Source organism: Coregonus clupeaformis, chromosome 6 (assembly GCF_020615455.1).
Source record: "Coregonus clupeaformis isolate EN_2021a chromosome 6, ASM2061545v1, whole genome shotgun sequence".
NCBI lineage: Eukaryota > Metazoa > Chordata > Actinopteri > Salmoniformes > Salmonidae > Coregonus > Coregonus clupeaformis.
Window position 1 is genome coordinate 9,046,916 of NC_059197.1, and position 68,669 is coordinate 9,115,584.

The 68,669-nt window shown below is 42.5% G+C and overlaps 5 protein-coding genes and 1 long non-coding RNA gene across 6 annotated transcripts in view; 3 read left to right on the plus strand and 3 right to left on the minus strand.

Moving 5' to 3' along the window:
- Window positions 1-1,671: 1,671 nt before the first annotated feature.
- On the plus strand, window positions 1,672-29,763 carry camkk1b (calcium/calmodulin-dependent protein kinase kinase 1, alpha b). The gene is made up of 13 exons (XM_045220925.1): window positions 1,672-1,687; window positions 1,791-1,924; window positions 2,016-2,052; window positions 2,220-2,241; window positions 2,641-2,729; window positions 3,124-3,323; window positions 3,497-3,550; window positions 3,811-3,884; window positions 4,121-4,208; window positions 4,373-4,501; window positions 4,903-5,006; window positions 19,011-19,055; window positions 29,526-29,763. The coding sequence occupies exons 1-13, from the start codon at window positions 1,672-1,674 to the stop codon at window positions 29,608-29,610; spliced, it is 1,077 nt and encodes a 358-aa protein (XP_045076860.1). The 3' UTR covers window positions 29,611-29,763.
- Window positions 29,764-35,702: 5,939 nt separating this feature from the next.
- On the plus strand, window positions 35,703-36,882 carry LOC121557520 (heat shock protein beta-1-like; the record flags this gene model as incomplete). Its single annotated transcript, XM_041871124.2, has 3 exons — window positions 35,703-36,051; window positions 36,437-36,500; window positions 36,732-36,882. Coding segments are annotated over 3 exons (564 nt in total), but the record flags the coding sequence as incomplete, so codon positions are not given.
- A 9,871-nt stretch (window positions 36,883-46,753) lies between these two features.
- Window positions 46,754-54,065, minus strand: ywhag2 (3-monooxygenase/tryptophan 5-monooxygenase activation protein, gamma polypeptide 2). Its single transcript, XM_041876229.2, has 2 exons — window positions 53,808-54,065; window positions 46,754-47,943 (listed from the first exon to the last, which is right to left on the minus strand). Exons 1-2 carry the CDS (start codon window positions 53,892-53,894, stop codon window positions 47,284-47,286), a joined length of 747 nt encoding a protein of 248 aa, XP_041732163.1. The 5' UTR covers window positions 53,895-54,065; the 3' UTR covers window positions 46,754-47,283.
- Window positions 54,066-56,911: 2,846 nt separating this feature from the next.
- si:ch211-105f12.2 (RIMS-binding protein 2-like) lies at window positions 56,912-59,431 on the plus strand. Its single transcript, XM_041877072.1, has 5 exons — window positions 56,912-57,315; window positions 57,809-57,971; window positions 58,242-58,345; window positions 58,502-58,573; window positions 58,681-59,431. The coding sequence occupies exons 1-5, from the start codon at window positions 57,079-57,081 to the stop codon at window positions 58,744-58,746; spliced, it is 642 nt and encodes a 213-aa protein (XP_041733006.1). The 5' UTR covers window positions 56,912-57,078; the 3' UTR covers window positions 58,747-59,431.
- A 206-nt stretch (window positions 59,432-59,637) lies between these two features.
- LOC121567132 lies at window positions 59,638-60,362 on the minus strand. Its single transcript, XR_006001053.2, has 2 exons — window positions 60,286-60,362; window positions 59,638-60,049 (listed from the first exon to the last, which is right to left on the minus strand). It is a non-coding gene; the product is annotated as an uncharacterized LOC121567132 (long non-coding RNA).
- A 7,018-nt stretch (window positions 60,363-67,380) lies between these two features.
- Window positions 67,381-68,669, minus strand: part of ca4b (carbonic anhydrase IV b) — a 13,309-nt gene continuing 12,020 nt past the window's right edge. Inside the window, exons 7-8 of the mRNA XM_041871111.1 lie at window positions 67,776-67,939; window positions 67,381-67,560 (exon numbers count right to left, since the gene is read on the minus strand). Of these exons, the coding sequence (XP_041727045.1) occupies window positions 67,381-67,560; window positions 67,776-67,939 (344 nt within the window). The remainder of the gene's footprint in view (window positions 67,561-67,775; window positions 67,940-68,669) is intronic.

The following is a 68,669-nucleotide window of genomic DNA, read 5'->3' on the forward strand; positions in this document are numbered from 1 at the left end:
AGGGACAGCCATGAGTGAAGACACTGATGGATTGGCAGAGCTGGACTCTGAGCACAATGCAGAGCTGGCTGACATGGTGGCCGCCATGAACGTGGCATCCAACCGGATGACCCCTCCCAACGGCCACCGAAGGCCCCCTGCACCAGCGCGCCGGAAACTGTCATTGTCAGACAGGAAGCTATCATTGCAGGAGCGATCGACCCAGCCGCGAGAGGCCCGACAGCCCACCATCGAGTCCAAGCGGGTGTCCATCTCAGATTCCCAGGTCAGAGGTCAAGGCTGTGTCCCAAATGGAGGCCAGGGCTGTGTCCCAAATGGCACCCTCTTCCTTATATAGTGTACTACTTTTGACAAGGGCCCATGGGGAATAGGGTGCCATTCAGGACGCAGAATATGGGGGAAGAAATAGGCATGAGCCTAAATAATGTGTAGTCAATGTGCAATATCCCACCACCAAATACCCTTCACTTTGTTTCTCCCTAGGATTGTATCCAGCTCAACCAATACAAGTTGAAGGATGAGATTGGAAAGGTAAGAAAATAAAAGTTTGAATACTCAGTCTGGTACAAAACCGTATATCAAAACTAGATGCTGAATTTGTCTGACAAGAGAAAACATTATTTCGTAAAGCATTCTTGTGTAATAAGTAAAAAACGATTCTGTCAGACTTTCTTCTTTTTCTCTTCTAGGGCTCATATGGGGTGGTGAGATTAGCTTACAATGAAGATGATGAACAATACTATGTAAGCATCTCTTAAGCTCTGCACATTCCATTCTTTATCATCTCCTTTGTGGGAGCAGAGAAATGTACAGTTCCTCAACTCTTTGTTTTGGCCTTATTGACTCTTATACCATAGGAGCAAACTGATCATGTCTTTCCTTTCATAGGCAATGAAAGTTTTTTCAAAAAAGAAGCTGATGAAGATGTGTGGATTTCCTCGTAGGTTACATTTTTCCTTTTAAGTCTTTAGTATGAGTTCTTGTACCGGTATAAACATGAACTGGTGATGATCACAACTGTACAGTATATAATGTATTGCCTAAACCAGTTCAGTTAAGAATAAGAAAACTAATAATAATACATGTAAATAGCTATATCTTAAATTATTGCTAAATGTGACTGGGCTTGTTGGAAATGAACTTGTCATGTCTATTCTAGTTTGATATGTTGCTGTCACAACAAGTTATTAAATCTGATTATCGCAAACCTCACCGCTCAGGCAGTCAGGGAATGGGTGACAGGAGAATGCATCCACATCGAGAATGCATCCACATCGGTCTCTGGATTAATGACATAGCACTGTGAGACAAATGCAATGGAAGGGTCTTTCGCAGCCTGATCTCATAGACTAGACGTAACATAGTAAATGAAAATCCGGGACACTCAGATTAGTATGATATGTTATGTTTGGCATGGTGCATAAGACAAAAGGTTACTTAAGGCAAAAACAAAAGTATGGTGATTGGTAGGGGTGGATAGGTAGGCGTATAATGCGATCGTCTAGCAACACAAAGGTTGCGTGTTTGAATCTCATCACGGACTTTAGCATTTGAGCTAATTAGACATTTTGCAACTACTTACTACTTTTTAGCTACTTTGTAACTACTTAGCATGTTAGCCAACCCTTCCCATAGGCAATGAAATGTTTTTCAAAAAAGAAGCTGATGAAGATGTGTGGATTTCCTCGTAGGTGAAATGTTTCCTTTGATGTTTTTAGTATGTGTTCTTGTACCGGTATGAACATGAACTGGTGATGATCACCACTATATATAATGGCGGCTGGTTATAGGGCGTCCCCCTCCTCGAGGAGCAAGCACAGAACAGGGACTGCCACCCAAACCCCTGGGGCCACTGGAGAGAGTCTACCAAGAGATTGCCATCCTGAAGAAACTAGATCACCTTAACATTGTCCATCTGGTGGAGGTGAACACACTGACATACATAAGTGGAAGATTTAAAAGGTCTATTACATGTAGTTTTATTAATTTAATAGATTTACACTTTCCAATTGTAGGTTCTTGATGATCCTGCTGAAGACAATCTCCACATGGGTAAGTATGCATTCATCATGTGGTGTTACGTGGTAAATGGATGTTTTCTGTTGTATCTCCTTGTACTAGTTCCATAGTTAGTAGAGTATAATACAGTCTATCCAGTTAATTTATTACATAGAAACTAATGTGAGCTCTGACTCATTCTCTGTTTGTTTATTTTCTAGCCTTTGAGTTAATGCCAAAAGGGTAAGTTTGACCCCTTTCTGAAATATACTGTATTACATTACATTATAACGCTGGTCCTTTGTAGCTCAGTTGGTAGAGCATGGCGCTTGTAACGCCAGGGTAGTGGGTTTGATTTCCGGGACCACCCATATGTAAAATGTATGCACGCATGACTGCAATTCACTTTGGATAAAAGCGTCTGCTAAATGGCTTATATTTTTATTATATATAACACTGAAAGGATGAATTTTGTTATTTATATATAACTCATCCAGTTACTGAATTTGGTGAATATAAGGTATCCATTTTTAAGGGATATAAGATACCAATGACAAGGTTCAGGAAAACCACTGTTTGGAAGATTATGGTGGTGATGCTTGCTTACCTTTGTCTGTCTCTGTTGCTTTTCCTGGGCCCTAGCCCAGTGATGGAGGTGCCCTCAGACACTCCCTTCACAGATGAACAAGCCCGCTTCTACTTCAGAGACATCATCCTGGGGATTGAATACTGTGAGTCCTCCACCTGGATTTTGTCCCAAATGGCACTCTATTCCAAATATAGTGCACTACTTTAGACCTGAGCCCTAAGGGCCATGGTCAAAAGTAGTGCACTAAATAGGGAATAGAGTGTCATTTGGGACGTAGGACTTACTAGCCTTCTGTTCAGAGACCTGCAGCATACTGCTATCCCTGCTCACGCTTTAGTAAAACATTGGTTTAAAAGTCACTAGTCTGATATGTTCTGAAAAGACAGGATCAATTGGTGCATTGACAGCTGAATATCAAGACCTAAATCACTCGGTCAATGCTGTTTATAGACGTATAAAAGTTGATCTAAAAAAAGAGCTAAATCAGTGTCTCCTGTCCTTTTTCCCTGGTCACCCTCTCTCTTCCTCTGTCCCAGTGCACTACCAGAAGATCATCCACAGAGACATCAAGCCTTCCAACTTGTTGCTGGGAGACAATGGGCATGTGAAGATTGCAGACTTTGGTGTCAGTAACCAGTTTGAGGGGAGTGATGCTCTCCTGTCCAGCTCAGCAGGGACTCCAGCCTTCATGGCCCCAGAGATGATAACTGACCATGTACAGAGCTTTACTGGCAAGGTTAGACACTAATCGCTAATTTATCTAATCAGATCATCGTTGATTATATCCTAGAAATAATATTTACCCCATGAAAATGTATTGTATTGACTGGTATCAAAAATACTTACTGTACTGTAAAATATACAGCAAGCTCTCTTTGGAAAGTAATGGTCAATGTTCATGTTTGTTAGGCCTTGGATGTGTGGGCCATGGGAGTCACCCTGTACTGCTTTGTCTATGGGAAGGTAGGTTCTGTTATTATCATAATGTACGGTATTCTGCCATGGATTGTTTTGGCCCACTGGTTTCTCATCTGATTTAGTGTGTCCATTATGCTGATGACCACAAATATTGTTTGATCAAAGGTTGCATCTCGCATATTAATGCTTTCAAAATAAACCAATGTAATGATTTATGTGGGAAACAGACAGCATGTATATGCATGTAGCCTATCTCTTTATAGCAGCATTTTAATGTTTTTTTCTTCACTATCTTCCTATCTTAGTGTCCTTTCATCGATGAATACATCATCGGCCTGCACAATAAGATCAGGAACAGGCCTGTGGAGTTCCCAGACACGTGAGTTCCACTAAGGGACAGTAAAAGCAATGTCTGAATATTTAGTCAGGACTATATGCACCACTCTAAAATATGGGTAGAACTTCACAATATAGCATGTTATAGCACATGATAATAACATAGTAATAGTATTGTATTATTGTTCTTAGCCATTCACTGCTACCGTAGTTACTGTACTGTAGATGGTTATTTTCTATTTGGTGGGTATTCATCTCAGTCCCTCTTTGGTCCCACAGGCCTGAAGTATGCAAGGAGTTGAAGGAGCTTATTGTAAGGATGCTGGATAAAAATCCTTATACAAGGATCACCATTCCTGAAATCAAGGTGAAAGGGGGCAGAGCTAGACCTTCGATGGTGCTTAAAAAAAACCAATCCTTCATGAAACCATTTTGACACTTCAAATGAAATGTTACAGTAGTAGTGTTGTCCCAGTAGAGCTGTCTCGTGTGTTGTGTGACTGTTGTCCTCCCTGTCCTGTGTGTTGCCAGGAGCACCCGTGGGTGACGGAGGATGGCACTGACCTTCTACCCCTGGAGGAGGAACACTGCACCGTGGTGGAGGTCACTGCGGAGGAGGTCCAGAACTCCATCAAGCTCATCCCCAGTCTGTCTGCTGTGGTGAGTCAGTTCACTAGCGTCCTGTCCAGGGGATATACAGGAGATAGGCTCCTGCCCTATGAGCCGTTCTGGCTTGGACAAGACTTACTTACTTACTTACTCATCTATCACAAATAGGGCCAGGAGTTTTTCCTGAACATCTGTGTCTTAATATGGGAAAAAGTCTGGGACCTACACCAGGAAAAACTTGAGGACCCAGAGTTTTCCAGGTCAAGACACATGGTCAGGGAAAAGTTAAGTCATAAGGCAGATTGATTATTGCTCTGTATTGCTCTGTCCTAAATGGCACTCTATTCCCAATATAGTGCACAACTTTTGACCAGGGCCAAAAGTAGTGCACTATATAGACAATATGGTGCCATTTGGGACACACCCTGTGACACTCTCTCTCCCCACGTTAGATCCTGGTGAAGTCCATGCTAAGGAAGAGGTCCTTCAGTAACCCCTTTGTGTATCAGAACAGGAGGGCAGAGAGGTCCATGTCTGCTCCAGGAGGTCTCCTTGCGTAAGTCCCCTAGAAATCCTCCTTATCTGGTTTCTCTATCTGCCGACTTTGGGATTAGGAAACAAACAAAATAAAAGTGACAGAAATACACAGAGTTGGTTAGCTATATAGGCTACTGTAAATGGGATTAACATAGGATGACAATTCCCCCATCCACAGGGCACGAGTGGTCACTGGATGGTTTGATAAACATGAAAATGATGTAAACCCGGGATCATCAACTAGATTCAGCCGTGGGCCGATTATTTCTTGATTGGATGGTTGGGGAGCAGGAACATAATTACAAATAATTTGTAGACTGCAAATTAACCGCAAGAAGCCCAAACAGATCTAATATTTGACTAAAACATAATAATTTCAAACCTTGCATACATTTGTATACGATCATGTGTCTCTCTATTGTGCATGGGAATAAATGGGAACAGATTTCCAAAATTAAAATAACATGAATGTTTTTACAGTCTTTTATATCCAACAATGAAAATTTAAAAAAGGGTTTTGCTCAGAAAACTTAGTGGGCCAAATAAAACCACCCGTGGGCCGCCAGTTGGGGAACTCTGATGTAAACCATATGCCATGGCCGTCTCAGTCACCAGATCTGAACCCAATTGAACACTTCTGGGAGATTCTGGAGCGGCGCCTGAGAGTGTTTTCCACCACCATCAACAAAACACAAAATTATGGAATTTCTCGTAGAAGAATGGTGTCGCAATCTTCCAATAGAGTTCCAGACACTTGTAGAATCTATGCCAAGGCGCATTGAAGCTGTTCTGGCGGCTCGTAGTGGCCCAATGCCCTAATAAGACTTTATGTTGGTGTTTCCTTTATTTGGTGTGTTGGTGTTTCCTTTATTTTGGCAGTTACCTGTTTCTGTAGCAGAAGCATTTGGCCCCTCCTAAAAAGCTAAGAGGAAAGCCCAGAGGAAAGCAGAGCTAATGGTGTGCTGCCAGCTGTGTTTGTTTTCCATAAAGTCAGGCTGGGTGTACAGTAAGTGCACTGGGACCTGCGTGGAGCTGTGGGGTGCCTCTGCAACAACTAATTATACCTCCTTGTGAAGTGATGTAGCTCTGAGCTAATTAGCTAGTTCTGGTCCAGTGTGTTACGTACTGCTTGGCTGTAGGAAGGCGCAGAGTCAACAAGTTGCATGTAACGCTCTGGAAGTGATGTAGCGCTGTGGTATAGTTAGCTCTCTTCTTCCAAACCATAGAGATCCTATATTTACTAATTCACTTCATTTGTGAGTTATATGATCTCTATATTCCACACCACACAGGGGCGTCATGCACCCCAAACATTTTAGGGGGCACAATTTTTTATTTTTTTATTTTTATTTTTTATTTTTTGGGGATTATGCTGTCCAAGATTATGCTGTCCAAGATGGCGAAGTAGTGCAGTCCTGTTTCTGTCGTGTGTCTGTAAATAGCCTGTAAATACCCTGTTTTTTGTATTTTTCGTACATATTTCCCTATCAGACTTTTCATCCTTCTACAAAATATACTTTCCTGCAACCCGCCTCACTCAATGTGGAACGGATTCTATTATTGACTTACCTTTTATCTAGAATCTAGAATCTCCAGTTGAAACTAGCTAGCCAGCTAACTAGCTACTTGCTATTAGCCACAGCTAGCGGTGTTTCACCCAGAACATTGGATTTTTTCCGCGGGATTAATTTTAATCACTGGACATTGATCACCAGATATTCGGCCAGTCTGCACAGCGCGTTATCGACCCAGAACATATCAGTTTTTCCGCCGGAATCACTGAATCACTGGACCTTTAACTCCGGATTCATCGCTACCAGCTGGCTACAACAAACGGACGCTGTGGTCTGGCTAATCATCCTGAGCTAGGCCCATCTCCCGGCTATCTACCTCTCTGTCAACCGGACGGGACCACCTAGTGTTGACACGAAGCCCCGCCGATCCTACACGACTGGTCTGCCGACGAAATCGTCTGATGTGGTTACGACGTTAACCACGAAGATTCCATCCATCTGCTAGCCCTGGCCCGTTAGCACACGCTAGCCGTGGCCTCTTACTCACTAGCGCTTCACCACCGGACCTTATGATAACTCAGCTATACAGCTGATATCTGCTGGACTGTTCCTTTTTACGGTACTATATCCTGTTTATGTTTAGCCTCAGCCCAAACATGGTTAGTTTATTGTTGTTTCGGTTATTTCTAATTGTACTATATCACTGTAGACCCCCAGCCTAGCTAAACCTGCCTTAGATAGCTCCTTTGTCCCTCCCCCATACACTCAGAGACCGACTCAATTGATGCCTCTAGAGATACTATCTCTTTCATTGTTACCCAACGCTTAGGTTTACCTCCACTTTACTCATATCCTTCCATATCCTTGTCTGTACATAATGCCCTGAATCTTTTCTATAACACCCGGAAATCTGCCCCCTTTATTCTATGTACCCAACGCACTAGAAGACCAGTTCTTAAAGCCTTTAGCCGTATCCTTATTCTAGTCCTCCTCTGTTCCTCTGTTGATGTAGAGGCTAACCCAGGCCCTGTAGCCCCCAGTATCACTCCTACTCCCCAGGAGCTATCATTTGTTGACTTCTGTAATCGCAAAAGTCTTGGTTTCTTGCACATAAATATCAGAAGTCTACTTCCTAAGTTTGAGTTATTCACTGCGTTAGCACACTCTGCCAACCCTGATGTTCTAGCAGTGTCTGAATCCTGGCTCAGGAAGGCCACCAAAAATTCTGAAATTTCCATCCCCAACTATAACATTTTCCGTCTAGATAGAACTGCCAAAGGGGGTGGAGTTGCAATCTACTGTAGAGATAGCCTGCAGAGCTCTATCATACTATCCAGGTCTGTGCCCAAACAGTTTGAGCTTCTACTTCTAAAATCCACCTTTCCAGAAATAAGTCTCTCACTGTTGCCGCTTGCTACAGACCCCCCTCAGCCCCCAGCTGTGCCCTGGACACCATATGTGAATTGATTGCCCCCATTTATCCTCAGAGTTTGTACTGCTTGGTGACCTAAATTGGGACATGCTTAATACCCCAGCCATCCTACAATCCAAGCTAGATGCCCTCAACCTCACGCAAATTATCAACGAACCTACCAGGTACAACCCTAAATCCGTAAACATGGGTACCCTCATAGATATCATCCTGACTAACATACCCTCTAAATACACCTCAGCTGTCTTCAACCAGGATCTCAGCGATCACTGCCTTATTGCCTGCGTCCGTAACGGGTCCGCGGTCAAACGACCACCCCTCATCACTGTCAAACGCTCCCTAAAACACTTTAGCGAGAGGCCTTCCTAATTGACCTGGCCCAGGTATCCTGGATGGATATAGATCTCATTCCGTCAGTAGAGGATGCCTGGTTGTTCCTTAAAAGTAATTTCCTCTCAATCTTAAATAAACATGCCCCATTCAAAAATACAGAACTAAGAACCGATATAGCCCCTGGTTCTCCTCAGACTTGACTGCCCTTGACCAGCACAAAAACATCCTGTGGCGTACAGCATTAGCATCAAATAGCCCCGCGATATGCAACTTTTCAGGGAAGTTAGGAACCAATATACACAAGCAGTCAGGAAAGCAAAGGCTAACTTTTTCAAACAGAAATTTGCATCCTGTAGCACTAACTCCAAAAAGTTTTGGGACACTGTAAAGTCCATGGAGAATAAGAGCACTTCCTCCCAGCTGCCCACTGCACTGAGGCTAGGAAACACTATCACCACCGATAAATCTACAATAATCGAGAATTTCAACAAGCATTTTGCTACGGCTGGCCATGCTTTCCATCTGGCTACCACTAACCCGGCCACCAACTCTGCACCCTCTGCTGCAACTTGCCCATGCCCCCCGCTTCTCCTTCACACAAATTCAGACAGCTGATGTTTTGAAAGCGCTGCAAAATCTGGACCCCTACAAATCAGCTGGGCTAGACAATCTGGACCCTTTCTTTCTAAAACTAGCCGCGAAATTGTCGCAACCCCTATTACTAGTCTGTTCAACCTCTCTTTCATAACGTCTGAGATCCCCAGAGATTGGAAAGCTGCCGCGGTCATCCCCCTCTTCAAAGGGGGTGACACTCTAGATCCAAACTGCTACAGACCTATATCCATCCTGCCCTGCCTTTCGAAAGTATTCGAAAGCCAAGTTAACAAACAGATCATCGACCATTTCGAATACCACCGTACCTTCTCCGCTATGCAATCCGGTTTCCGAGCTGGTCACGGGTGCACTTCAGCCACGCTCAAGGTCCTAAACGATATTATAACCGCGATTGATAATAGACAGTACTGTGCAGCCGTCTTCATCGACCTGGCCAAGGCTTTCGACTCTGTCAACCACCGCATTCTTATTGGCAGACTAAATAGCCTTGGTTTCTGACTGACTGACTGCCTCGCCTGGTTCACCAACTACTTCTCAGATAGAGTTCAGTGTGTCAAATCGGAGGGCCTGTTGTCTGGACCTATGGCAGTCTCTATGGGGGTGCCACAGGGTTCAATTCTTGGGCCGACACTTTTCTCCGTGTATATCAATGATGTCGCTCTTGCTGCTGGTGACTCTCAGATCCACCTCTACGCAGACGACACCATTTTGTATACATCTGGCCCTTCATTGGACACTGTGTTAACAAACCTCCAAACGAGCTTCAATGCCATACAACAATCCTTCAGTAGCCTTCAACTGCTCTTAAACACTAGTAAAACTAAATGCATGCTTTTCAATCGAACGCTGCTAACACCCGCCCACCCGACTAGAATCACCACTCTCGACGGGTCTGACCTAGAGTATGTGGACAACTACAAATATCTAGGTGTCTGGTTAGACTGTAAACTCAACTTCCAGACTCACATAAAGAATCTCCAATCCAAAGTTAAATCTAGAATCGGCTTCCTATTTCGCAACAAAGCCTCCTTCACTCATGCTGCCAAACATGCCCTCGTAAAACTGACTATCCTACCGATCCTTGACTTCGGCGATGTCATTTACAAAATAGCCTCCAACACTCTACTCAGCAAATTGGATGTAGTCTATCACAGTGCCATCCGTTTTGTCTCCAAAGCCCCATACACTACCCACCACTGTGACCTGTACGCTCTTGTTGGCTGGTCCTCACTATATGTTCGTCGTCAAACCCACTGGCTCCAGGCCATCTATAAATCACTGCTAGGCAAATCCCCGCCTTATCTTAGCTCATTGGTCACCATAGCAGCACCCACCCGTAGTCTGCGCTCCAGCAGGTATATCTCACTGGTCATTCCCAAAGCCAACACCTCCTTTGGCCGCCATTCCTTCCAGTTCTCTGCTGCCAATGACTGGAACGAATTGCAAAAATCTCTGAAGCTGGAGACTCTTATCTCCCTCAATAACTTTAAGCATCAGTTGTCAGAGCACCTTACCGATCACTGCACCTGTACACAGCCCATCTGAAATTAGCCCACCCAACTACCTCATCCCTATATTGTTATTTATTTTGCTCTTTCGCACCCCAGTATCTCTATTTGCACATAATCTCTTGCACATCTAGCATTCCGGTGTTAATACTATTGTAATTATTCTGCACTATAGCCTATTTATTGCCTTACCTCCATAACTTGCTACATTTGCACACACTGTATATATATTTTCTGTTGTATTTCTGACTTTATGTTTTTTTACCCCATATGTAACTCTGTGTTGTTTTTATTGCACTACTTTGCTTTATCTTGGCCAGGTCGCAGTTGTAAATGAGAACCTGTTCTCAACTGGCTTACCTGGTTAAATAAAGGTGAAATAAAAAAATAAAATACACCTTAGCCAAATACATTTAAACTACGTTTTTTATCATTCCTGACATTTAATCCTAGTAAAAATTCCCTGTCTTAGGTCAGTTAGGATCACCACTTTATTTTAAGAATGTGAAATGTCAGAATAATAGTAGAGAGAATTATTTATTTAAGCTTTTATTTCTTTCATCACATTCCCAGTAGGTCAGAAATGTACATACACTCAATTAGTATTTGGTAGCATTGCCTTTAAATTGTTTAACTTGGGTCAAACGTTTTGGGTAGCCTTCCACAAGCTTCCCACAATAAGTTGGGTGCATTTTGGCCCATTCCTCCTGACAGAGCTGGTGTAACTGAGTCAGGTTTCTAGGCCTCCTTGCTCACACACGCCTTTTCAGTTCTGCCCACACATTTTCTATAGGATTGTGGTCAGGGCTTTGTGATGGCCACTCCAATACCTTGATTTTGTTGTCCTTAAGCCATTTTGCCACAACTTTGGAAATATGCTTGTGGTCATTGTCCATTTGGAAGACCCATTTGCGACGAAGCTTTAACTTCCTGACTGATGTCTTGAGATGTTGCTTCAATATATCCACATCATTTTCCTTCCTCCTGATGCTATCTATTTTGTGAAGTGCACCAGTCCCTCCTGCAGCAAAGCACCCCCACAGCATGATGCTGCCACCCCCGTGCTTCACGGTTGGGATGGTGTTCTTCGGCTTGCAAGGTACCCACTTTTTCATCCAAACATAACGATGGTCATTATGGCCAAACAGTTCTATTTTTGTTTCATCAGACCAGAGGACATTTCTCCAAAAAGTACGATCTTTGTCCCCATGTGCAGTTGCAAAGCATAGTTTGGCTTATTCATGGCAGTTTTGGAGCAGTAGCTTCTTCCTTGCTGAGCGGCCTTTCAGGTTATGTCGATATAGGACTCGTTTTACTGTGGATATAGATACTTTTGTACCTGTTTCTTCCAGCATCTTCACAAGGTCCTTTGTTGTTGTTCTGGGATTGAGTTGTACTTTTCGCACCAAAGTACGTTCATCTCTAGGAGACAGAACGCGTCTCCTTCCTGAGCGGTATGACGGCTGCGTGGTCCCATGGTGTTTATACTTGCGTACTATTGTTGGTACAGATGAACGTGGTACCTTCAGGCAGATGAACCAGACTTCTGGAGGTCTACAATTTTTTGGCTGATTTCTTTTGATTTTCCCATGATGTCAAGCAAAAAGGCACTGAGTTTGAAAGGCCTTGAAATACATCCACAGGTACACCTCCAATTGACTCAAATGATGTCAATGAGAACTTGTTCTCAACTAGCTTACCTGGTTAAATCAAGGTTAAATTAGCCTATCAGAAGCTTCTAAAGCAATGACATCATTTTCTGGAATTTTCCAAGCTGTTTAAAGGCACAGTCAACCTAGTGTATGTAAACTTCTGACCCACTGGAATTGTGATACAGTGAATTATAAATGAAATAATCTGTCTGTAAACAATTATTGGAAAAATTACTTGTGTCATGCACAAAGTAGATGTCCTAACCGACTTGCCAAAACTATAGTTTGTTAACAAGAAATTTGTGGAGTGGTTGAAAAACGAGTTTTAATAACTCCAACCTAAGTGTATGTAAACTTCCAACTTCAACTGTATCTAAGCATACCTCTTGAGCTGTTTGTTTCTCTGCATCTCTGTTAAGATCTGGGTAAAATATTGAAAGGAATGTGAGTCTTATTCAGTACATTTAGTTATTTCTTGCTTTTCTAAAGTCTACCAACCTTGCCAGTAGGCATGCCAGCTAAGACAGTTAGACATACACTACTGGTCAAAAGTTTTAGAACACCTACTCATTCAAGGGTTTTTGTTTATTTTTTACTATTTTCTACATTGTATAATAATAGTGAAGACATCAACACTATGAAATAACACATATGGAATCATGTAGTAACCAAAAAGGTGTTAAACAAATCAAAATATATTTTATATTTGAGATTCTTCAAATAGCCACCTTTTGCCTTGATGACAGCTTTGCACACTCTTGGCATTCTCTCAACCATCTTCACCTGGAATCCTTTTCCAACAGTCTTGAAGGAGTTCCCACATATGCTTAGCACTTGTTGGCTAATTTTCCTTCACTCTGCGGTCCGACTCATCCCAAATCATTTCAATTTGGTTGAGGTCGGGGGATTGTGGAGGCCAGGTCATCTGATGCAGCACTCCATCACTCTCCTTCTTGGTAAAATAGCCCTTACACAGTCTGGAGGTGTGTTGGGTCATTGTTCTGTTGAAAAACAAATGATAGTCCCACTAAGCCCAAACCAGATGGGATGGCATATCGCTGCAGAATGCTGTGGTAGCCATGCTGGTTAAGTGTGCCTTGAATTCTAAATTAATTATTCCATCCATCATCACATTTGCAGACTTATGTCAGAGCCTATTATTCCTAATGTGATGAGTAGATTGGATAGTCATAATTTATGCTAATAATATAACTCAGTCACTGTTCGCAAAAAGGACTGTTAAATGCTTGGCTGAGCATGTAGTCCGTAGAGTAGGCTTAGGCTATAGGCTATATCAGATATGTTTCTTCTCCTTTCTTTGCTCTGGAAAATGTTTGCCTTTTACAGTGAGGGAAAAAAGTATTTGATCCCCTCCTGATTTTGTACGTTTACCCACTGACAAAGACATGATCAGTCTATAATTTTAATGGTAGGTTTATTTGAACAGTGAGAGACAGAATAACAACAAAAAAATCCAGAAAAAACGAATGTCAAAAATGTTATAAATTGATTTTTTATTTTAATGAGGGAAATAAGTATTTGACCCCCTCTCAATCAGAAAGATTTCTGGCTCCCAGGTGTCAGGGACAAGATTGTAGACCTACACAAGGCTGGAATGGGCTACAAGACCATCGCCAAGCAGCTTGGTGAGAAGGTGACAACAGTTGGTGCGATTATTCGCAAATGGAAGAAACACAAAAGAACTGTCAATCTCCCTCGGCCTGGGGCTCCATGCAAGATCTCACCTCGTGGAGTTGCAATGATCATGAGAACGGTGAGGAATCAGCCCAGAACTACAAGGGAGGATCTTGTCAATGATCTCAAGGCAGCTGGGACCATAGTCACCAAGGAAACAATTTGTAACACACGACGCTGTGAAGGACTGAAATCCTGCAGCACCCGCAAGGTCCCCCTGCTCAAGAAAGCACATATACAGGCCCATCTGAAGTTTGCCAATGAACATCTGAATGATTCAGAGGAGAACTGGGTGAAAGTGTTGTGGTCAGATGAGACCAAAATCGAGCTCTTTGGCATCAACTCAACTCGCCGTGTTTGGAGGAGGAGGAATGCTGCCTATGACCCCAAGAACACAATCTCCACCGTCAAACATGGAGGTGGAAACATTATCCTTTGGGGGTGTTTTTCTGCTAAGGGGACAGGACAACTTCACCGCATCAAAGGGACGATGGACGGGGCCATGTACCGTCAAATCTTGGGTGAGAACCTCCTTCCCTCAGCCAGGGCATTGAAAATGGGTCGTGGATGGGTATTCCAGCATGACAATGACCCAAAACACACGGCCAAGGCAACAAAGGAGTGGCTCAAGAAAAGCACATTAAGGTCCTGGAGTGGCCTTGCCAGTCTCCAGACCTTAATTCCATAGAAAATCTGTGGAGGGAGCTGAAGGTTCGAGTTGCCAAACGTCAGCCTTGAAACCTTAATGACTTGGAGAAGATCTGCAAAGAGGAGTGGGACAAAATCCCTCCTGAGATGTGTGCAAACCTTGTGGCCAACTACAAGAAACGTCTGACCTCTGTGATTGCCAACAAGGGTTTTGCCACCAAGTACTAAGTCATGTTTTTCAGAGGGGTCAAATACTTATTTCCCTCATTAAAATGCAAATAAATTTATAACATTTTTTACCTGTGTTTTTCTTGATTTATTTGTTGTTATTCTGCCTCTCACTGTTGAAATAAACCTACCATTAAAATTATAGACTGATCATGTCTTTGTCAGTGGGCAAACGTACAAAATCAGCAGGGGATCATATACTTTTTTCCCTCACTGTATGCAACTCTACACTTTATATGACTGGAGATATTAGCATCATATTTTTTAATACAACAAAAATTACAGGGTAGCCTACTCTGCTGACGCTGACAAACAGATCAATAAATATGATGTTGATCCATCTAATATTCCTATGACAAGGGGAGACACAAATACAATATGACGTCCATCTAACCTGGAGGACAAAATGATTGTCCAAAAACTGACCCAACAATGATAAAGAGTGAATATGCTCACTCATTTGTATTTGTATTTATTATGGATCCCCATTGGGGTCCATAAAAATTAAGGCAGTTATACATATTTCAAACATTAAAATACATTCACAACAGATTTCACAACATATTAAGTGTGTGCCCTCAGGCCCCTACTCTACTACCACATATCCACAACACAAAATCCACGTGTGCGTGTGTGTATAGTGCGTATGTTATCATGTGTTTGATTGCATGTGTCTGTGCCTACGTTTGTGTTGCTTCACAGTCCCCGCTGTTCCATGAGGTGTATTTTTATCTGTTTTTTAAATCTAATTTTACTGCTTGCATGAGTTATTTGATGTGGAATAGAGTTCCATGTAGTCATGGTTCTATGTAGTACAGTGCGCTTCCCATAGTCTGTTCTGGACATGGGAACTGTGAGGAGGCCTCTGGTGGCATGTCTTTTGGGGTATGCATGGGTGTCCGAGCTGTGTGCCAGTAGTTCAAAGAGACAGCTCGGTGCATTCAACATGTCAATACCTCTCACAAATACAAGTAGTGATGAAGTCAATCTCTCCTCCACTTTGAGCCAGGAGAGATTGACATGCATATTATTTATGGTTGCTCTCTGTGTACATCCAAGGGCCAGTCGTGCTGCCCTGTTCTGAGCCAATTGCAATTTTCCTCTTTGTGGCACCTGACCACACGACTGAACAGTAGTCCAAGTGCGACAAAAATAGGGCCTGTAGGACCTGTCTTGTTGATAGTGCTGTTAAGAATGCAGAACAGCGCTTTATTATGGACAGACTTCTCCCCATCCTAGCTACTGTTGTATCAATATGTTTTGACCATGACAGTTTACAATCCAGGGTTACTCCAAGCAGTTTAGTCTCCTCAACTTGCTCAATTCCCACATTATTCATTACAAGATTTAGTTAAGATTTAGGGTTTAGTGAATGATTTGTCCCAAATACAATGCTTTTAGTTTTTGAAATATTTAGGACTAACTTATTCCTTGCCACCCATTCTGAAACTAACTGCAGCTCTTTGTTAAGTGTTGCAGTCATTTCAGTCGCTGTGGTAGCTGACGTTAATAGTGTTGAGTCATCCGCATACATAGACACACTGGCTTTACTCAAAGCCAGCGGCGTCGGCATGTCGTTAGTAAAGATTGAAAAAAGTAAGGGGCCTAGATAGCTGCCCTGGAGAAATTGTGATTCTACCTGGATTTTGTTGGAGAGACTTCCATTAAAGAACACACACTGTGTTCTGTTAGACAGGTAACTCTTTATCCACAATTATAGTAGGGGGTGTAAAGCCATAACACATACGTTTTTCCAGCAACAGACTATGGTCGATAATGTCAAAAGCCACACTGGTCTAACAAAACAGCCCCCACAATCTTTTTTAAATTATAAATTCATCAGTCATTTGTGTAAGTGCTGTGCTTGTTGAATGTACTTCCCTATAAGCGTGCTGAAAGTCTGTTGTCAATTTGTTTACTGTAAAGTAGCATTGTATCTGGTCAAACACCATTTTTTCCAAAAGTTTACAAAGGGTTGGTAACAGGCTGATTGGTCTGCTATTTGAGCCAGTAAAGGGGGCTTAACTATCCTTAGGTAGGGGAATAACTTTTGCTTCCCTCCAGGCCTGAGGGCACACACTTTCTAGTAGGCTTAAATTGAAGACATGGCAAATAGGAGTGGCAATATCATCCGCTATTATCCTCAGTAATTTTACAACCAAGTTGTCAGACCCCGGTGGCTTGTCATTGTTGATAGACAACAATAATATTTTCACCTTTTCCACACTTACTTTACGGAATTCAAAATTCCAATGCTTGTCTTTCAGAATTTGGTCAGATATACTTGGATGTGTAGTGTCAGCGTTTTGTTGCTGGCATGTTGTGCCTAAGTTTGCTAATCTTGCCAATGAAAAAATCATTAAAGTAGTTGGCAATATCAGTGGGTTTTGTGATGAATGAGACATCTGATTCAATGAATGATGGAGCAGGGTTTGCCTTTCTGCCCAAAATTTCATTTAAGGTGCTCACATAATTCTTTATGTCATTTATATTTGTTTCATAGTGTAGTTTCTTCTTCTTTTGATTCAGTTTAGTCACATGATTACTCAATTTGCAGTGCGTTTGCCAATCGGTCGTACAGCCAGACCTATTTGCCATTTATTTTGCCTCATCCCTCTCAACCACACAGTTTTTCAAATCCTCATCAATCCACGGGGATTTAACAGTTTTTAACGTCATTTTCTTAATAGGTGCATGCTTATTAGTAACTGGGATAAGCAATTTCATAAATGTGTCAAGTGCAGCGTCTGGTTGCTCCTCATTACACACCACTGTCCAACAAATATTATTTACATCAACAACATAGGAATCGCTACAAAACTTATTGTATGACCTCTTATACACTATATTAGGCCGAGCCTTTGGAACTTTGGTTTTCCCAGATATGGCTACTACATCCAATGGATTTGGATACTGCCTTCAAACTAATTTCTGCAGCATTAGTAAGGATGTGATCAAGACATGTTGATGATTTCATTCCTGTGCTGTTTGTAACTACCCTGGTAGGTTGATTGATAACCTGAACCAGGCTGCAGGCACTAGTTACAGTTTGAAGCGTTATCTTGAGTGGGCAGCCTGATGAAAGCCAGTCAATATTCAAATCACCCAGAAAATATACCTCTCTATTGACATCACATACATTATCAAGCATTTCACACGTTATCCAGATACTGACTGTTAGCACTTGGTGGTCTATAGCAGCTTCCCACCAGAATGGACTTTAGGTGAGGCAGATGAACCTGTAGCCATATTACTTCAACAGTATTTAACATGAGATCCTCTCTAAGCTTTACTGGAATGTGGTTCTGAATATAAACAGCTACACCTCCACCTTTGGCATTTCTGTATTTTCTGTAGATCTAATAACCATGTATTGCTACCACTGTATCATCAAAGGTATTATCTAAGTGAGTTTCAGAGATTGTCCGAATATGAACGTCATCTGTTACTAACAAATTATTGATTTCATGAACCTTGTTTCTTAAGCTACATACAGTATGTTAACGTGGGCTATTTTTAACACTTTTCTGGGATTCTTGATTGTTTTCCTTGCTTTACTGGGAAGCTTAGCAGAGGTAGACATGCTCAAGTTATTTATGTTAGTGCAGGGTGAGCTGCACACAGTGGACTTCCTGCTAGGGCACACCACCTCAGTGCTAACAGTATAACTATGGTTCATAGGCATATGATTACTGCATCCAATAGCTGTAGAATCAGCAGAGGCATTCAGGGCAGTAAGAGGGACATCAATTAGGTTACTTACATTGTGTCTTCCAACGCCCCTGGGATAATGTACATTTGCTGAAGCATTATGACAACTCAGCGACACAATGGTAGGGATTAAATGGGCTGGGCTTGGGTCATTGATAAGTCATTGAAGAGGACTGGCCACCCCTCATAGCCTGGTTCCTCTCTAGGTTTCTTCCTAGGTTTTGCCTTTCTAGGGAGTTTTTCCTAGCCACCGTGCTTCTACACCTGCATTACTAGCTGTTTGGGGTTTTAGGCTGGGTTTCTGTACAGCACTTCGAGATATTAGCTGATGTAAGAAGGGCTATATAAAATAAAATTGATTGATTGTCTCAACGCATATGGCCGATGCTCTCCGCTGGCGCCAATAAGATAGGCTATACTGTTCTCTCAATTAAGTTGAGAATGTTTATAACTAAAAGGCAGATTAAAGTATTGTCTTTGTCTTCTGTTTACAGCAATAGTCATTTGCTTTCCAAACTGTTTTCCCACGATTGTATTTTAGAATATTGTGATATGGGTTGTTTATCTATCTCCATCATGTAATGTAAATGTATGATTAAATTGCTTATTTACCATTGACGTGCAGTCTTTAACAAGCACATATTTGCTGATATTGTCATTTTCTTGTCTATCTGTTACCCATTGCAGGGACTCTTGGGGGCGATTGGAATCCAAGGTTCATCCTTCGTTGAGGTAAGTGCCCATATATAGAGAATATGGTGCGATTTGAAATTGGGACGCAATCTCAGTCTTGTGCTAACAGGTTTTCTTCTGAAGTTTGATCACTGTCATTCTACTCTATGGCATTATATTTCTATGATCTCAGTACTATCTCAACTGCTGAGAGTTGATGTGTATTGGACCTGATGGGTAATGCTGTTCCTGACATGCATGGCATTTAATGCATTGTTGTTCTTGTCATGACCCTTCCCCCTTCTAGTTGCCTTTAACAACACACAGTAACATGGCAACAGTAAGCATGTTGTCCCCCACAAATGATGCAGCACCCCCATTGGGCCAATGAGTGACAATTATTCACTTTTTTGTTCTGTGGATTAATGAGAAAGATAAAAAACAAAAGCTGGAAATCCAAACTTGATAGCTCACAATGGACGGGATGTCAGACTATGGACTCCACTGCCTCATAGGGAGATGCATTGATATAAAACAGGATCATGAGGAGATGCATATATGTACAAAATGCCATGACTGTAGATAAAAAGGGACAGGAGATATGCTTGTTCAAAATTTGTTGGGGGACAAAGTAGAAAATAGTAAAAATAAAGAAAAACCCTTGAATGAGTAGGTGTTCTAAAACTTTTGACCGGTAGTGTACAGTTGAAGTCGGAAGTTTACATATACCTTAGCCATATACATTTAAACTCAGTTTTTCACAATTCCTGACATTTAATCCTAGTAAAAATTCCCTGTTTTAGGTCAGTTATGATCACCACTTTATTTTAAGAATGTGAAATGTCAGAATAATAGTAGAGAGAATGATTTATTTCAGCTTTTATTTATTTCATCACATTCCCAGTGGGTCATAAGTTTACATACACTCAATTAGTATTTGGTAGCATTGCTTTAAATTGCTTGCACATGCTTTTTCAGTTCTGCTCACCATTTTTTTATAGGATTGAGGTCCGGGCTTTGTGATGGCCACTCCAATACCTTGACTTTGTTGTCCTTAAGCCATTTTGCCACAACTTTGGAAGTATGCAAGCTTTAACTTCCTGACTGATGTCTTGAGATGTTGCTTCAATATATCCACATCATTTTTCTTCCTCATGATGCCATCTATTTTGTGAAGTGCACCAGTCCCTCCTGCAGCAAAGCACCCCCACAGCATGATGCTGCCACCCCCGTGCTTCACGGTTGGGATGGTGTTCTTCGGCTTGCAAGCTACCCCCTTTTTCCTCCAAACATAACGATGGTCATTATGGCCAAACAGTTCTATGTTTGTTTCATCAGACCAGAGGACATTTCTCCAAAAAGTACTATCTTTGTCCCCATGTGCAGTTGCAAACCTTAGTCTGGGTTTTTTAGGGCGGTTTTGGAGCAGTGGATTCTTCCTTGCTGAGCGGCCTTTCAGGTTATGTTGATACAGGACTCGTTTTACTGTGGATATAGATACTTTTGTACCTGTTTCCTCCAGCATCTTCACAAGGTCCTTTGCTGTTGTTCTGGGATTGATTTGCATTTTTCGCACCAAAGTACGTTAATATATAGGAGACAGAATGCGTCTCCTTCCTGAGCGGTATGACGGCTGCATGGTCCCATGGTGTTTATACTTGCGTACTATTGTTTGTACAGATGAACGTGGTACCTTCAGGAGTTTGGAAATTGCTCCCAAGGATGAATCAGACTTGGAGGTCTACAAGGTCTTGGCTGATTTCTTTTGATTTTCCCATGATGTCAAGAAAAGAGGCCCTGAGTTTGAAGGTAGGCCTTGAAATACATCCACAGGTACACCTCCAATTGACTCAAATGATGTCAATTAGCCTATCAGAAGCTTCTAAAGCCATGACATCATTTTCTGGAATTTTCCAAGCTGTTTAAAGGCACAGTCAACTTAGTGTATGTAAACTTCTGAGCCACTGTAATTGTGATACAGTAAATTATAAGTGAAATAAGCTCTGTAAACAATTGTTGGAAAAATATAAGTGAAATAAGCTCTGTAAACAATTGTAAAAAAAAAAATGGGGGGTAGATCAGCTTTAATATTGCAGATAGATTGTAACTTCCATCAATGTAATTGCCTGCATCACTTCCAATCCCCCATATGTTTTTTTCTCGCAAATATATATACAGTGCTTGTCACGAGTTACAAAGCCAGAACCCAGAAGCAGACCAGGACAAGGTAAGTTGAAACGAAGGTGAGTGTTTATTTACAAAGTCAAGAGTGATGCTGAATAATCCAGGGAACAGAGCGGGCGGCGTTGATTAGTTGTTGGGGGTGCAGTGGTTGATCCAATCATGGCTCGGCAGCCGCCGACCACCAGGCAGAGGTTGGATGAAGGTTCCGGACGAGTGACTGCAGATGGAACAAAACGGAGGTAAGTAAACAACAAACCAACAAGGTGCAAAACAACAAAACTAATGCTAGAAGCTCTAAGACTGATACTCTGGTAACGATCCGGCAGGGAATGGATGTTAGGCCAGAGCCTAAGAAGGGTGATGATCAGGACCAGGTGTGCAGATTGCAGATGGGATGCAGGTGCGGAAATCAAGAGAGCTCCCCGGAGCGTTCCAGAACCCTCGGGAAACTGGAGATCCCGAGCAGAAAAACTAGTCCACAGACAGGACCCGACTCAGACTGCCGGGATCGTTACAGTACCCCCTCCGACGAACGCCACCGGGCGGACTCCCGGAGCGCCAGGATGGAGGCGGTAGAAGTCACGGATGAGGTCAGCATCTAGGATCTGTCGCCGCGGAATCCAACTCCTCTCTTCAGGACCATACCCCTCCCAGTCCACGAGATACTGGAAACCCCGGCCCCGCCGTCTGGAATCCATGATGCGTCGCACCGTGTAGGCAGGACCACCTCCGATCATCCGAGGAGGAGGAGGAGGAGGCGGAGGAGGCAACAGAGGACTGAGGAAAACAGGCTTGAGGCAGGAGACATGAAAGGTGGGATGGACTCTGAGCGTCCTCGGGAGTTTGAGTCGAACTGCCACCGGATTGATCACCTTCTCCACCACAAACGGACCAATGAACTTCGGTAACAACTTCCTAGACTCAGTCCGTAAAGGAAGATCCCGTGTGGCCAACCAGACCCTATCTCCGATGGTGTAGGTGGGAGCGGGGATCCGGCGACGATTCGCCTGGAGCTGATACCGGTCCGAAACTCTAAGGAGTGCCTTTCTGGCCCGATGCCAGGTCCGGTGGCAACGCGAATATGGGCCTGAACAGAAGGCACTGAGAGCTCCTTCTCCTGAGAAGGGAACAAGGGAGGTTGGTAGCCATACAGGCACTGGAAGGGAGACATCCCAGTGGCAGATGTAGGGAGAGTATTGTGGGCATACTCAACCCAAGGCAACTGAGAGACCCAGGAGGTGGGGTTGGAAGAGGCCAGGCAGCGTAGCGTGGATTCCATCTTCTGGTTGGCTCTCTCCGCCTGACCATTAGATTGGGGGTGAAAACCAGATGTGAGACTGACTGTAGCTCCAATGGCCAAACAGAAGGACTTCCAGACAGCAGAGGTAAACTGAGGGCCACGGTCGGAAACGATATCACTGGGCAACCCGTGGACCCTGAAAACCTCCCTAACCAGGATCTCGGACGTCTCCGAGGCAGAGGGAAGCTTGGCAATTGGCACAAAGTGGGCGAACTTGCTGAATCTGTCCACGATAGTCAGAACGACCGTGTTCCCCTCAGAAGCGGGCAACCCAGTGACAAAGTCCAGGGCCAGATGCGACCATGGTCGCGGGGAATAGGAAGGGGGTGAAGTAGTCCAGAGCTGGGCCGATTGGTACCCTTATTCTGCGCACACACTGGACAGGCAGCAACATAACCCCGAGTATCCTCGGCCATGGCAGGCCACCAAAAACGTCTGCGAAGAAACGCCATCGTCCGAGCCACGCCAGGGTGACAAGCCATCTTGCTGGCGTGGGACCATTTGAGGACCGCAAGACGAACCGACTCAGGCACAAACAACCGACCCGGGTGGACCGTTACCGGGACCGGGCTGCGTCCGAAGAGCGCCATCACCTCCTCCTCAATCTTCCACCTAACCGCTCCCACGACGCAGTTCCGGGGGGAGAATTGTCTCGGTCTTGGACCCACTCTCCTCCGTCTTGGAGAACATCCGAGACAAGGCGTCCGCCTTGCCGTTCTTAGATCCAGGTCGGAACGTCAGGGAAAAATTGAATCGTCCGAAAAAACAACGACCACCTGGCCTGACGGGAGTTGAGACGTCTAGCCGATTGCACGTAAGCAAGATTCTTGTGGTCCGTCCAGACAATAAACGGTTGCTCCGCCCCCTCCAACCAGTGGCGCCACTCCTCCAAGGCAAGTTTCACCGCGAGAAGCTCCCGGTTACCCACATCGTAATTCCTCTCCGCAGGCGAAAGGCGGCGAAGAGTAGTAGGCGCAGGGATGGAGTTTACTGTCCGTGGAGCATCGCTGCGACAGGATGGCGCTAACTCCCACATCAGACGCGTCCACTTCAACGACGAACTGACGGGCCGTGTCCGGTTGAGAGAGAATCGGTGCGTTGGTGAATCGCCTCTTCAAATCCAGAAACGCTCGATCCGCCTCCGGATTCCACTTGAAGCTCCTGATACTGGAAGTCAAGGCAGTTAACGGAGCGGCCACACGGCTGTAATCCCGGATGAATCTGCGGTAGAAATTCGCAAAACCCAAAAATCTCTGGAGCTGCAATCTCGTACCGGGCTGGGCCCATTCCAGAACCGCTCTAACCTTCTCCTGGTCCATCCTAATCTCTCCCCTGGAGATGATGTACCCGAGAAAGGATGTCGTGTGGGCGTGAAACTCGCACTTCTCGGCCTTCACGAACAGGCGATTCTCCAACAATCGCTGCAGAACCTGCCGGACATGCTGGACGTGGTCGGAAGGTTCCTTCGAGAAGATCAGAATGTCATCCAGGTAAACAAACACAAAGAGACCGATCATATCTCTCAGGACGTCGTTCACCATACTCTGGAATACCGCTGGAGCATTGGTCAGTCCAAACGGCATCACCTGATACTCGGTGACCCATCGGTGTATTGAAACCCGTCAACCACTCGTCTCCCTCTCTGATCCGGACCATGTGATACGCATTGCGTAGGTCTAGCTTAGTGAACACCGTAGCACCCTGTAAGGAGTCGAAGGCAGAACTCATCAAGGGCAGGGGATACTTGTTCTTGACCGTGATGTCATTCAACCCCGATAATCAATACACGGTCGAAGAGAGCCATCCTTCTTACCCACAAAGAAGAATCCTGCCCCCAGGGGTGATGACGAGGGACGAAACGAGACCAGCAGCTAGGGACTCCTTGATGTAGGTCTCCAAAGCCTCACGTTCAGGGCGGGAGATACTGTATAACCTTCCCTTGGGGTAGACAGCTCCAGGGAACAGGTTGATGGCACAATCATATGGTCGGTGGGGAGGGAGTGACAGAGCCTTCTGCTTACTGAACACTTCCCCCCAAATCGTGATATGTCTCGGGAACCAGGGACAAATCTGGGGGTTTAGCCTCAATCACCTGACTGGGAACCGAATGGGGACAGGCAGTCTTGAGACAGTTAGCATGACAATCAAGGCTCCAACTCGTTACCTTGCCCGTCACCCAATCGAACGTGGGATTGTGTTCCTTCAGCCAGGGGTATCCAAGGACCAGAGGAACATGGGAAGACGGCAGAATGAAGAATGAAATCATCTCCGAATGATTCCCCGACAACAGCATCTTAACCGGTTCAGTCCTCATCGTGATACGTGCCAGACTACTGCCGTTCAGAGTGGTCGCTTCAATGGCTTCCGGCAATTGCTCCTTGGAAAGCCCCAGCTGTTCCACCAACTCGGCATCAAGAAAGCTTCCATCGGCACCTGAATCGATAAAGCGTTAATCGCTAAGCTCTGATTCCTGTTCACAAGGGTAGCCGGGAAACGGGGTCTGACAGAGGTACTGAGAGGTTGAAACTGGCTCGCTAAAAGTCCTCCCAACTTTAGCGAGCCGGGCAGTTTGACGACCGCCGGGAACAAGTGGAGATGTAATGTCCCGAGCTACCACAGTAGAGGCAGCAGTTGGTCTTACGTCTATGTTGACGCTCCTCCTTGGTTAACCCGTGCCGCCCCCACTTGCATGGGTTCAGAATCGGGAGAGAGGACCTCTCCACTAATCCTTTGTGGTGGAGAATGATCGACGTGTTCTGGTCCACCACCCGACCCGACTGGAACCTGAGAAGCTGATCGGTTGGACGGAACCCATTGCTTCTCCCTCCTTCGCTCTCGGACTCGATTATCCACCCGAATAGACAAGGCTACCAAGCTGTCCAGGTCACTAGGCTCCGGATAGGAGATCAACTCATCCTTGAGCTGCTCCGACAGACCCTGGTAAAAGGCCGCTTGCAGAGACTCCCTCATTCCACCCACTCTCCACAGCCAACGTCTTGAACTCGATCACGAAGTCGGCCACGCTGCGAGTTCCTTGGCGAAGCGAAAACAGGCGCCTAGCTGCGTCCCTCCCTCGGACGGAATGGTCGAAGAGCTTCCTCATCTCGGCCGTGAACCCCTGGTATGAAGCCATGCAGGGATCCTGTCGTTCCCAAACGGCTGAAGCCCACTCCAGCGCTCGACCACGCAGCAACTCAATCACAAAGGCTATCCTAGCCTTGTCTGTGGCATAAGAGTAGGGCTGTAGATCGAACACTAATCCACACTGCATAAGGAAGGAACGGCATCTTCCCAGCTCCCCCTCATATTTATCCGGCGTCGGAACCTTGGGCTCACGGAAGGACACAGCTCCAGAAGCGGCAGGCGAGATGGGTGAAACCGGTAGTGGATCCTCCACCGGACTCTTGCGTTGGTTCTGGACCTCCGTCAGACCGGTAGAAAGGTTCCGAACTGACAACGCGATCTCCTGTAGTACCGTGCTATGATGGCCCAACATCTTCTCCTGATGGGTAATGGCATGGCGAACAGAGTCCAGGTCCGCTGGGTTCATTACAGGCCGGATCGTTCTGTCACGAGTTACAAAGCCAGAACCCAGAAGCAGACCAGGACAAGGTAAGTTGAAACGAAGGTGAGTGTTTATTTACAAAGTCAAGAGTGATGCTGAATAATCCAGGGAACAGAGCGGGCGGCGTTGATTAGTTGTTGGGGGTGCAGTGGTTGATCCAATCATGGCTCGGCAGCCGCCGACCACCAGGCAGAGGTTGGATGAAGGTTCCGGACGAGTGACTGCAGATGGAACAAAACGGAGGTAAGTAAACAACAAACCAACAAGGTGCAAAACAACAAAACTAATGCTAGAAGCTCTAAGACTGATACTCTGGTAAACCTACTGTTCATGGCTAACGATCCGGCAGGGAATGGATGTTAGGCCAGAGCCTAAGAAGGGTGATGATCAGGACCAGGTGTGCAGATTGCAGATGGGATGCAGGTGCGGAAATCAAGAGAGCTCCCCGGAGCGTTCCAGAACCCTCGGGAAACTGGAGATCCCGAGCAGAAAAACTAGTCCACAGACAGGACCCGACTCAGACTGCCGGGATCGTTACAGTGCTATGAAAAAGTATTTTCCCCCTTTCTAATTTTCTCTACTTTTGCATATTTGTGATACTGAATGTTATCAGATCTTCAACCAAAACCTAATATTAGATAAAGGGAACATAAGTGAACAAATAACACAACAATTACATATTTATTTCATTTATTTCATAAACAAAGTTATGCAACACCCAATTCCCCTGTGTGAAAAAGTAATTGTCCCCTTACACTCAATAACTGGTTGTGCCACCTTTAGCTGCAATGACTCCAACCAAATGCTTCCTGTAGTTGTTGATCAGTCTCTCACGTCGCTGTGGGGGAATTTTGGCCCACTCTTCCATGCAGCACTGCTTTAACTCAGTGACGTGTGGGGTTTCAAGCATAAACTGCTTGTTTCAAGTCCTGCCACAACATCTCAATTGTGATTAGGTCTAGACTTTGACTAGGCCATTCCAAAACTTCCAATTTGTTGCTTTTTAGCAATTTTCATGTAGACTTGATTGTGTGTTTTGGATCATTGTCTTGCTGCATGACCCAGCTGCGCTTTAGCTTCAGCTCACAGACGGATGGTCTGACATTCTCCTGTAGAATTCTCTGATACAGAGCAAAATTCATGGTTCCTTCTATTAAGGCAAGTCGTCCAGGTCCTGAGGCAGCAAAGCATCCCCAAACCATCACACCACCACCACCATGCTTGACCTTTGGTATGATGTTCTTACTGTGGAATGCAGTGTTTGGTTTTCGCCAGGCATAATGGGACTCATCTCATCCAAAAAGTTGACTCAAGTTTGCCAAAAAGCACCTGGATGATCATCAATACTCTTGGAAGAACGTTCTATGGACAGATGATTCAAAAGTATAACTTTTTGGACAACATGGTTCCAGTAATGCATGGCGAAAACCAAACTCTGCATTCCACAGTAAGAACATCATACCAAAGGTCAAGCATGGTGGTTGTGGTGTGATGGTTTGGGGACATTTCCATATGTTTTTGTTAGCTGCATGTGCGACATAACTCCACCAATCCTACCGATGTTATCATTTACGAAGATTATACCTTTTTTAACTTAATTTTTGTTTTGTTTTTTATCAATTAGTATATTTGAGTTTAACCACAATATTTGTTGCATTATTTGTTCTGTCGTTTCTGGAGGATTAAATTGAAATTGCAACCAACCTTCTATGGCTTGTTTTAGAAATAGTGATATTTGGGAGATGATTTCCTTTTCAAATAACTGAAAGTGTGAAGTTGTAATCTGAATAAAGGGAAAAAGGCCATTCTTGAAAATTGGGTGAGACAATCTTAATCATTTGCTAGAGAACCAGTTCGGATTTAAGTATAACTTTTGTATGACTGAAGTTTTTAGTGATAGGTCTAATGCTTTAATATTTAATCATTTCTGTCCTCCAAATTCATATTCATTACATATAATTTAAAAAACTGTTCACTAGGCGTAGGCAAGACCATAAGCAAATAGGTCAACTGGGATAATACTAAAGAGTTAATCAAGGTGATTTTTCCACAAATTGACAGGTATTTACCTTTCCATGGTAGCAAGATCTTATCTATTTTTGCTAACTTTCTATTAACATTTATTGAGTGAGATCATTTATTTCATTTGGGATATGTATTCCGAGTATATCCACATCACCATCAGACCATTTTATTGGTAAACTACATGGTAATGTAACATTTTTACATAATATAGTACATTTATCATAATTTGGTTGTAATCCAGAGAGGTTAGAAAATGTATCTAGATCCTGTATGAGGCTGTGGAGGGATTCAAGTTGTGGATTTAAAAGAAAACATGAATCATCAGCGTACAAATGACACCTTTGTTTTTAAGCCCTGGATTTCTAATCCTTTGATATTATTGTTGGATCTGATTTTAATAGCTAACATCTCGTTGGCCATGATAAATAGATATGCCGATAGTGGACAACCTTGTTTCACTCCTCTTGACAGTTTAAAACTTTCTGAGAAATAGCCATTATTTACTATTTTACACCTAGGGTTACAATACATGATTTTTTATAAGAGATTCTCCAAAATTGAAATGCTCCAGACATTTATATATAAACCCCAGTCGTACTTTATCAAATGCCTTTTCGAAGTCTGCTATGAATAGCAGACCTGGTTTCCCAGATTTTTCATAGTGTTCTATTGTTTCCAGTACTTGCCTTATATTATCTCCAATGTATCTTCCATGTAAAAAACCTGTCTGATTAGAATGAATAATGTCCGACAAAGTATCTGTTGGCCACTGAAGTGTAAGGGGCCTCCAATTTTTTAAATGGACTGGATCTTTGTATTTTCCAGTTGTATCCTGTTTCAGTAATAATGAGATCAGACCTTCTTCTTGAGTGTCTGATAATCTACAATTTACATAGGAGTGGTTAAAACATGCTAATAACGGTCCTCTGAGTATATCAAAAAAGGTTTTGTATACCTTGACTGGTATGCCATCCAAATCTGGAGTTTTCCCGGACTTAAAGTCTTTAATTGCATCCAGAATTTCATCCTCTGTAATTTCACCTTCACATGAGTCTTTCTGTATGGCTGTTAATTTTACATTATCAATAAAAAAAAATCTCTACAATTAGCTTCAGTTAGAGGAGATGGAGGCGACTGAAACGAAAACATATGCTTAAAGTACTTTGTTTCCTCCTTCAAAATATAATTTGGTGAATCATGGGTGACATTTGTAACCAGTTTCAGTAAATTATTTTTGGTAGCATTCCTATGCTGAAGATTAAAAAAGAAAACTATAGTTTGTTAACAAGAAATTTGTGGAGTGGTTGAAAAACAAGTTTTAATGGCTCCAACCTAAGTGTATGTAAACTTCCGACTTCAACTGTATGTACGAACGTACGGAGACCGATCCATACAGTAGTTGTCCCGCTTGCCCCAATTTCATCATGGGGGACAATAAAACATGTGTTGCCCGCAGGAAATCAAGCAGAGAAGGACAGTTGGATGGAAGCGGAGAAGGAGAGTTGGAGGACCTTAATGAAGATGAAGGTGCATTTGCATAGGCCTGCTGGTTAACCTGCTCACACACAATTTTTATTTTCTGATTGACCTGTTTAAATTAAGGGACAGACCTGTTCAAAGAAAACTCTTCGCTGTATCTTCACATAATATGTAATATTAATGTAATGTATTTGAAGAGAGATCCAAATGAAAGAGCTCACCCTGATACAGTCTTTTAGAAAGATGTGTGATCAACCTTATAGATCATATAATTACAGTATAAACCATGTGTAAGGTTTTTAACTTTTGTCTTATCCCATCTGCATGATGTTTGTGTCTGTTGTTAACATAGGGTTTCATTGTCTATTCATGATGTACTGTACTATATTACTCATAATAGTCTGAATGCCCATGCCTTTTGTACTATTAGCTCTGTGTTTCTCCAAATATTACACCTGTGTGCTGAACTGAAATGTGGTTGTTACAATGTAAATATGTACCATTCTAAATAAGTAATTTTTGAATGCTTTCATACAGTTGAAGATAATTAAAGTTAGCAAATTAACATTCTTGTTTGTTCTCTGTATGGCTCTCTCTAACAGGATGTGTTGACTGTTGCACGCAGGTGTTTTTAACGTCCTATAGTGCAAGCAGTCTTTCATCTGGGGCCGTTTCAAACGAAAGAGTAGGACTAAAGGCTTTATTACAATTGTTTTACTGATTTACAAATTGAAGTGAGTGATATCACATTTAGAACTCCATCAAGATGTCAAATGGACTTCTGGAACATGTCAGAATAGCCTGACCACAGCTTTTAGGACAACATACAGACTTAAGAGGGAAAAACAAGTTGTGTCGACACAAAGTCTGCATTGGAGGATCTAAAAAGTGTAGCTTATTCTGAATCATCTCAGCTGACATGAAAGTTTGAAGTCATATAATATCACAATGTAAACACTTGAATAAGACAAAAAACAATCCCCTGTTTTCGTTTTCGGTTGACTTTTTTCATGGTTATTTCTGAAATGCTGAAGTATACCACGTACTTTTCAACAATATGGCCACCTATTTGTTCAATAGTTCATATTGATATTCCCTCATGTCACAGCCCAGTAGGCTATTCAAGTATGGCTCTCTGACACCATCCACATATGTTTGTAAAAAACTAACTGGAATAACAGTATATTATTGTGACAGGGTAGGAACCTGGGCCCAGATTCACAAAACCTTCTTAAGAAGAAATGCCTTCATAACTGCCATTTTTTCCCTTAAATGTAGACTTAAGAAGAAAGTTAAGCAAAGTTCCTATTCCTCAAAACGGTCATTGGAAAATTTATTGCCCTATTTTCTTATGTTTTCTTATGTAAGAAGAAATTAGATTCTTGAAAAGAAAGTTATTGGAAATGTTCTTAATTTCAAGATAGCTCAACCTTGTCTTAAACTCAGGGCAGTGAGAGAAAAAGCTCATGAAAGCAATTGAACATGTTTAATTCACTCACAAACGTCATCTGAAAGTTTCAGTATTGATTATTTTAAACCCAAGAACATGTTTTAGAACAGTAATCTCAGTAAGAAATATGCTAACATGATTACCTTTGCTAGCTAGATAGCTACCTAAAACGGTTGCCTAGCAACAAACATCTTAAGAAGATTTGTAAGAAGATATTTGAGAAGTTCATAAGAAAATCCTTAAATCTTAAGATATTGTTGAAGAATTGCACTTAAGAACTTTCTTAAGAAGCTTCTTAAGTTTTTGCGTAATAAGTGTTTTGTGAATCTGGGCCCTGGTCAGTGTTTCTGTCACGCCCTGGCTCTGGGGACACTGTTATGTTGAGCCAGGGTGTGTAGATCTATGTATTATATTTCTGTGTTGGCCAGAGTGGTTCCCAATCAGAGGCAACGAGTGTCAGCTGTGGCTGGTTGTCTCTGATTGGGAGCCATACTTATAGAGGCTGTTTTCCCACATTAGTTGTGGGATCTTGTTTCTAGGTGGTTTGTGTTAGACCGTGAACTGTCACGTTATCGTTTGTTTATTTTGTCGTAATATCGCTAAATAAAGAGTATGTTTGCCTGCAACGCTGCGCCTTGGTCCTCCTCTGTTCCCGACGAGCGTGACAGAAGATCCCACCAAGACAGGACCAAGCAGCGTGAAGAGGAGAGAGGATGGACCTGGGATCAGTGGAGTAGGAGTCTCGACTGGGCCCAGCCAAGTGAAGAGCAGAGAGGCTGGTCTATGGAGCAATGGATTAAGAGTCTCGACTGGGCCAAGCCAAGTGAAGAGCAGAGTGGTTGGACTTTGGAGCAGTGGGGTGAGAGTCTGGCGAGAACTAGGGAGGCCTGGTCCATGGGGAGGAGAGACACCCAGAATTTTTTTAGGGGGGGGCTCACGACGTGGACGTCGGGGCAGCAGGAGGCCGCGATAGAGCGGTCCAGCGGGTTGACAGAGGAGGCCGCCAGGTTACGGGGGCCACTGGTGTTAAAGGGGAAGGAAAGTGTGGAGGCACGGCGAGAGGTACTGGGGTGTGTTACCAGTCCGGTCCGGCCCGTTCCTGATCCCTGCATAGGGCCAGTGGTGTGTGTCCCCAGTACGGTCCGGCCTGTCCCTGTTCCTCGCATCGAGCCTGTGGTGCGTGTCGTCGGCCCGGCCTGTTCCTGCTCCCCGCACCAAGCCTATGGTGCGCGTCGCCAGCCCGGCCCGGCCTGTTCCTGCTCCCCGCACCAGGCCAATGGTGCGCGTCGCCAGCCCGGCCCGTCCTGTTCCCCGCACCAGGCCAATGGTGCGCGTCGCCAGCCCGGCCCGTTCTGTTCCTGCTCTCCGCACCAGGTCAATGGTGCGCGTCGCCAACCGGTCCGGCCCTTTCCTGCTCCCCGCACCAAGCCAATGGTGCGGCGTCGCCAGCCCGGTCCGGCCCTTTCCTGCTCCCCGCACCAAGCCAATGGTGCGCGTCGCCAGCCCGGTCCGGCCCGCTCCTGCTCCCCGCACCAAGCCAATGGGGCACGTCGCCAGCCCGGTCCGGCCCGCTCCTGCTCCCCACACCAAGCCAGTGGTGTGCGTCGTCAGTCCGGCATGTCCCGTGCCTGTTCCACCGGTGCCTGGTCCGGCACAGATCAGATGCTTCACGCCGGAGCTAGAGCAATCCGCTCCACCAGTGTGCAGTCCAGCTCCGGCCAGCGGGTCAGACCCGGACCAGGGGTACTTTGGGGGTTGGAGGGAGCGGGGATCAGGCCCGAGCCGGATCCGCCGCCTGGCGGAGTGCCCACCCGGTCCCTCCCCTGTGGTATTTGGTTGACGCGGTCGGAGTCCACGCCTTTAGGGGGGGGGGTACTGTCACGCCCTGGCTCTGGGGACACTGTTATGTTGAGCCAGGGTGTGTAGATCTATGTATTATATTTCTGTGTTGGCCAGAGTGGTTCCCAATCAGAGGCAACGAGTGTCAGCTGTGGCTGGTTGTCTCTGATTGGGAGCCATACTTATAGAGGCTGTTTTCCCACATTAGTTGTGGGATCTTGTTTCTAGTTGGTTTGTGTTAGACCGTGAACTGTCACGTTATCGTTTGTTTATTTTGTCGTAATATCGCTAAATAAAGAGTATGTTTGCCTGCAACGCTGCGCCTTGGTCCTCCTCTGTTCCCGACGAGCGTGACAGTTTCCCCTGGGACCTTAATTAGGATGGGACAGGTCATAAGTATCAAAGCGCCCCTATCATGTGTTTAGGTAAGAGATTTTGTACCTGATGTTGATGGAGACTGTGTCTGAGAACCATTTTGAGAACCATGCTGTTTTGAAGAAATGTTTGGGGTGTGGTCAATTGTACTAAGGTATGTGTTTACTTTGATTATCAGTGTTTGTTTATTCAAAATTGACAGACAAATAGTCATAGACCTAATGTTCAATGTCCCTGTTTCTTTGTAAAAATACCACTAGATGGCACCCTTGTGTCTAACTGTATAATCTATTGTGCCTCAGGTCCGTTTTTTTAAAATCCATTGTTCTTCATACAGAGGCTACATTAGGCTTGCTTCAGACATATTATAGTGTATTTCTGTAGAATGATCTAATACCACTTGCCAACATCCACAATGAAACATCATGCCATTTGTCCCATGCTTTTTTTCTTTCAATAGTCAAGGAATGCTTTATTGTCACACAATGCATGTAAAGGTGTGCCCACTCTTGATAAGAAAGTAATGCACTCCTCAGCAAGAGGAGGTACAAATAGGTGTGTTTATCCTGTGACTGAGTACTATAGAGCCATTTATCTCAAGGGGCAGTCATATGTGTTATGAAAGGGGATTTGGAATTACACACAGTCCCTTTATCTAAAAGAAACACTCCAGGAGTTAAGTTTCCCTATACTGAAGTGAGTGACTTACTGCACAGGTGTTAGGGGTACATGCTAAATGCACAGCCTCCATGTGAGCTGTAACTAAATAAAAAAAGGCATGTTCATTACATGTCCATGAATTTATTGAAACATGCACATCACTTTGGACCATATTTAATCATTCTTCATGTTAGTTGGCTTTTTTGTGATCAGTTTGTTTTCCCATTGCTGTACATGGCACTCCTCGAAATCCACAGTGGAATGTTTCTGAGCAAAGGTTACTGTGGAAACAGTTGCCAAGCAACAGCATAATAGTGCTCTGTTTTTGATCAGACCACACCTTAGAAATGGAATGCATAAAACTGACTTGTTTCTCCACATTATATATAAATATCCATTGGTCTATTGATAGGGGTACAATTCAGTTAAAAATAGATTGTTATGATTCCTTACATAAAATAGGCTGCACAGGAAACAGAAAATGTGTTGTATTGTAACTGATAAAAAAACGAGCTCCCTAAGCCAGTGTGAAGTACATACCTGTGTATGGTAGAGCACACCTCCCCTGTGTGCTCCAGAGACCACCAACCCTCCAGCACAGCCTGTGTTCTTTGGGAGAACTGTATGCTGTATAGCTGATCATTCTCTGCTCCCTTGTCAGCGACATCTGCCATGACAGCCTCAGCAACAGGCTAAGCCAGCCAGGCCAATGCAGAGGCCCAGCGGGACTCCCCCGGCCCAGCTAAACCCACTACAGCTGTTACAACCCAGTCAGCTTCATCATAGGCTTGGTTTTCTCAGAGTCCATTTCCCATCCCCAACTCTGTCAGTCTGTTCCAAGTCACTCACAACTCCATCATGCTAGCAGTCATGTTGCCCATGTCTCTTTCTCTCTGAGCTTTATATAACTGACTGGTTTGCAAAACCTGGCCTAGACACACGTTAAGGTCCCGGTTGATTTTCACACAAAGACCATGCTGGTGTCACTGACATGCAATCAAGTCCTAAACCAACAAATTAAACAATCACTTTCAGAACTGCCAATGTGGCAGAGAGCTCATCTCTCGGGTATACTCATTGGTAGACTGTTTTCACAGTCCCTCTTCATGATTCTTAATAAAAAAACGTTACGTGGAATTGTTTTTGAAACTCAATGTGAATAACTGCAGATTACACAGACAGTCTTCTCAAAGTATCTGTTTTCATTTGCAAGGTCTTGACAAATCTCCACAGCTGTATACTGTCTCTGTTGGGTCTGCTCTCTGTCTCTCTCTCTGTCTCTCCCTCAGTACGTGGATACTAACCAACCAGAACCAACAATAGATAGCAAAACAAGAAATACACAATTACACGTTTCAATCAAAAAGTGCATGATTTACATGATCAAAAAGTGCAACAACAGAAAATAAAATGACGAGACTTTGTTGCTACCGCTGTGTTTTACAGTGTAATCCTATGGGCGTGTTTGCTGTTGCTTTTGTACCATGAGGTCTGTGCAGTAGGTACTGTATGTTATTTAAGTTCCTGCTATGTGGGCCCTCAATATGTCACACCCAGCAGAGGGAGATTACCTCTAATGTCCATGGTCCTGCTACTTGTCATTTTTCCCGGGGTGGGTGGTTGGTACAGTATATCTCATATATATGTCTTTGGACACATGAGCTTGTCTTTGTTTCCTAACAGTCCAAGAAAATAGTTGATCTGTACATTTAAGTTTCCTTGAGAATGCCTTTATCATTTGGAGGATGGAGAGGTTTATAAAGTCTAAACCCTCAAGCATCCTCCAGTTCAGAGAGAACGAGGAGAACCTCTAACTGAAACCATGTCCCTTTTACTATGCTCCGGGAGCCAGACTTTGACCCCTTCTGCAACTGGCACCACGACACACGGCTCTTCGACCAGTCCTTCGGGATGCCCCAGATCCCAGACGAGTGGTCCCACTGGCCAGGCACCCACTGGCCCGGCTACATGCGCCCCCCAGGCTCCTCCGTGGATGTAGGCTTCTACTTCCCCTGCCTGATGGGCAAACCCTACGCCTGCACAATGTCCCGCCAGCTCAGATCTGGCCTGTCTGAGAGGAAGCAGACCCATGACTCCTGGAGGATCAGCCTGGACGTCAACCAGTTCGCCTCTGAGGAGCTGGTGGTCAAGGCTAAGGGCGGAGTGATAGAGATTATCGGTGAGTATTCCTTGAATTAGATGATATACATGATTCAGTATTTCTCTCTCAATTCTCATGCAATCAAGATTGATCTTTCTTGTATAATAAAAAAAAGTTGCTTACCTACTGGATAGACAAAGCTAGAAGATATGCTACATTTCTTAGTCAGCCTATAGTTAAGGGTCAATGCCAAATCTTTGTTGGTAAACATTGTATCCCAGAGCAGCTTCAGGAGGGAGTCTTTCAAAATAGCAACCCAATACCCATACAATATACTACAGCCAGGTGCACTCTACAGTGCACTATAGTGTAGACAGAACTCAATCTGTGTACTGAGAGTCATACACATACTGTACACACTGAAGATACACTCCTAACCCCAATGTGTCTGTAATATCAACAGGAAAGCATGAGGAGAGAAGAGATGAACACTGCTACGTGTCCAGAAACTTCACCAGGAAGTACACGTGAGTACAAAGCAGAAAATGTCAATAGTTATAAAACTGTAAATCTAAAGTAACATCCCTTGGGTGTTGATTGCAATGATACGTCCCAAATGGCACACTATTCCTTATATGGTGCACAACTTTTGACCAGAGCCCCTTAGACCTTGGTCAAAAGAAGCACACTACAGTATAGAGGGAATAGGGTGCAATTTGGGATGCCGATTTGGACAATAATAACTTCTGCCACATGAGAGTACTGTCCTCTGATACAAACTTATTCTGTCTTCTGGCTGAGAAGGTGACCTCCTCTCTTTCTCCAGAGGGTGTGCTCAGCGTCGAGGCCCCACTGCCCATGCCAGCCATCCAGGAAGGAGGCCACTCCATGGCCATCAGCAAGAGGTAAACTCCTCATGAGTAAGCTTCCAACATTGTGTAATTTTGCAGGCACCAGTTCTGAAGTGCAATTCATGGATAATACTTGACATCTTCTTCAGTGGCTTGTATTTTATACCTTAAATTGCATTGTTAGTGTCACTTCTTGTAGTCACTGTCAATCAACTCGTTGAATATACTGCCTGTTTCTGCAAAATTGCATTTTTATATATTTTATTGGTCCTGTAGCGCCAACCCTTTCTCTATTCCCTCTAGTGGTTGACGTTGAAAAACTGACAGGAGAACTGACAGACATCTAATATGTTATTTTTAATTAACAGGGATGATGTTTGTGACTAGCGACTAATAGCTAACAACCAATCATAGCAAGAAGAGTCAAGCGTACAGATCATCTGCAGTAGATATTGGTCAACTGGACAGAAGCACTCACAGACTATTAGTAACATTTCAACTAACTATCTACTAACCCTAACCTTAACATTTATCCTAACCCTAAACTTAACCCTTACGCTAGCCCTAACCCTTACCCGAACCCTTATTCTAAACCTTACCCCAACCCTAACTGTAACCTTAGAAACAGTTGCTTATAAACAGATAGTCAGTTGCTTATCAAAAGATAGTTCATTGATAGCATGACCATCTGTAGATCATCTACAGATGGACTATCCAAATAAAGTGTGAGACCCTTTTTATTATATACTGTAACTGACCATGTCTGTACACTTGATGCTGTATGCAAGTGAGTTGGGAGATACGTTTCCACCTGGAAATCAGTATTTCTGCAGTCTCATGTTTCAATCTTCTGATTTCAAATCGAAATACTGTACAGTGCTTTTTAAAATGTATTTTCAATGTAGTGGACATTTCCAGTGAATTATAGGAAGAGGAGTGGCTAAGGATAGTTCTCTGTGCGGTTGGACTTATGGGAGGTTTCTTAAAACCTTCCGCTGAACATTCTGGTTCTTTTGATACAGTGCCTTGCCAACCCTGCAAGATGTGGTTATGTGTATACCAACATGGAACTATGAAGCTACTTTGTTTTGGTACTCCTAACTTACATAATACTTGTGTACTCGTAACTTTGGAACTCGTAACTTACTGTATGTAAAAGATGCCGGAAGACAAGTAGATGCATTAGATCACCATGCATTTTGTTATTAATGATCACCCCCAAACCCCCCCCAGTGGATCTCCAGAAATATCATCCTATTAAAAAGCTAGTAGTACTGTAGAAGCTGAGTACACAGACAGTTCTAATAATAGTACTCTCTTCCTGCAGCCTGTGAGTAGACACTGAGTAGAATGGGTACATCAATGTGACAGCCCACCACAGAGACTCGGCTACTGTGTAGTCAGTGCATCAGAGATCAACATACTCTTGCATAACAAGCAAAAAACTCTGAGCCAAATTTAGCACACCATCTCCCTCTGTCCCGGCTAAGTTATGATAGTCATTTACACTATAAAGAAATCCTTTGTAGCACAGCAGGCTTGCTTCAGATTCCACTGTGGACATAGCAGGCAAATTATGTAATAATTATAACATTACTGTAAGAATAGAATACAATAGCACTGGGCCTACCCGAGTGGTGCAGTGGTCTAAGGCACTGCATCGCAGTGCTAGAGGCGTCACTACAGACCCGGGTTCGATCCCGGGCTGTATCGTGATGGGGAGTCCCATAGGGGACTTTACTTGGCTCATCGCGCTCTAGCGACTCCTTGTGGCGGGCCGGTCGCCTGCAGGCTGACCTCGGTTGTCAGTTGAACAGTGTTTCCTCTGACACATTGGTGTGGCTGGCTTCTGGGTTAAGCAGGCAGGTGTTAAGAAGCGCGGTTTGGCGGGTCATGTTTCGGAGGACGCATGACTCGACCTTCGCCTCCCGAGCCCGTTGGGGAGTTGCAGCGATGAGATAAGATTGAAATTGGGGAGAAAAAAAAAAAAGAATACAATAGCATGATTCATTCTGTCAAAGACTGTTAACACATGCAGTGCATGGTTCAGATCGTGCCCATGAGGTTTCCTCTCTATATACACACAACTGTTTGTCAGGGATGAATAAAAACACAAACATGTATTGTCTTGAATTAAGTTTATATATGGCTTGGTTATTACTGTAGCTTTGGTATTTTTTCAGGTAATGAATCATACATTATTTTCCTTTATTATCTGTCAACACCTTTAGCAGGCCTGCCTTTGAAACTAAACTCCAAACTAGATGTGGTCCTCTTCCTGCTCAATTGGTAGAGCATGGTGCTTGTAACGCCAGGGTAGTGGGTTCGATCCCCGCGACCACCCATATGTAACAATGTATGCACACATGACTGTAAGTCGCTTTGGATAAAAGCGTCTGCTAAATGGCATATTATATATTATTATAGATGGTCGAGAAGTTTATTGTTGTCAGCACCATTTCACCAGGACAAATCCCACCAGAAATCCCTGGTACATGTAAATGTACTTGGCGAATAAAGGTGATTCTGATTGGTTGGTCTGGAAAATCTACCAATTGAAACAGATTACACATATTTCTTCTTCAATTTGATCTGATCATTCATCAAAGAAACATAGAGAGGTCGAACAAGTACTTGATTCACGTTTGTAAATCAGAGAGTTGGAGTCTGTGAGTGATGCAATTTCATCAGTGTCTCATTTGACAACAGTACTGTAGACCTCCGGTTGGTCGCCCATCATACATTTACATTTTAGTCATTTAACAGATGCTCTTATCCAGAGCGACTTACAGTTTTAGTGAGTGCAAACATTTTTCAAAGGGCCATCCAGTGTCCACCTATGGAGCTTCCACTCCTGTCCTGTGTTTCCAGCCCTTTAACAACCCCCCTGTGAGTTTGATGAAAGAAAACAGCTCTACATCTCAATGGGCTCAATATCAGACACACAAAACAGGGAGGGGTCTGAGAGCCTTTTAGCTCGGATATTGGCTAGCAATGTTTTAACTCCGGCTTGAGGCTGTCAGTGGGCTGCTTTAAAACCCCAGACCTCGTTACTACACTTTGACCAGAGGAAGAACACTGACCTTACATCCTCTTAAAGGTTTATAATTACGTTATTGGTTATTTAATCATTTGTACATGCAATATAAACCCTTTAAAGTGTTACCATGTGAATAGAGACGATAGAATAGGTTTGACATGATTTATCAGTGATTTATACATAGAGAGAACGTATCTGGTTAACTTGATTATACTGTAGTATCGTAGTTGACTGCTGTCTAGTTTATGTTGCCACAATCCAGGAAACCATCAGATGCTCAGAAGGTCAGAAAAAAAGACCAATGTCAGCAGATAAATCATTTTGCAACAATGTGTTTCCTTGACGATTTTGTCATTGCTTCATAGATACTTTCGCAATCTATTGTACACTGTATGAATGTTGGTCTTGTCATCCTTGGCACAGATAATGTAGTGCACTACAACACAGCATGGGGGACAGGTTGGTGCTGCTGAATTCTAATGCTTCCTCTGCTGCTTGAGCTTTCATATTTTTTTGCAGGATGCTATAGGTGTCTGAGCAGTGCAGCAAGGAACAGGGGCTAATAACGGGAGGCTTATTATAGCCCTAGCAACAGGAACGGGATTGATGGCTGCGCAGGGTAAGCCTATCAGCTATTGGCTGGCAAGGGAGATCGTTCCAAGCACAGAAATTCATCTCATGAAAGCTTCAGTACAGCAGGCTACAGCAAGAGACTGCAGTCTAGGGTTGGGGGATCCAACAGCATGCCACTTCAGTTTATCAGTCAGTGTGGGGTTCTGTTTCCATATTGGAATAAACAGATCCACGTGAATAATTTGTGTGTGTGTGTGTGTGTGTGTGTGTGTGTGTGTGTGTGTGTGTGTGTGTGTGTGTGTGTGAAACTACTGTCGGGGAATGGCAGATAGCATTGGCTTATAGCATCCACATGACAGAGATTTATTGTCCAACAAGCTTATCAGTTTCTTTCAAATGATATGAATGATATTGAGGTTTTGAGTAAGAATACTATATTTAACCCATAGGAAGAGAGTACAGTATATGTGGTCTCTATTGTTATTTACATTTAAGTCATTTAGCAGACTCTCTTATCCAGAGCGATTTACAAATTGTTATAGCCTAGAAGTATGCTTTGATCCATATGGTGATTTTGTAGATGATGATGTGCAAAGCACCTTATCTCGCTCTCTGTCTCTCTCTCTCACTCTTTCTCTCATACACACGCACATGCACATACAGTGGGGAAAAAAAGTATTTAGTCAGCCACCAATTGTGCAAGTTCTCCCACTTAAAAAGATGAGAGAGGCCTGTAATTTTCATCATACCTACACGTCAACTATGACAGACAAATTAAGGAAGAAAAATCCAGAAAATCACATTGTAGGATTTTTAATGAATTTATTTGCAAATTATGGTGGAAAATTAGTATTTGGTCACCTACAAACAAGCAAGATTTCTGGCTCTCACAGACCTGTAACTTCTTCTTTAAGAGGCTCCTCTGTCCTCCACTCGTTACCTGTATTAATGGCACCTGTTTGAACTTGTTATCATTATAAAAGACACCTGTCCACAACCTCAAACAGTCACACTCCAAACCCCACTATGGCCAAGACCAAAGAGCTGTCAAAGGACACCAGAAACAAAATTGTAGACCTGCACCAGGCTGGGAAGACTGAATCTGCAATAGGTAAGCAGCTTGGTTTGAAGAAATCAACTGTGGGAGCAATTATTAGGAAATGGAAGACATACAAGACCACTGATAATCTCCCTCGATCTGGGGCTCCACGCAAGATCTCACCCCGTGGGGTCAAAATGATCACAAGAACGGTGAGCAAAAATCCCAGAACCACACGGGGGGACCTAGTGAATGACCTGCAGAGAGCTGGGACCAAAGTAACAAAGCCTACCATCAGTAACACACTACGCCGCCAGGGACTCAAATCCTGCAGTGCCAGACGTGTCCCCCTGCTTAAGCCAGTACATGTCCAGGCCCGTCTGAAGTTTGCTAGAGTGCATTTGGATGATCCAGAAGAGGATTGGGAGAATGTCATATGGTCAGATGAAACCAAAATATAACTTTTTGGTAAAAACTCAACTCGTCGTGTTTGGAGGACAAAGAATGCTGAGTTGCATCCAAAGAACACCATACCTACTGCGAAGCATGGGGGTGGAAACATCATGCTTTGGGGCTGTTTTTCTGCAAAGGGACCAGGACGACTGATCCGTGTAAAGGAAAGAATGAATGGGGCCATGTATCATGAGATTTTGAGTGAAAACCTCCTTCCATCAGCAAGGGCATTGAAGGTGAAACGTGGCTGGGTCTTTCAGCATGACACTGATCCCAAACACACCGCCCGGGCAACGAAGGAGTGGCTTCGTAAGAAGCATTTCAAGGTCCTGGAGTGGCCTAGCCAGTCTCCAGATCTCAACCCCATAGAAAATCTTTGGAGGGAGTTGAAAGTCCGTGTTGCCCAGCGACAGCCCCAAAACATCACTGCTCTAGAGGAGATCTGCATGGAGGAATGGGCCAAAATACCAGCAACAGTGTGTGAAAACCTTGTGAAGACTTACAGAAAACGTTTGACCTGTGTCATTGCCAACAAAGGGTATATAACAAAGTATTGAGAAACTTTTGTTATTGACCAAATACTCATTTTCCACCATAATTTGCAAATAAATTCATTAAAAATCCTACAATGTGATTTTCTGGAATTTTTTTCTCATTTTGTCTGTCATAGTTGACGTGTACCTATGATGAAAATTACAGGCCTCTCTCATCTTTTTAAGTGGGAGAACTTGCACAATTGGTGGCTGACTAAATACTTTTTTTCCCCACTGTATACACAGTTTCCACAGATACCTACAACATGTTTGAACTATGACCTCTGACCCAGCATCTCTGACCCAGCACATGAACAGCACATGAGTGTTTCAAATGAGAGCACAGTGTCCCAAATGGCATTCTTTGTCACACTGTCCAATGGTGCACTACACTCATTTTTTAAATGTCTATGGTGCACTACACTCTTCCTTTTTTAAATGTCTATGAGTAAAATACTGGAAACATTGTAGCACTGAGTAAAATACTGGAGAGGACAGGAAACATTGTAGCATTGAGTTTATAGGATGAAGTATAGTGAATGAGCTGGTAGTTCAGAATGACAATAATAGATATATACTGTAATAAATCATCTACTGTATATACTAACAAACAAATAGCTTGAATGAGCAACAGATGGCAACAATATGTCCTAAAAACATACTGTACGTGATTCATTAAACCCATTTTTATCCAAAATTTTAATGGTAATCGATTTGTTGATAAGATTATGCGCCTTCAGTCTAAATTTTTTCTGTTGTATAACCATGGTGCCAACCCTTTACTTGATTCAATTTAAGTTGAATTCCATTTCAGAGCAAAGAGAGCATACATGTTACAGTAGTGTTCTACATAGACTCACAGACACAAGGATCTGTGTCAAACAAATTGAAAATTAAATAAATAAACACAAACAAAACAGCCCAATTACTGTATATCAAAACAATGAATGAACTGTTCTTAATGAATGAACCATCCCTTCTGATATGTGTCCAAAAAACAAAACAAAACAAATGATAAAAGAGTTTAAAGTTTCTTTCCGATGCAAAGTCATCTGAATCGTTCACTCTCGCTACCTACGTTGACATACAGATGGAAAAAGTAACATACAGTGGCCTTGTGTCTCAGAAGGGACTATGTATATTAATGAAGGACCAGGTTTAATTACATGTGTTAACTGTACTTACTAAATGACATGTGTTAACTGCTCTTAGATTAGCATGGCAAAAATGTAACGTATAACAGTGTCTCTCTGGTGATGGCACTAGATGAATGGCAAAAAGTAACGCCCTATGCTTAAGAATATACATATCTAAATCTGACACACCTCAAGATTTGCCAGGGCAAGTGATAATATCTGAGACCCCAAAATACAATTTGCTAAGTTTTAGCCCATTACGATCAAGATAATACATCTAATAAAATCTAGAAAGCATTGCAGCAAGATGGAGAACAACATCCTCAGCAATATATATTTGCATACATGGTTAGCTCAGAGGATGTGAGATGTACAGAGTGGGTTAAAGTGGCGTCCCAAATGGTAGAGTGGCGTCCCAAATGGTAGAGTGGCGTCCCAAATGGCAAAGTGGCGTCCCAAATGGCAGAGTGGCGTCCCAAATGGCAGAGTGGCGTCCCAAGTGGCAGAGTGGCGTCCCAAGTGGCAGAGTGGCGTCCCAAGTGGCAGAGTGGCGTCCCAAGTGGCAGAGTGGCGTCCCAAGTGGCAGAGTGGCGTCCCAAGTGGCAGAGTGGCGTCCCGAGTGGCAGAGTGGCGTCCCAAATGGCAGAGTGGCGTCCCAAATGGCAGAGTGGCGTCCCAAATGCCACCCTATTACCTATAGTGCATTACTTTTGACCAAGGCCCATAGGGCTCTGGTCAAAGGTAGTGCACTATATAGGGAATAGGGTGGCATTTGGGACGCTGTTAAAGTCTTAGATCATTTAGATCCATTATTTTGTCCTCGTGGGAATCATTCAGTTGGGACATTCAGCCCTCTGTGGTAAATGATGTTAACAATGACAAATTACTCTCCCTGTTTACTTCAACCTGAAGTCCTAATCACCAGCTATTATTTGACTACCATTTGCATTATATTGCATGAGCAGACATGTCATACAAGTTTGTGTAGATCTAAAAGCACAAGTGGGTTTTTACTATCGTTATGATTCTCTTTTTGCATACATGGTTATGGAGGATGCCTATGGAGGACGCTGAATCAACTATTTCAAGTGGCAAAGGAGGCACACACAATAATAGAATATTAGCAGCACACAACAAGAGGTTACAACATTCTATCTTAAAAACTTTTCTTTAAAAAGCAAAAGTTGACTTATTAGTGACATCACAACAATACACTCGACCACCGTGGAAATGGTGCATTTACCATTTTGTCATATTATCTTTTTATTATCATAGTTATCTCGTTTCTTGTGCAACTCCTACATAATAACTCACATTCAAGATATTTGTCACTCAGGAACAGCTAAAAGGTACAAAAACAAACAAAAAAAATTATACTGTCAGAAATAAATTGTGGTCCATGTTGTGAATTCATAACAGAAACACTGATTCTGAAAACTTCACCATTGTTCAAACTGGTTAATAACATGACAAAAGAAGTACTCAAATATAGTTCAAAGAACAAAGTATTTGTTTTACAATGCCATTATTATAATTTAATGTGACAAAGCCATTATTATAATTTAACATGACAAACACCAGCAGGTAAGATTTAGCAATCACTGGTGTGTATTTCCCCAAATTTTTTCTTCCATTAACAAATTAAATATACATATTGCATGCCACTATAGCAATGCTCATAACGTTAACATTTTTTTTTTACGATTACCATTTTGGTATAGCAAATATAAACAAAATAAGAATAAGTTATAAATAAGAAATAATCAGACAAAGCCTATGTTTTCTCAATCATATGAATACTTAACACCCACAGTATAAGTTAATAAAGTCAAGCTACTGTATGTTTCAATACATCACAAGCATGCACAATATTGAATAATCGATATTATTGTAGTAATCATCTTACACTGAAGAAACAGTATAGTAGGCAAGTGCATTTAATAAAACAAACACAGAAGTAAACCACAAACTCTGAAGCTGCTTTAAGATAATTTCTCTGTTTTAAACAAAGCCTTTAGATAGCTTAACCTCCAATAGAGTCTCTGCCTTTAGATAGCTTAACCTCCAATAGAGTCTCTGCCTTTAGATAGCTTAACCTCCAATAGAGTCTCTGCCTTTAGATAGCTTAACCTCCAATAGAGTCTCTGCCTTTAGATAGCTTAACCTCCAATAGAGTCTCTGCCTTTAGATAGCTTAACCTCCAATAGAGTCTCTGCCTTTAGATAGCTTAACCTCCAATAGAGTCTCTGCCTTTAGATAGCTTAACCTCCAATAGAGTCTCTGCCTTTAGATAGCTTAACCTCCAATAGAGTCTCTGCCTTTAGATGGCTTAACCTCCAATAGAGTCTCTGCCTTTAGATAGCTTAACCTCCAATAGAGTCTCTGCCTTTAGATAGCTTAACCTCCAATAGAGTCTCTGCCTTTAGATAGCTTAACCTCCAATAGAGTCTCTGCCTTTAGATAGCTTAACCTCCAATAGAGTCTCTGCCTTTAGATAGCTTAACCTCCAATAGAGTCTCTGCCTTTAGATAGCTTAACCTCCAATAGAGTCTCTGCCTTTAGATAGCTTAACCTCCAATAGAGTCTCTGCCTTTAGATAGCTTAACCTCCAATAGAGTCTATGGTTCCAGTATCATATTTAGAGCAGTCAGAGGACAGTCAAATTGGATTTAACGCCGAATATCCCTAAAACTAGAAGTCATGTGAAAGAGGAAATTGATAACAGTATTTTCTCCTTACCTCATTGCCATGATTGGCATTAACTTTACAATAAACATCCAACATTTTAACAAAACATCTGCATTTTACTTTTTCTAGTCGATTTGGTGAGATTAATACTATTTGTGTTTTCTTGGCTTTCCTGCACTCCCTTCAAGAGTGAGTGATATTATATATCATAAAGGGCAACTCTGCAACTTTTCAACCTCATATTAATTATCTCCAGCACCAAACCAATGTCTACAAAAGTTAAAACATTTTAAAACAGTGATTTTCAAACACTATGAGATTTGCGGTGACGTGGGGAGCAAGAAAATACCCTCCCTCCTGCTAGAAACTCGTTGCAGGTTTTGAAAATCCGTTTTTCTTACTTTTAATCCTACCCTGTGATGTCACAGAGAAGCATTTTGTAGGACCTTTAGTAGGACCACAGATCATAGAAACGCACTGTTTTCACATATGTAGACACTGGTTTGGTGCTGGAGATAATGAATATGAGGTTGAAAAGTGGCGGAGTTGCCCTTTAAGCTAGTACTGGAACCATTGCAAGCTATTTTTGTGAGGCACTCTCACTCAAGTGTTTTTTTTCCCTTCCTCAAGTGTCTGCATCTCTATCATGCATAAACCTAACTAAGCAGCTTCCCTTGGTACAACGACACCAGTCCCTATGCCAGTGTGAGGTTGCCAAACCAATCCAACAACGGCCACTTCAGGCTGATTGACTGACATTTCAGTGGTTTTGGCAAATGTCAAAGAGAAAATCAAGAAGATGTCGGCCCTTTCAACCATGTATATATATTTATATATATATGAAACTAAGATATAACCCCCCCTCTCACCTTTCTTTTGATTCTTTTCTTTTAACACATGGAAAAATAAAGAATTGCTGCTGCGGTACGATCATCGGCAAAAGCGGCTGCCAAAGCCCACCGGCCGTTCATAATATTTTTTTTCTAAGTGTGGTTTATTAATCTTTATTGCCCTCCCCTCCCTCGTCATCCTGCTGGTCACTTGTCCACAGTGTTAAGTTGTCTCGGAGCAGCTGCATGATGAGAGTTGAGTCTTTGTAGGAGTCCTCGTTCAGGGTGTCGAGCTCAGCAATAGCGTCATCGAAGGCGGTCTTGGCCAGATGACAGGCCTGCTCAGGGGCATTCTGGATCTCGTAGTAAAAAACAGAGTAGTTGAGAGCCAAGCCGAGGCGGATGGGGTGGGTGGGCTGCATGTGCTCTTTGCTGATCTCATGGGCCTCGTTGTAAGCCTTCTCTGATGACTCGATGACGGTGGCCCTCTTCTCGCCCGTGGCCACCTCGGCCAGGTAGCGGTAGTAGTCGCCCTTCATCTTCAGGTAAAACACCTTGCTCTCGTGCTGCGTCTCGTTGCAGTTCTTGATCAGGTAGTTATCCAGCAGGTTGAGCACGTCCTGACACACAGCCTCCAGCTCCTTCTCAATCTTCTCCCTGTAGGCCCGAACCATTTCAATCTTTTTCTCATTTCCATCTGCAGAGGTCTTCTGCTCGATGCTAGAGATCACCCTCCAAGAGGAACGGCGAGCCCCCACCACATTCTTATAGGCCACAGACAGGAGGTTCCTCTCCTCGTTAGATAGGGCCTCATTCAGCTCTGTTACCTGAGGAGGGGACAGAGCAGTGGTCATAAATGCAATATCCTGGGCGGTGATTTAGGAAGCTGTATAAGACAGCCAATAAACCCCTTTTTTATGCATTCATGAATGTAAACAGTTATTTTTCAACAATATCACGTACAGAAGGTGTGGTTTTACATGAAATCATATCAGAGCATTTACTGTACAGTATGATGTTCTTGGGAATGAGCAAGATTCAATTCGTCATGTGCAATTCCCAGTTTCCATGGCAATCAGCTCATTTAGAGCACCAGTAGCTCCAGCTGCTTGTGTACAGTTAATGCTAGCAAGTGGAGAACCATATTCAAGATAGTGAGAGAGAGTGGGTGTTGGGACTGGAGAGGGGGCAGAGGGTTGGAGGTAGCTATGTTCCCACGAGGAATCCTGGGGCAGCTGCAGTGTAAGTGTAGACGGTCAGTCGATCATCGCACAGGCAGTTCACGTGTCTCCCTGACCTTCTCCTCTGCTTTAAACTGACCTTTTCACCTGTCTGAAACCCCATGTAATGCTGTCACCCTGGACATGCTTTTCACCTACTACTTGACTCTATACGTACAATGTAGGAGGTAATGTGTTAATCCCGTGAATGTCAAATAGTGTACTGTAAAAAGCACAACTGATCAGTAACCTTTTAACTTTTAACATTGTAAATCCTGACTTGGTCTAAATGCTACACCTCGTTCCACTAACCTACAAGGTATTTAGTGGCTCTGACTGAAAGACATTGGGTAGCAAATTACAATAAGTAACCAAAAATATTTTCAACAGTTTAACCCACACACAAATGTCATATACAGTAACTTGGTGGAAAGAATTCTGTAACTTGGTCGAAAAAAATATTTTGATTTCACAAAGATTCTGTCATAAAGAGCACATGTTTAACTTAATAAAAAACATGTTTTCCCATCTCAAGCAGTTAAATAAAGTAACAGGGTTGACTGTAACACGGTTGACGTAATCTTAAATCAGCCATAAATCCCCTTGTGACAGGGGGAATGGAAGCTTATTGTGTTCAACAGGAAGGGGCAATTGAATGCAAGCGTATTTTTGTTTTTTTATTGTTAAAACATTTCTAGCCTGTCTATCTATGGGTAACAGGGTTGACGTGTTATGCTCAACCCGCTCAGTTTCCCATCACAAAACACCAGAAAATGGCAAAAGAAGAGTAGAACCAGCTCACCTGCTTTTACACTATGATTTGACTATTAGATGGTCGATGTTTATTTTATTTTGTATCTTCTCTTTAATTCTGCATTGTTGGAAAAGGACCCGTAAGTAAGCATTTCACTGTTAGTCTACACCTGTTGTCTACGAATCAAATTTATTTTGAAATATATACAGTTGAAGTCGGAAGTTTACATACACTTAGGTTGAAGTCATTAAAACTCGTTTTTCAACCACTACACAAATTTCTTTTTAGCTAACTATAGTTTTGGCAAGTCGGTTAGGACATCTACTTTGTGCATGACACAAGTAATTTTTCCAACAATTGTTTACAGACAGATTATTTCACTTATAATTCACTGTATCACAATTCCAGTGGGTCAGAAGTTTACATACACTAAGTTGACTGTGCCTTTAAACAGCTTGGAAAATTCCAGAAAATTATGTCATGGCTTTAGAAGCTTCTGATAGGCTAATTGACATCATTTGAGTCAATTGGAGGTGTACCTGTGGATGTATTTCAAGACCTACCTTCAAACTCAGTGCCTCTTTGCTTGACATCATGGGGAAATCAAAAGAAATCAGCCAAGACCTCATAAAATAAATTGTAGACCTCCACAAGTCTGGTTCATGCTTGGGAGCAATTTCCAAATGCCTGAAGGTACCACGTTCATCTGTACAAACAATAGTACGCAAATATAAACACCATGGGACCACGCAGCCGTCATACCGCTCAGGAAGGAGACGCGCTCTGTCTCCTAGAGATGAACGTACTTTGGTGCGAAAAGTGCAAATCAATCCCAGAACAACAGCAAAGGACCTTGTGAAGATGCTGGAGGAAACAGGTACAAAAGTATCTATATCCACAGTAAAACGAGTCCTATATCGACATAACCTGAAAGGCCGCTCAGCAAGGAAGAAGCCACTGCTCCAAAACCGCCATTAAAAAGCCAGACTATGGTTTGCAACTGCACATGGGGACAAAGATCGTACTTTTTTGAGAAATGTCCTCTGGTCTGATGAAACAAAAATAGAACTGTTTGGCCATAATTACCATTGTTATGTTAGGAGGAAAAAGGGGGACGCTTGCGAGCCGAAGAACACCATCCCAACCGTGAAGCACAGGGGTGGCAGCATCATGCTGTGGGGGTGCTTTGCTGCAGGAGGGACTGGTGCACTTCACAAAATAGATGGCATCATGAGGAAGGAAAATTATGTGGATATATTGAAGCAACATCTCAAGACATCAGTCAGGAAGTTAAAGCTTGGTCGTAAATTGGTCTTCCAAATGGACAATGACCCCAAGCATACTTCCAAAGTTGTGGCAAAATGGCTTAAGGACAACAAAGTCAAGGTATTGGAGTAGCCATCACAAAGCCCTGACCTCAATCCTATAGAAAATGTGTGGGCAGAACTGAAAAGGTGTGTGGGAGCAAGGAGGCCTACAAACCTGACTCAGTTACACCAGCTCTGTCAGGAGGAATGGGCCAAAATTCACCCAACTTATTGTGGGAAGCTTGTGGAAGGCTACCCAAAATGTTTGACCCAAGTTAAACAATTTAAAGGCAATGCTACCAAATACAAATTGAGTGTATGTAGTGTATGTAAACTTCTGACCCACTGGGAATGTGATTAAATAAATAAAAGCTTAAATAAATAATTATCTCTACTATTATTCTGACATTTCACATTCTTAAAATAAAGTGGTGATCCTAACTGACCTAAGACAGGGACTTTTTATTAGGATTAAATGTCAGGAATTTTGAAAAACTGAGTTTAAATGTATTTGGCTAAGGTGTATGTAAACTTCCGACTTCAACTGTATATTTCAAAAGGAATAGTTTTACCATAGAGTTCAGTTCAGGGACAGGTTTTTTAAATATTTTTTTTTTACCTTCAAATAAATCACTAATCACATTAAATAAATAATAATATTCGACTTCATATTAAAAATCTGATTTATTGAATTATCCATGTGGTCTATATTAAAGGGCACTTAATTTAATATAACAGGCTTTTAAAATGCAATATTGGTGCATAATTTCTACTTCAAATATCAAAGGGATTTAAAAAATACACTAATTTCGTGGAATGACCCCCCTATTTGTGTTGAATATCACATTAAGAGCAACTGAAAAGACCTAAGACGCTCCATGCATTATCACTTCCAGTCCACTTCCAGATAACCTTACATCGATAAAACACATGTTTTTATCTCCACCTAAATCAATATCTGCTAAATCATTAGATTATCTAGATTAAAACTATAGAGAGGGAAGATGCAGACAGCACAAGGCTACAGTATAAATACAGCTACAGAGGAAATACAGCTTAATGGGTGGGCCATTCTAGCAAAGTGCTCTCTCTCATTGAGAAGCTAACATTGCTCCTTTCTGGTGAGCTGATGTGACATTCCCCTCCCAGCCTGATAGAGGAGCACAAAGAATGCGGCTGAAAGGTGACATCACAGCCATTGTGTGCATGGATGACATTATATTTCTAAGCAGGCGTTTTTCCTTCCCAGCTTTAAATGCAAGAACATACAATTCACAGCTCAAATGCCATGGCATTACTAAGCAAATGTTCAATTACTATCTGATTGTTAGTCCATCTTGATGGATATGTAAGAAACATAAAGGCCAGAGAGTGCAAAAGACCACAAGTGATGTTGGAAAAGCCATCACATGCATTTATTGTCAATTAATCATCATTGTACCAAAATGCTGATGTCAGTAAATATAAATAAAGAGAGGCAGCCTACCATACTGATCTGAATATCTAATTGCCAGCCTGAACAATTATTGATGGGCCGGGTAAAAATATGTCACGACTATCCTGAACACATTATGCTACTGTAAATGCATTACATAATAAAATAAAACAAATGCCTTCAATTACATTCAATGCATTCACTGACAAAGCAGCACTGCTTATAATTGCATCTTATTGCGTTGATGCATTAAGGAACCAATGCAAACATGTATGCAGGATAATATAGTACTGTACTGTACTGGTCAAGGTGAGATCTGAACATAAAAGTATACTTCTCGTTGCTTTGTCCTGCCATCAAGTGAACCCTGGCTGCAGTGGCAAGGGATTTCCCATAGGAGAGGGGAATGAGTACACACCCCTACACTGCAAAACGGCCCAGTTCTGACTGCATGCACTGACACAGCAAATTGCTTAAAGGGAAAGAATCCCACATGCACACATCACTAAAATGCCGTTGCTTGCAACCAGAAATCTGCAGGGGAAATATATCTAAATTATGCAGACGATGAGACAGAAAGTATTACTAGGTAGTAATAATAATGGTTAAGATGTCATTTCATTACAGTGAGAAAAAACAGTTGTTGAGTACAGTTTTAATTCTAAAGCACTAGGCTAGGCTACATAATGATTGGAGGAGACTGGGCATATAGGTTTAGGGCCTAATGACAACGCATTTTTCACACAATGTGAGACCTGTATCAATAAACCAAACAATAATCTCAATTTCATTAAATTGCTTTAAAGAACACACAGCATCACCCCATCCATATCCAGTATGTCTAGAGGCTACTGCACACGTTGACTGTGACACACAATGCGACATACAGGTGCAATGTAGAATGATAATGTGATCAAGTAACTTAATGTAACTCAACGACTGAAAACAAAAGGACCAATATCCAATCTGAACATTGACTCACTGCAATACGACAACATACAGAACATTCTAGAGAGAATTATGCTGCCTCCTACATTTGTTTTGTGTAAAGAGCTGGAAACTGAATAAACATTTATGCAGGAATAGATGCTCATCCAGAGAACATCTGTAGCCTATATTAACAGACATATAATATATATATAGTATTTTTTTTTATTAACTCACAAATATAATAAATAAATAAATAAATACTATTATTACTAGGCTATTATTTAATTAAATATAGATATTACAGGAAGAATCAATCAATATTCGAGCAACCTCACATGGCACTATCCTAAAGACCAATTCTAAATTATCTGAATTTAACAAATCACATGGGGTATTAATTCTCACTGGGATGAATCAACGTTGTTTCTACATAATTTCAATTAAATAACGTTGAACCAACGTGGAATAGACGTTGAATTGACGTGTGTGCCCAGTGGCATAGAACATATATCAAATTGTATAATGTGAGGGACACGTTTGACAGAGAAATCAATGTTCTTTGGTGCCTCAATACATTTCGTGGTAGTATTACTCCACTGCATTTATTTTAAAGACACGAGACAGGCACCGCCCAAGCACCGTCCAAGGAGCATTCAATAGCATACATTGATTGCCTTTCTTGAATGTTTGAGCTCCACATGTAGGCTATTCTATTCGTTATAACTAAACAGTGATTGAGCCCTATGAAACAGACTTGATATTCTGAATGGTGTAGGCTAGTATTGGTGTAGGCTAGTATTGCAATGCAGTGTAGTGATGTCTAGGATTGCTGGCAAAACCTTTACTGAATCTAATATCAAATTGTTTAATTTCTATACACACCACATCCATCAAAAATCTCTAGGAATGGAATCAAATATCTAAATAGAGATAATTCATATTTATTAGAATTACATTGTAGATAATTCAATGTTTAATTGAACACCATATCATAGACCTCATTCATAGGCTATTCACATTCAATGGTTTTGGAGGAGAGACTTACCGATTTCATGGCAGCTGCCATATCATCATATCTTTCAGCCTGTTCAGCCAGCCTGGCTTTCTGCACCAGCTGCTCGCGATCAACCATTTTAATATTTGGTTAGTGTGAACGTTATTCTATAGGTTTTGGGATAAAATGATATGTGTACTACTCGCAATGCTGTGAAATTCTATGCGAACCTAGGCTGCAGCTGTTCGGTGCAGTCTGTGCTAGTGCCGACAGGACACCCTTTCTCGTTCCTCACACTTTCCCCCGGCTGCGTCATCACTCAGAAAGGTGGGTGTCTTGCTACTGATGTAACAGTCCTTACATGGGAATCCAGAGGTCCTGCTTATCTGGAATGAGAGCGAATCAGATTTCCTGTTTCATTCCCACTAGGCAATCAATGTGGGACATTTAGTCCAATAGGTATCCTTAGTGATTCTAAACCTAACCCTTACCCTAACCCATAACCCCAGCCATAACCCTATCCTTAACTCAATGTCCACACACTCTGGCTCAACCCTAAACCTACCACTACCTCTACCTGACACCTGTCACTGAACTAACCACTCAATGTTACCAATGCAAAGGCTGACCTCTCCTGGCAAGATAAGCTTAATACAACTGTTTGTCATATACTAGTGTTACAACTTGATTGCGCTACCTGTTTCCTCTGATAAAATCAGATACCATCCTTGCAACCCAACTGGAAGTCTTGCCAAACATTTTTCAAAGGCCAGGTATCCTTATTCATATTCAATGGGTGTGGGAAGTCCCAAATTGAACCCTATTCCCTATATAGTGCACTACTGTTGACCAAGTAGTGCACTATATTGCACACAATGTCAGTGCATACGTTTCTGCAGGGAGATGGAGTGATGGAGAAGGGACCTCCTGCGTTCTGTACATTTAGTCCAGTAGCACCAATACAATGAGTCAGTCAGAACCCCCTCTGCTGGTACAGCATGGTATAATGTCATGACTCAGTGCAAAGGATGGATGAATCATCACGGCCAGTGCTAACTCCTTGCATTTGCAAATCACTAAGTGGTGAATCCTAACTTCCCATTGACGTTAATGCATGATTTAGTGAAATTTCTATCGAAGTGGAAGTTTAGGATTCACCCCTAAACTTAATGTATTTTGACTTTTTTTAATGTATTTTAAGAGTACTATAGGTGCAGGTATGCTTTTGTCAGTCCCACAAGTCTCAATATTAGCTGGATAGGAGTCCTACGTGTATTGTTGTATTGGGGACAATGGCGAACATGCATTCTGCAGAATCAGTACACTTGGTTCACACCTGGCTCCAGTTGGAGGGACAGATCAGCTAATTAGTAAAGATGTTCCAAGCTGATTAAGGTATCACAAACGTCAGATGATTCAATGAAGGACGGCTGCAAAGGCACCAACGCTTCCCTTCTTTCTTCTCTCTTTCTTTCTTTCTTTCTTTCTTTCTTTCTTTCTTTCTTTCTTTCTTTCTTTCTTTCTTTCTTTCTTTCTTTCTTTCTTTCTTTCTTTCTTTCTTTCTTTCTTTCTTTCTTTCTTTCTTTCTTTCTTTCTTTCTTTCTTTCTTTCTTTCTTTCTTTCTTTCTTTCTCTTATGGAGATAGAATACTGCCATCTCTCCTTCTCTCTTTCCCTCTCACACTCTCACGCCCCTCTCTCCCCCCCTTCTTTCTCTCTCTCCTCCCCTCTCACTCACTTTTGAGTTACAGTTCATATAAAGACATCAGTCAATTGAAATAAATTCATTAGGCCCTAATCTATGGATTTCAAATGACTGGGAATACAGATATGCATATGTTGGTCACAGATACCTTAAAAAAAAGGTAGGGGCATGGATCAGAAAACCAGTCAGTATCTGGTGTGACCACCATTTGCCTCATGCAGCGCGAGACATCTCCTTTGCATAGAGTTGATTGGGCTGTTGATTGTGGCCTGTGGAATGTTGTCCCACTCCTCTTCAATGGCTGTGCAAAGTTGCTGGATATTTGCAGGAACTGGAACACGCTGTCAGGGTTCTTGCATTGGAATTATATTGAATTCTGTTTATATCACGCTATACCACAATAAACACAAAGTTCAAATGCAGAGACTCTGAGACCATTGATTGAGTGCTTTTGCCAAGGGAGTGGGCTCACTCACAATTTTGCCTAAGAACACAGCCATGAATAAAGAATGATACCAAAACATCCTCAGAGAGTAACTTCTCCCAACCATCCAATAACATTTTGGCGACGAACAATGCCTTTTCCAGCATGATGGAGCACCTTGCCATAAGGCAAAAGTGATAACTAAGTGGCTCAGGGAACAAAACATCGACATTTTGGGTCCATGGCCAGGAAACTCCCTAGACCTTAATCCCATTGAGAATTTGTGGTCAATCCTCAAGAGGCGGGTGGACAAATAAAAACCCACAAATTCTGACAAACTCCAAGCATTGATTATGCAAGAATGGGCTGCCATCAGTCAGGATGTGGCCCAGAAGTTAATTGACAGCATGCCAGGGCGGATTGCAGAGGTCTTGAAAAAGAAGGGTCAACACTGCAAATATTGACTCTTTGCATAAACGGAATGTAATTGTCAATAAAAGCCTTTAACACTTATGGAATGCTTGTAATTATACTTCAGTATACCATAGTAACATCTGACAAAAATATTAAAAAACACTGAAGCAGCAAACTTTGTGAAGACCAATACTTGTGTCATTCTCAAAACTTTTGACCACGACTGTACACTATCATCTTTCATTTAAACTTCCCCCAACAATGCACATCTTTAGCGCATGCAAAGTTGAGCATTCTTCACTTGCTGCTACACTTATAATAATTATTATAATAATAATATGCCATTTAGCAGACGCTTTTATCCAAAGCGACTTACAGTCATGCGTGCATACATTTTTGTGTATGGGTGGTTCCAGGGATCGAACCCACTACCCTGGCGTTACAAGCGCCGTGCTCTACCAGCTACACTTCTACAGACAGACTGTGTCCCTCAGGTAGAGAGGGTTGGGATGAGAATGTTATCCACTTTCCTCAAAGAGGATTACAGCCTCAGGTAGCTTAGCTTCATAAGGGGTGAGGGTAAGGAGAGCCCTGTTGTCTCCAGCAGCCATCTGTCTGCTCAGTGTAGAGCTGAGAGGGGGGGCTCTCACTGAAGTGAAGAGGGAATTCAGCAACTCTTGGAGGACAGTGGAAGTTGATAAAAATGTTTCTTTATTGTTAAAAGCAACACATTCTGGCCCTTAACGGTCATCAGGGTTGCTCTCACTCACATAAGGGCTAATGGAGGGGATGCTAGGAGTGGATGTGTTTCTGTACCCTGACGGACTGAGAATTGCTACACCAGAGGATATTAGGCAATGGGAGCTGGAGACCGCCAGCCAGGTGTCCAGCCAGGTGTCTCAGGAACCACCCGTCCGACTCTTTGTGGCTCTTTTCCCATACAACCCTGCTGCAATGTCCCCAAACCCTGAGACCGCTGCGGAGGAGCTCCCTTTTGTGCCAGGGCAGATCATCAAGGTAGGGTACTGACTAGTTTATCTGTACTGTAGAATATCAACCGTTGTGTTATACATGTTTATACCAGGTGTTTAAACTGTCTATAAACTAATGATTGACAGTTTATAAACAACTTATAAACTCCTTTTTAAATACTCCTCTTTAGTATACCTTATGTAAAGAGTTACCTCCCATTTTAAAGGGGTAGATATGATCAAACCAAGTTTGAATATGGCTGGGTTAATATGAGGTAAGCAGATTATAATCAGTTATACAGTATATTGGATTTTCTAGATGCTGGTGTTTCCTGTTTGTTCTCTGTTAATGCGTAGGCCTACTTGATGTGCAAAAGCTGTGGTTTCCTCATTTCCTGTCATCATTTGCAACTGGTTGATGTTGAACCGATAACTTTCCAATCATGTTCCTTTCTTTACACATGCACAGTAGAGCTGTATCATTACCAAACAAATCTCATGAAAACAAAATGGCTGACTGCTGTCTCTGTCTCTGCAAGGTGTTTGGGGATAAAGACGATGATGGTTTCTACCACGGGGAGTCTGGTGGTCTGTCTGGTGTCGTGCCTAGTAACATGGTATCTGAGATCCCAGTGGATGATGACTACCTCAAGCATCAGCTCATGCAGCAGGGTTTCCTGCCGGTCGACCTCACCTGTACAGGTATCTCTTTCTCTCACTCTCGCTCACACTCTCTTTCTCACTCTCTCTCTGAAATAATTTATATAAAAAATAATCTGAGATTTCATAATGATGACAATGATCTGGTGTGCGTCCCAAAGGCAACCTATTCCCTATATACTGTAGTGTACTACTTTTGACCAGGGCCCTGGTGAAAAGTAGTACACTATATAGGGAATAGGGTGCCATTTGGGATGCAGTCCTAGACTATGATGTAATCCTTCAACTCTTGACCTCTGTGTTTCCCATCAGATCCCAGTGAGGAGTCCAGCGTGCTAGATGACTTGGTCGTCCGCAGGATGGTGGCCATCTTTGAGTATGACCCTTGGGAAAGTTCCCCCAACATGGACAGCGACGTGAGTGTGGAACCAAATTCACTTTAACTTTCTTATTTTGGTTTTTTGAATTTAGTGAACTCCAATTCTGAGGTAATCCCAGTTATAGGGCCTTAATGTGCATATTACAGCTACACCAAATTAACAGTAACTTTTCCCCCAATCATTTTCTTGTAGGCTGAGCTCGCCTTCCGTGCAGGGGACATAATATATGTGTTTGGTGAGATGGATGAAGATGGATTCTATTATGTGAGTGCTGGACTGCATTAAGTAGTCTTTGGGGAAATTGAACCTTGTTTTCCATTGCTTGTATATCTAAATGACTACTGCTTTGCCAATGTCTAATCTCCATCCAGGGGGACCTTCATGGGCTGAGAGGTCTGGTGCCATCCAACTACCTGGAACCACTACCATGGGAATAGGATTAACAAGGAGCATCAGATACATGAGATTATGTCAAGAATCAGAATCAGATACAATGAACAAAACATTATTTTCAAGGATATCTGAAGGGATATTACTGTGTCAAAAATCAAGATTTTGTCATATTTTTTCTTCTGCATAAATACTTGTGACCACAGAAATCTCCTTCAGGAGTTGGAATGATCATGGGATAGGGTTTTTATGAGCCGTGTGCAGGCCATCATGCACAGTAACGCAGTAGACAGATTTAGCTCTGTCCAAAGAAATCCTATGAACTACAAACCTTTTGTTGGACATTTTAAGGTGCAGTAAGATTGGCCAAAATAATGACTTCAAGGTTATCGTATTACATAATGCTTTGTCAGCAGCTAGGGTATTGTAGCCTTAAAAATATTATTTTTATTCTCACTTTGCTGACCGGGATGTATGTTGTAGCTATGCCTATATTTGCCTTACTACATCTTCCGGTTTAGAAAATACCCATGCACATTTTATAGTGAAAGCTGTGAGCAATCTTTCCTGTTAGAGAAATCATTTTCTTCCTTAGTACTATTTGTATGTTTATATACAATTGGTGTTGGTACATTTTTGTTCATGACCAACTGAGATTTTGACGGGAACATTGAGCACATTGAATGACGATATCTACAGTATGCAGAATTTAGCAGTACTATTAAATTGTTCATTTTCAGAAAATCGGTTTCATTCCCTTGTTCCTCTGTACCTCATGTTAGTGGGTTTAGAATTATACAGCGCAGGATCTTCATCAAAACCAGATGCTGAACACTGAAACAAGTGTAACTGAACAACCACTTTTACTATCAACTGCACTGTGATTGTTATTCAAATATCTACAATTGTAGAATGACCTTAACCCATGGAAAGCAAACCATGAAGAAACACTATTTATTTATTTTCATTAGTACAATATTGCAATCAAATCTACTTTTATTTGAGAAACATGACTGAATACTTAACGGGAACTTAACGTTTATTCAGAGGACTGCATTTCTAGTACAAAAATGAAATACAACTTAAAAATAGACCATGGTCTCCAAGCTTTTCAGAATCTTTCATTGATGTCAATGGAGTCCCTGTAGTGTTTTCCTCCGTAGCCAACAGTACACTCATCCATAAAGTAGGAAACACTACACTGTGCAGAGGAGTTTAGTAGTACTCTCTACTTTATGGATGACTGCACTGTACATCAGTATCTTCTCGTTGCTGTGGCAGCTTCGTGTTTGGTTCTGCTCAGAGCCCCTCCTCAGTCCAATCAGCAGACAAATTCAAGACAGGAACTAACTAAATCATCACAAAAACATTTCAAAAAATGTGTTATACATTGCGGATGTGTAACAAAATGATCTAATAATTTATAAAAGTGCACTAAAATCGTCTCAAACAGTAGAACCAGTAAAATGTTACAATAGTTTTGTAATACATTGTCTTTACTGCCACCATACAGTAAACCTCTCCTATGTTTTATACAAAATGATATTCAATGAATATATCTCAGTCAGTATATCACACGGTCTTACCAGCTTTCTCTCCTCTATCCCAGCAGAAACAGAAGTGTGAACTAACAGTGGTGTTCTTATTTAGCCTCTTAGTCACGTGGTGTAAACCACAGGAAGAGGTCTAACAGTCCCTCTACAGCGATCTCTCCTTCTGTCTCTGAGATACACCAACCAACCTACGCCCATATGGCCCACATAGACAGACAGATATCTTCACTGCTGACAGAGTATGTGTCCCAAATGGCTCCCTTTTCCCTTTACAGTGCACTACTTTTGATCAGAGCCCATTGAGTTCTGGACAAAAGTAGTGCACTATATAAGGAATAGTGTGCCATTTGGGACACAGCCAGAGACAGTGGTCCCCCCTTTTAAGGGCATGCAGAACATAACATCACCTACTAAAAATGAGCTACTTAGATATTGTGAAATTGATGCCTATTTTATTGATCCCTCTCAAATTGATTTGACATACTGATGTGCTGTCCATGTTGACTATAGCCTAGAGAAGAGATGAAAAGCTCAGGATGTGCTGAACCTTTTATGGGATTCACACAAAATATTGTTTTAGGCTTATAATAGAATAGAGCCACTATTAAAGGAGTGAAGTAGGGGTAAAAAGAACACGCATGTCTTATGAGGGTGTATCTCAGACATGGTATAATTCATTGATTCAGAATAAGTTTTTCCAAAAAAAGAGGAAGGTGCAGATATCAGCTTTTCATTGCTTTAAAAGATTTGATAGGATAGGTTACACTACTGCTTGTTCTCTTGTCTTACATTTTACATTTGAGTAATTTACTGTAGCAGACGCTCTTATCCAGTCTTCTAATGCACTTTGCTAACAGACAGGAACACTGACACATACCTCTACCCAGTTTACAACAGCAGAAAGAGCTAAATGTAATAGAGTGAGGGAAAAAATATTTGATCCCCTGCTGATTTTGTATGTTTGCCAACTGACAAAGAAATGATCAGTCTATAATTTTAATGGTAGGTTTATTTGAACAGTGAGAGACAGAATAACAACAAAAAAATCCAGAAAAACGCATGTCAAAAATGTTATAAATTGATTTGCATTTTAACACTCTTAAAGGGAGTGCTACTAATCTCAGTTTGTTACCTGGATAAAAGACACCTGTCCACAGAAGCAATCAATCAATCAGATTCTTAACTCTCCACCATGGCCAAGACCAAAGAGCTCTCCAAGGATGTCAGGGACAAGATTGTAGACCTACACAAGGCTGGAATGGGCTACAAGACCATCGCCAAGCAGCTTGGTGAGAAGGTGACAACAGTTGGGGCGATTATTCGCAAATGGAAGAAACACAAAATAACTGTCAATCTCCCTCGGCCTGAGGCTCCATGCAAGATCTCACCTCGTGGAGTTGCAATGATCATGAGAACGGTGAGGAATCAGCCCAGAACTACACGGGAGGATCTTGTCAATGATCTCAAGGCTGCTGGGACCATAGTCACCAAGAAAACAATTGGTAACACATTACGCCGTGAAGGACTGAAATCCTGCAGCGCCCGCAAGGTCCCCCTGCTCAAGAAAGCACATATGCAGGCCCGTCTGAAGTTTGCCAATGAACATCTGAATGATTCAGAGGAGAACTGGGTGAAAGTGTTGTGGTCAGATGAGACCAAAATCGAGCTCTTTGGCATTAACTCAATTCGCCGTGTTTGGAGGAGGAGGAATGCTGCCTATGACCCCAAGAACACCATCCCCAACGTCAAACATGGAGGTGGAAACATGCTTTGTGGGTGTTTTTCTGCTAAGGGGACAGGACAACTTCACCGCATCAAAGGGACGATGGACGGGGCCATGTACCGTCAAATCTTGGGTGAGAACCTCCTTCCCTCAGCCAGGGCATTGAAAATGGGTCGTGGATGGGTATTCCAGTATGACAATGACCCAAAACACACGGCCAAGGCAACAAAGGAGTGGCTCAAGAAGAAGCACATTAAGGTCCTGGAGTGGCCTAGCCAGCCTCCAGACCTTAATCACATAGAAAATCTGTGGAGGGAGCTGAAGGTTCGAGTTGCCAAACGTCAGCCTCGAAACCTTAATGACTTGGAGAAGATCTGCAAAGAGGAGTGGGACAAAATCCCTCCTGAGATGTGTGCAAACCTGGTAGCCAACTACAAAAAAACGTCTGACCTCTGTGATTGCCAACAAGGGTTTTGCCACCAAGTACTAAGTCATGTTTTGCAGAGGGGTCAAATACTTATTTCCCTCATTAAAATGCAAATCAATTTATAACATTTTTGACGTGCGTTTTTCTGGATTTTTTTGTTGTTAATCTGTCTCTCACTGTTCAAATAAGCCTACCATTAAAATTATAGACTGATCATGTCTTTGTCAGTGGGCAAATGTACAAAATCAGCAGGGGATCAAATACTTTTTTCCCTCACTGTAGGCACAACTGAAACTTGTGAGATGAGTTTTAAGTGAGATATGTCCTCTGTTGTCAAGACAACCTAAACCTCAGAGTCAAGTCAGGCGAGAAAGGAGGAAGTGGGGGATGGGTGGAAACTGTGTGTGCAAACTGTGCAATATATTTTTGTGAAATGTTGACAACACACAGCGATGCGTTCCACACCTACAGTGGGGAAAAAAAGTATTTAGTCAGCCACCAATTGTGCAAGTTCTCCCACTTAAAAAGATGAGAGAGGCCTGTAATTTTCATCATAGGTACACGTCAACTATGACAGACAAAATGAGAAAAAAAATCCAGAAAATCACATTGTAGGATTTTTAATGAATTTATTTGCAAATTATGGTGGAAAATAAGTATTTGGTCACCTACAAACAAGCAAGATTTCTGGCTCTCACAGACCTGTAACTTCTTCTTTAAGAGGCTCCTCTGTCCTCCACTCGTTACCTGTATTAATGGCACCTGTTTGAACTTGTTATCAGTATAAAAGACACCTGTCCACAACCTCAAACAGTCACACTCCAAACTCCACTATGGCCAAGACCAAAGAGCTGTCAAAGGACACCAGAAACAAAATTGTAGACCTGCACCAGGCTGGGAAGACTGAATCTGCAATAGGAAAGCAGCTTGGTTTGAGGAAATCAACTGTGGGAGCAATTATTAGGAAATGGAAGACATACAAGACCACTGATAATCTCCCTGGATCTGGGGCTCTACGCAAGATCTCACCCCGTGGGGTCAAAATGATCACAAGAACGGTGAGCAAAAATCCTAGAACCACACGGGGGGACCTAGTGAATGACCTGCAGAGAGCTGGGACCAAAGTAACAAAGCCTACCATCAGTAACACACTACGCCGCCAGGGACTCAAATCCTGCAGTGCCAGGCGTGTCCCCCTGCTTAGGCAAGTACATGTCCAGGCCCGTCTGAAGTTTGCTAGAGTGCATTTGGATGATCCAGAAGAGGATTGGGAGAATGTCATATGGTCAGATGAAAACAAAATAGAACTTTTTGGTAAAAACTCAACTCGTCGTGTTTGGAGGACAAAGAATGCTGAGTTGCATCCAAAGAACACCATACCTACTGTGAAGCATGGGGGTGGAAACATCATGCTTTGGGGCTGTTTTTCTGCAAAGGGACCAGGACGACCGATCCGTGTAAAGGAAAGAATGAATGGGGCCATGTATCATGAGATTTTGAGTGAAAACCTCCTTCCATCAGCAAGGGCATTGAAGATGAAACGTGGCTGGGTCTTTCAGCATGACAATGATCCCAAACACACCGCCCAGGCAACGAAGGAGTGGCTTCGTAAGAAGCATTTCAAGGTCCTGGAGTGGCCTAGCCAGTCTCCAGATCTCAACCCCATAGAAAATCTTTGGAGGGAGTTGAAAGTCCGTGTTGCCCAGCGACAGCCCCAAAACATCACTGCTCTAGAGGAGATCTGCATGGAGGAATGGGCCAAAATACCAGCAACAGTGTGTGAAAACCTTGTGAAGACTTACAGAAAACGTTTGACCTGTGTCATTGCCAACAAAGGGTATATAACAAAGTATTGAGAAACTTTTGTTATTGACCAAATACTTATTTTCCACCATAATTTGCAACTAAATTCATAAAAAATCCTACAATGTGATTCTCATTTTGTCTGTCATAGTTGACGTGTACCTATGATGAAAATTACAGGCCTCTCTCATCTTTTTCAGTGGGAGAACTTGCACAATTGGTGGCTGACTAAATACTTTCCCCCCACTGTACACCCTACCTTTCCTTTATTTAGTTGAAGACACTTGAAGACCTACCATTTCTCTCACATTTAATGATTTCAATGGGCATCACTACTAGTATTTCAACCTCCCTACACTGTAATTACACTGTATCTGCCTATGTAACTACCATGAAATAACATACAGTGGCTTGCGAAAGTATTCACCCCCCTTGGCATTTGTCCTATTTTGTTGCCTTACAACCTGGAATTAAAATGGTTTGTATCATTTGATTTACACAACATGCCTAACACTTTGAAAATGCAAAATATTTTTTATTGTGAAACAAACAACAAATAAGACAAAAAAACTGAAAACTTGAGCGTGCATAACTATTCACCCCCCCAAAGTCAATACTTTGTAGAGCCACCTTTTGCAGCAATTACAGCTACAAGTCTCTTGGGGTATGTCTCTATAAGCTTGGCACATCTAGCCACTGGGATTTTTGCCCATTCTTCAAGGGAAAACTGCTCCAGCTCCTTCAAGTTGGATGGGTTCCGCTGGTGTACAGCAATCTTTAAGTCATACCACAGATTCTCAATTGGATTGAGGTTTGGGCTTTGACTAGGCCATTCCAAGACATTTATATGTTTCCCTTTAAACCACTCAAGTGCTGCTGGAAGGTGAACCTCCGTCCCAGTCTCAAATCTCTGGAAGACTGAAACAGGTTTCCCTCAAGAATTTCCCTGTATTTAGCGCCATCCATCATTCCTTCAATTCTGACCAGTTTCCCAGTCCCTGCCGATGAAAAACATCCCCACAGCATGATGGGGGATGGTGTTCTCGTGGGTGATGAGAGGTGTTGGGTTTGCGCCAGACATAGCGTTTTCCTTGGTGGCCAAAAAGCTTAATTTTATTCTCATCTGACTAGAGTACCTTCTTCCATATGTTTGGGGAGTCTCCCACATGCCTTTTGGTGAACACCAAACGTGTTTGCTTATTTTTTTCTTTAAGCAATGGCTTTTTTCTGGCCACTCTTCCGTAAAGCCCAGCTCTGTGGAGTGTACGGCTTAAAGTGGTCCTATGGACAGATACTCCAATCTCCGCTGTGGAACTTTGCAGCTCCTTCAGGGTTATCTTTTGTCTCTTTGTTGCCTATCTGATTAATGCCCTCCTTGCCTGATCCATGAGTTTTGGTGGGCGGCCCTCTCTTGGCAGGTTTGTTGTGGTGCCATATTCTTTCAATTTTTTAATAATGGATTTAATGGTGCTCCGTGGGATTTTCAAACTTTCAGATTTTTTTTTATAACCCAACCCTGATCTGTACTTCTCCACAACTTTGTCCCTGACCTGTTTGGAGAGCTCCTTGGTCTTCATGGTGCCACTTGCTTGGTGGTGCCCATTGCTTAGTGGTGTTGCAGACTCTGGGGCCTTTCAGAACAGGTGTATATATACTGAGATCATGTGACACTTAGATTGCACACAGGTGGACTTTATTTAACTAATTATGTGACTTCTGAAGGTAAATAGTTGCACCAGATCTTATTTAGGGGCTTCATAGCAAAGGGGGTGAATACATATGCACGCACCATTTATTTATTGTTTGTAATTTTTTTCATTTCACTTCACCAATTTGGACTATTTTGTGTATGTCCATTACATGAAATCCAAATAGGAATCCATTTAAATTACAGGTTGTAATGCAACAAAATAGCAAAAACGCCAAGGGGGATGAATACTTTTGCAAGGCACTGTAGGTATTCTAGACACATGGTGAAGTTATGGTCCTTAAGTAGCTCTGGTCCAGGGCGTTACGTGCGGCTTTAGCCTCCTTGAAGAAGTCCTATAGCAATAGCCAAACATGACAGTGAAGCTAGTAGATTATTCCCTTGGCTCAACGCACTGCAGTGCTATTTCTGTGTAACATGGGACTACTTAAGGTGAAATGGATAGTGTAGCCTAACTGTACCTAAACAAGAAGTGCCCTAAATGGAATCAGTGGCTATAATCCACAGGTTGTTGACTAGGGATTGATTGAATTATCCCTGATTAGACTAGTGTGACATTGTTAGGTGTGGGGTGTCCTGACTAGCCTGACCTGGCAATGGGAAGTATACAGTCTACAGAGTGGAAATTATATTTTCAGTCAAAGCACATGGTTATATGACCACATTTTCCCCTTATGTAACCGCTGAATCTGCCATTGCAGACATTTCTATTGTATCAATAATCTGAGAAGTGGGGGGGACTTCTGGGTGGAAATAAGTAAGTACTAACTTTGTGAGGGAGTTGTACAACTTGCATTACATTGCTTTCTGCAGTGTGGTGGTCAAAAATGATTAAGAAAGGAACGGAAAGTGTGCTCTGTTACCCATTACTGCCACTTGGTGGACTGTAGAACAAATTACATAAGATTAAATCAAAATAGCCTTTGTGCTGCGCTATTCTTAGTTAGTGTGAATAAAGTGAAGAAAAAACGATATGCTGATAGCTTTATAGCTTTAACTGATTTGGTACACAAAAATTACATGGATGTGCTTTGTTACCAGACAATATAGATCAGAGTTCCAGTGCTTTGATACTGATTCTCACCAGTTGTGTTGCTGGTTCTGTGGAAAGTACAGGTCACATAATGACATAGACCGTTCAATAACAATAGGACGTTTATGAGGTGAATTTAATATGAACAATAATGATGTGAAAAAAAAGGTAATAAGAGGGTAATAACAATGCTTGGATCAATGCCCTCTCAAGTATTATTTCAATACATAACAAAAAATAGATAAAATGTGCATTTTATGCTGTGTCCTTAAACACATTACCCCCTTGAATAAACTGTATCAACTATAATTTGGCAAGTAAAGTGAACTTGAAAGAGAACAACTGCATAGCAAAGCGAAATGCAAGCATTAGAGATTTTGACAATATTGGGCACTCTCTAACTCACTGATCCCCAAATCCAAAGGTCCTGGTATTTAGTTGGGCAGTGGGAGTCCAATGGCTGATATCACAGAGGTGATGAGTAGCAGAGTGCTGACTAAGACAACTTGACTTCCAGAGCGATACACCTGGCGACCATTCAACAGCTGGACTGGGCGATGGGTTCCCACCATAGGCTTTCCATCATCAAACTGAAGCTGAGAAAATGCAGCAAGCTGTAAGACACAAAGATTAAAACATGTTAGACCAGTGGCGCACCACAGTTTCGCTGGCCCCCCACAAGGTCTAAGCAAGGCCCCTACAATTCTTCCTACAATTCTAGCACATTTCCTGACAGCAGGTAATTGTATGATTGTACAGGTATACTGTCAGGTATAAAGGTGACATAGATGAGGTACAGTATAATGTCAAAGGTGATTCTGTAAAGCACCTGTTGCCTGCTGAGAGGAATTGTATTTTCAAACATCGTCCAGACGACAGCTTCTGCACAGGCGGGTGTGGTGAGAGAGCCCTGGTAGCGGAAGTAGCTGGTCATATTACCCCGAGAGGGGATGAGCATGTCCAGGGACACATCACTAAGGGTAGTGTTGGAGCCTAAAGGTGGACACAATAAAGACAATGGAAAATAAATATACAGTTTTTATTGCCAGGAGGTGTCTGAGAAAGGCCCGAAAAATTGCCAAAGACTCCAGCCACCCGAGCCATGGACTGTCCTCCCTGCTCCCGTCTGATAGGCGGTACCGGCGCACCGGGTCTCGTACCAACAGGCTCTGAGACAGCTTCTTTCCCCAGGCCATAAGACTGTTGAATAGTTAACTACCCCTGCCCTCCCTCTTTTCCAGACTTTCCGCACTGACTACCTGCTCTGTCTCTATGCTCAACCACAGGTCTCTACCACTCAGGCACACACACCTACACTGACACTCTTCTCATTCACACATACTCACAACGACACACACTCATGCACCCACGCTCACACACTCAGTACTGACGCCACACACATACAGATGTAGGATCTTAATTTGATCACCTTGCTGCAGGAGAACTTTCCTGCAATGCAGGACATTTTAAACTTTGGTAGCACTTTATAATAACTCCATGTAATAAAGCATTTGTAATGGATTAGTAAATAGTTTATTCATCATTTATTCATCATTACTCCCACATTTGTAAATGTTCGTAACCTATTTAATAATGATTCAGAAGATAATTTATAAGATGTTTAATATACAGTAGGTCCTTATAAACCATTTACTAGTCATTAGTTAAGTATTTTTGCATGGACTCATCTAAAGTGTGGGATACTTATACCTTAAAAATACTT

Bases quoted from the DNA above. Each gene is read 5' to 3' on its own strand.
- ywhag2 (XM_041876229.2), bottom strand. From the start codon at position 53,894: ATGGTTGATCGCGAGCAGCTGGTGCAGAAAGCCAGGCTGGCTGAACAG. The intron at 47,944-53,807 runs GTAAGTCTCTCC...TCCCCTCCTCAG, and splicing joins TGGCAGCTGCCATGAAATCG to GTAACAGAGCTGAATGAGGC.
- si:ch211-105f12.2 (XM_041877072.1), top strand. From the start codon at position 57,079: ATGGAGGGGATGCTAGGAGTGGATGTGTTTCTGTACCCTGACGGACTG. The intron at 57,316-57,808 runs GTAGGGTACTGA...TGTCTCTGCAAG, and splicing joins TGCCAGGGCAGATCATCAAG to GTGTTTGGGGATAAAGACGA. The intron at 58,346-58,501 runs GTGAGTGTGGAA...ATTTTCTTGTAG, and splicing joins CCCCCAACATGGACAGCGAC to GCTGAGCTCGCCTTCCGTGC.
- camkk1b (XM_045220925.1), top strand. The intron at 2,053-2,219 runs GTAAGTATGCAT...TTTATTTTCTAG, and splicing joins TGAAGACAATCTCCACATGG to CCTTTGAGTTAATGCCAAAA. The intron at 4,502-4,902 runs GTGAGTCAGTTC...TCCCCACGTTAG, and splicing joins TCCCCAGTCTGTCTGCTGTG to ATCCTGGTGAAGTCCATGCT.